General features: G+C 33.5%; 2 protein-coding genes, 1 long non-coding RNA gene and 1 pseudogene across 4 annotated transcripts; 3 read left to right on the forward strand and 1 right to left on the reverse strand.

Moving 5' to 3' along the window:
- Positions 1 to 23,548: 23,548 nt before the first annotated feature.
- On the forward strand, positions 23,549 to 23,920 carry LOC148200444 (uncharacterized). The gene has a single exon (XM_088112953.1). The coding sequence runs from the start codon at positions 23,549 to 23,551 to the stop codon at positions 23,918 to 23,920; it is 372 nt and encodes a 123-aa protein (XP_087969079.1).
- An 8,798-nt stretch (positions 23,921 to 32,718) lies between these two features.
- On the reverse strand, positions 32,719 to 43,324 carry LOC124839128 (Cysteine proteinases superfamily protein). Its single transcript, XM_047314861.2, has 10 exons — positions 43,116 to 43,324; positions 42,362 to 42,596; positions 41,210 to 41,283; positions 36,388 to 36,442; positions 36,228 to 36,302; positions 35,667 to 35,740; positions 35,490 to 35,538; positions 33,970 to 34,054; positions 33,487 to 33,543; positions 32,719 to 33,379 (listed from the first exon to the last, which is right to left on the reverse strand). Exons 2-10 carry the CDS (start codon positions 42,530 to 42,532, stop codon positions 33,333 to 33,335), a joined length of 687 nt encoding a protein of 228 aa, XP_047170817.1. The 5' UTR covers positions 42,533 to 42,596; positions 43,116 to 43,324; the 3' UTR covers positions 32,719 to 33,332.
- A 7,503-nt stretch (positions 43,325 to 50,827) lies between these two features.
- LOC148200445 (phosphoenolpyruvate carboxylase-like) lies at positions 50,828 to 52,531 on the forward strand (annotated as a pseudogene). Its single transcript, XR_015785921.1, has 4 exons — positions 50,828 to 51,291; positions 51,406 to 51,488; positions 51,667 to 51,797; positions 52,401 to 52,531. The product of XR_015785921.1 is annotated as a phosphoenolpyruvate carboxylase-like (transcript).
- A 440-nt stretch (positions 52,532 to 52,971) lies between these two features.
- LOC148200446 (uncharacterized) lies at positions 52,972 to 54,213 on the forward strand. Its single transcript, XR_015786126.1, has 2 exons — positions 52,972 to 53,605; positions 53,857 to 54,213. It is a non-coding gene; the product is annotated as an uncharacterized LOC148200446 (long non-coding RNA).
- Positions 54,214 to 60,948: the final 6,735 nt, after the last annotated feature.

The following is a 60,948-nucleotide window of genomic DNA, read 5'->3' on the forward strand; positions in this document are numbered from 1 at the left end:
ATAAATGATGAAGAGTATATGAGACTGATGAAATGATATGAAATATGAACGAGCGGTCCGGGGAGGAACGACTCATGGATGACTATTGAAATTTGTAAAGTATGACTGTGGTAATGCTAAGCTATCGATTCATCCTGATGTTCCGTAAGTACTCGTCCTCATGTAGAGGAGGGTAGATCATGTGTGGGAAAGACAGGAGATCCTAGTCCTTAGGGGTACTTTGGACAGATAGGATTAACCTCGGGTGACAACTGATGAGAGTATTCCAGTTACTACATCACCCAGGTGCACGAACGTTGTAGCTACACAGATGTCATACAGTCCGGATGGTCAGTCTAGTGATAGGCCTTGTATGATAAGTATGTTGAGATTCTCTTGTGTGTTGGATTGTTTAACATATATGTTGATGCTTGAATGAAATTATATAAGCTTACCCCGTGTTTTCCTTGTGTTGTCTTGTTTTGTACGTTCGTCCTTGTCGTTGCAATGATCATCCGTGTGGATGTGAGCAGGAGGAGATGATCTACTTGAAGAAACGCTGTAAGAGGAAAATTTGATAGAAGTGGAAGTGAAGACCGAGCAGTAGGAACGTTAGGCTAGTAGTTTGGTTATTGGGTAAGGTGGTCGTTCGGTCACCTTATCCTTTCGTTTTGTATGACCGTTTGGTAGTTGGCTTTTGAAAACCGTTTGGTCAAACTTGTGTCTATATTTTGTTTATATGTTGTAACTCTCTGTAAGGCCGTTCGGCCATGCGCGTACGTTTTATTAGCGTAAGACTGATCTGAGATATTATTAAATGTAATTATTCTATTATATGGTTTATTACTGTATTTTTGGGATGTTACAACTTCCTTTTGTTGAGATTTCACCCTTGAAACATTGTATGTTCTTGTGTAATATCATCACTACTGCTGAAAATAGCACACAATTATACAAGATAGGATAATTTAGTATTTTAAAGTTTCGTATACTGGCATATATCAAAGTTATATACATATATTTTTACAATTATATAATTCATAATCTCATGAATACATATAGTGAAAAACAAGTAGACCACAAAAGGAGGTCAAATTATGATTTATAAACTTTTTGTATTTTTGTGCAAATATTATTTGATGATATGTATTCAAACCAACTCACAAAGATTTTCAAACACTATGTTCGAAAACTTCTTCTTATATCAGTGCAAATATAATAACATGATATAATAGGATAAGGAATAAAGAAAATACTAAATTATACTGGTTTGTATGGCATATATTATGTCTAATTCTTAATTAATGGATTAAATTTCATTTTGGAAAGTAACAGAACATGTTAATCATCATACTAACACGACATGTTATACTTGAGTATTCACTAGTAAATAAACAACTTTTTAACTCTACATTATGTTTCGATTCAAAAGACCCGAAACGTTTCAAAATATGGTGACAATTTTGTAGTTTTTATAAAACTTTATGCCTCGGTTCAATTGGAACCGATGTCTAAGGGGTATACTACCTCGGTTCAGTGAGCAACTAAGGTATAAAACCTTGCTGCCTTCCTGCAAATAAGACTTTTCCCCTGACAACTTTTTCGAAATAGTCTTATTGTCTCGATTCTTTGACCAACCGAGACGAAAACTCCCTTTGCAAATAAGACTTTTTACCTGACATCTTTTCTCGAAATAGGCCTATTGTCTCGGTTCTCTGACCAATCGATGCAAAATGTTCAGCCAAAAGTTGATAATCTCTGTATTTAAACGTTCCAAATCCATTTTGTCAACCTCTACTGTCTTAGTTCCATTTGAACCGATGCCATAGGACCTTTATGCCTCGGTTTAACCGTGAACCAATGCCTATAGTTAGAAATATTTTCAAATTTTCCATTTAGAATTTTATTTTGCATTTTTTCTGAAAAGTTTACGCATCGGTTGTCTTTAGAACCGAGATAGTAGGTCTTTTATAGTTAAAATTCAGAAACCTTATCACCACCCTTTCATATCTGATTCGACCCTTTCATTTCTCCCCTTCCAAAACCTTCTCACCACCACCATCCTCAACTCATAAGGCGCAAGATCAATCTCCAAGCTCCTCTAGGAGCTCGCCTTGCTTGAGAGGGGCGACATCCAACTCACGGTGCTCGGGCGCGACGACCTGAGGGTGTTAATGGAGGTTCGAAAGAGCATTCTGGCTGAGAAGAGCCGGTTCTTCACGGAGAAGCTTCGCTACGACAGTGCGGTGTCATACTCGATGGAGATTAACAACTGCGACAATGTGGAAGTGTATGTGGAAGTTATGGTTTTGATGCACTATGAGGATCTCAAGGCTATGTTGCGTTCCATGGGCGATGCAGTTCCTAAAGTTTTGAGCTTGCTCAAGGTTCCTAAAGTTTTTAGCTTGTTTAGATTGATGTTCGTTGTTTTGTACATTCTTTTGGTCTTGTTTCTTGACTGCAATTGATTTCTTATGTTCTTACTTTTACTTGCATTATTTTGTAGGTATCGACAATAATCATGTTTGATCTTGGGGTTGTGTCATGTCCAGAATATTTGGTATCTATTCCATGGAGTGAGGATGAATAAGAGGAAGTGATATCCCAGCTAGAACATCTGCAGATTCATGATTCTGCAGTTGATGTTCTTTAAAGAGTATCATTGGATCCATCTATTACTGGTAGGGCTGATGACATGTTCTTGAACCTAATAAAAATAAAAAAAATAAAAAAGTTGGACGAAAAAAAATACCCTCTACTGCCTCGGTTTAACCTCCAACCGAGGTAGAAGACCTCACATGAAAAAAAATTAAAAACAAATTATGTTAAATACCCTCTACCGTCTCGGTTGCATTTGAACCGAGGCAAAAGCCTACCCATTTTTGTCTCGCCTGTATATACCTTGGTTCATCAACCACTGCGTATAGGCGAAAAAACCAAAACTCGTAGCTCACAATAATGCATTACCTATAGGTTTAAACATACTATTCCCAAATGTCTCAACATACCATTATCGAAAGGTCTAAACATACCCAAAGATAAAAATCAATATATACATATACAAATCAATATATAATCAAACCATTAATCTTTTCAATGTAATTAGATGTATTTGGTTTGTAAACTTTGTCATCGCAACATTCATGCAAATTTGCAAAAGACAAAGGAATCAACTACATCAATATTCTTTCAACTGTTGTTGTAGGCCTCTTTCTGCTCCCATCAATGCCACTACCATAGTCACTGTATTTTCCTCAATCCAGGACATTTATGGGTAACCCAAATAGCCAGTGCATGATTCTAGACAAATTTTACATTTCAAATTACCTAGATAATTGTCTTTGATCCAACAAATGCTTCAATTATCAGTCATGGTCAAATCTGCATCAAGAGCCAAAGAAACAAAATGAGTTGTCTTTTTATAACAAGTTAAAATTTAGTTGAAAATAGAATGACTTGATTTCTCACACCAAGAGAAGTGGGGGGTGAATTGGTGAAATGTAAAAACAAAGTTTTCTTTAAATCTTTTTCGCAAAGTGGATGCCTTCAAAAGCTTTCTTAAAAAGCAAGGAAAAAGATTTGTTTATGCAGCAGAAATGTAATCGATTTCATGTAGTATGCAATCGACTAAATAAAAGTGCAGGGATAGAAAGATCAAACACTTGGTTTTTATATTAGTTCGACCAAGCCTTGGTGTCCTTCCAACCACAAGAAGCCAATGCACTATAATGATCAAGGTTTTTACAACAAGGTTTTTATAGCGACCTCACATCAAAAATATAAAACACCTCTCTAACCCTTTAATTAAAATATAGGCATATACAAAACAGACTAGCAACAAGAATCCCCACTCCTACAGTCCAACCCTTTGAGCCAGCCTCAAAGTCAAGAACGCCACACGCTCTTCTTCCTGTAATCACAACAGGGAAACAACAAACCAATCTTTTCAAGATTGAAGCTTCTGATCTTTCAGTAACACCCAAATGTGCAAATATGATCAGTCTTTGTAAATGCAGTTAACTTGCTCTTTAAGAATCCACAAGTAGATGAACACCACAGTCACTTCTTGTTTCTTGGAGCATTTCCCTTTCTCTGTAAGAATGAACTTTTTGCAAAATATCACAAAACTGTTATAATCACAAAAGTACTTACAAAGATCAAGTTTGCGTCAATTTATAGATTTTCACAATTCAGACACATTTTAATCGACTCAGCTACTAATGCAAAACTTGATTACAGTAAGACAATCTTTCACAAAACAGAAACAATCATACAGTAACATAATCGACTATACATATAAATCAATCGATTAAAATTCGTAAAATTGATTTTCACAACAAACAATCTCAAACAATCAACCAGCAAACAATCAATCATCAAACAATTATTCAAGCAGACAACATGCATGATGCAATGTAAAAATGATTGTTACCACTTGCATATACTCAAGAAGTTTTATATCATCAAATCAGCTCATCCTTTAGTCCTGTACTGCTACAGTAGCTACTGCTCTTTTCCTGCACAACAATTAAAAGGTTTTGATGCTGATACCATTTTGAATTTGGTTCCTGTCTTGTTAGTAGCAGGAAGGTGTTCCTTGGGAACCCATTTGTACTTTCCCTTTGGAATACCAACATTTTTAATATAGCAGTTTCTAACTGTATGACCAAGTCTATTGCAATAAAAGCATGCATTAGTATTAGGCTTACTCAGATCAATAAATTTCTTTGAGTTAATCCTATTTCTTTTGGCTTTGTAACCAATACCTTGTCTGTAGATAGCTCTTCTAGAAGATCTCAGCACAACATCAAGATTTTCTTTTCGTTGAGTGATTTTTGCCAAAGTGCTGGTTAAGTATTGAATTTTCTCGACATGTTGAGAACAACTATCACACTCTTTCTCAATAATTTGTACTTCAGTCTCAACTCTCTTTGCATATTTGAGAGCTTCCTCAAGTTCTTTCTCAAGATTTTCACTGTCCTTCACAAGATCATTAATCCTGTATTCATAATCTCTTCTCTCGGACAATAATCGATTGACCTTGTACTGAAGTCGCATGGCTTCTACATGAACTTCCTGAAATGCGTCCAATAGCATATGATACTTGACTTATATCGGTTCATTTTCAAAGTCATCATGACTGTCATCATCAGATTGTACCGAGCCAGCCATGAAGCACATATTTGACTCTTCTTCTCGATCACAATCTTCATCACTGTCTTCCCATGCAATATAGGCTTTCCTCTATTTCTTATTCTTATCTTGAGGATACTTGGAGGATTCTTTCTGCTTGTTCTTCAAGTCTGGACAGTCAGGCTTGATATGACCATCCTTTCCATATTCATAACACTGAACAACATTGTTTCTTGAATTCTTCTTTCCTCCTCTAGAGAAACCTGCATTGTTAGATGCAGAATTATTACTTTTCATGAATCTGCCAAATTTTCTTACCATCATATTCATCATTTCTTTTTCATATATATCGGCATCTGATTCAGGCTCATGAACTTTTGCAGCTTTCTTGCTTATGGCTTTTAGAGCAATAGATTTCTTTTCTTCAATTTCTTCTTCCTCCTTTAGCCTTCCAAGCTCCAATTTATGTTCTCTCAGTTTGCTAACAGGGTTGCAATGTTCATGCTTGTGAGGTCTCTTGATTCAGATATAGCAGTGACTTTTGGTTGCCAACTTCTGTTGAGGCTTTTCAAGATCTTTATGTTGATATCTTCTTTATCAAACACTTTCCCGAGAGCCATGAGGTGATTGACTATGTGTGTGAATCGTTTCTGTACCTCATAGATAGTCTCACCAGCCTTCATTCTAAATAACTCATATTCTTGAATAAGAGAATTCGTTCTGGCCCATTTTACTTCATCCATTCCTTCATGTGTCACTTCGAGTACCTCCCACATTTCCAGAAAGCATAATTTTGTGGATGCACCTTCACCAAAAGTTTGAAAATTTAAAGCCATTTCTCAGGATCAGTCGATTTCAGGAAAAAGATAATCGACTTGTTTTTCAAATATCTTATGAAAACCAGCTTTGGTGCCAATTGTTGATAATAAAATGGCTTGATTTCTCACACCAAGAGGAGGGGGGGGGTGAATTGGTGAAATGTAAAAACAAAGTTTTCTTTAAATCCTTTTCGCAAAGTGGATACCTTTAAAAGCTTTCTTAAAACGCAAGGAAAAAGATTTGTTTATGCAGCGAAAATGTAATCGATTTAATGCAATATGCAGTCGACTAAATAAAAGTGCAGGGATAGAAAGATCAAACACTTGGTTTTTATACTAGTTCGGCCAAGCCTACATCCAGTGTCCTTCCAAACACAGTAAGCCAATGCACTATAATGATCAAGGTTTTTACAACAAGGTTTTTATAGCGACCTCATGTCAAAAATATAAAACACCTCTCTAACCCTCTAATCAAAATATAGGCATATACAAAACAGACTAGCAACAAGAATCCCCTCTCCTGCAGTCCAACCCTTTGAGCCACCCTCAAAGTCAAGAACGCCACACACTCTTCTTCCTGTAATCACAACAGGAAAACAACAAACCAATCTTTACAAGATTAAAGCTTCTGATCTTTCAGTAACACCCAAATATGCAGATATGATAAGCCTTTGTAAATGCAATTAACTTGCTCTTCAAGAATCCACAAGTAGATGAACACCACGGTCACTTCTTGTTTCTTGGAGATTTTCCCTTTCTCTGTAAGAATGCACGTTCTACAAAATATCACAAAACTGTTAGAATCACAAAAGTACTTACAAAGATCAAGTTTGCGTCAATTTATAGATTTTCACAATTCAGACGCATTTTAATTGATTTAGCTACTAATGATGTCGATTTAAAACTTTTGTTTTGCCACACAAAATAAAGTTCAATATAAGTGCTTGTGGTTTTCATTCTGTAAAACATCAGACATGCATTCATCAATAAAATCAATTATATAGCACAATGAAATGCAATGTAGCAACATAATCATGTTCTCCATGCTTTAAACAAATTTATACATTGATTAGAACATGTAGCATGTAAGCAATAGAACTTGTAACACATAAACATCACATGTGTTATTAATTATGTTGTCATCATCAAAAAATCAGAAGCGCTGAGATTGTAGGTTCAGCTAAACCAGTGCTCTTACTATCAACAATCTCAACAAATTTAAACCACATGGTACTTTTCATGTGTACCTGGTTTGGTCGAAACAATAGTATTTTCAGATCTTGATGACATCAACAAACATATAAAGAGAAGTTTCTAGCCAAATATATGCATAAAAGTTCATGGTTTCAAACATTCTCTATAAAAAATCACTGAAACATGCAATCTATTTCCCCAAGAGGAACTCAAAGCACTCTAATTAATTCAGTTGATCATTACCTAGACATCAACTACTAACATTTAACTTCATATAACCATATACAATCACCCAATCTGCCACGACCCTTAAACAATAACACAAAGGCTTATTAAACATCTAATTTTCATATTAAAACTACAAAATTTTTGAAATTTACATTGTAGCAATACGTTTTCTTAAATCTGGATAGAATATAATATACCAATATTTACCCTTTTACCCCTGTCTCATGCAACTTACCCCAACTATCTTCAATAGTCCTTTTTCATTCAAAAAAAGTTTAATTCCCTTTTAAACACATTCCTATGTTTTATTTAATTACACATAAGTCACCCATAATTCTTAGAAACCATAATTAGTTTATACCGAGACTAAATCAGTAAGGAACTTGTGAGCACTTGGTTTTATAGCAATTACAGTTTCTATCAGCCAAATGCAGGTACATAATGCTCATGGCAATACATTTTGATTCATCTAAATAGTTTTTCAAATAAATAATCACAATCAAGTTTGATTAGATTAGGAGCACGAAATCCAACATCCTATATACCTTTAATTTCTCCATTAACATTATACATTGCAACAAATTAAAAATTGAGACTTGATGTATTTTTGTCCATAATATAATTATTTACGTCATATATAAAATCATAATATGACCAACAGATTCTAACAATTTAGAAGTCATAGCCTACAGACTGATTCATGGTGTTAAAGCAACATAATAATAGATTATCATCATCAAATAACAGTATATTATCCACCATTAGTAGAGTCAATATTCAGAACATTCGTGCCTCATTAACATCTCTATTTAGGCCACAATGATCACAAGCCCGATACATACTGGTCTATAAGGTTTTTAACAGAATCTATATCAATTATTTCATATAAGAGGTTCAACAATCATAGCACAACCATTAGATCATATAAAACATAAAACAATATACACGGGAATACTCACAGTACTACCCCAGATACTCCTCTAGAGGATTATTCTCCTCCTAACTAACTCACAACCTCTCCTCCCCCTCCACAATCTCCCTTCTCTCTCCTATAATAGAATTCTCCCTTCCCTCGATTCTGGACACGTCATTCCCCATCCTAACTAACTTCTCTTTCCTTTTCTAACCCCATTTTCTTTGTTCTGACATAAACCTTCCATATTTTGGGCCTAATAGTTCCTTCTATAAGTGTTCCTTGTTGAGTAACAGGCCCATGTGCACTTCCCACCTTATGATCCTTATTAGGAGTCCTATCATTACTCCCTCCTGTAACAACAGCCTTGTCCTCAAGGCTGAAAGAAGGAAATTGACTCTACAATAACACGTCATCTACCCAAGTTGTCTCCTCCTCTATTCTCCCCTTCCATTTTACCAACCATTGTTTGATGATGTTACCACCCTCAGGAATCTCCCTGGTTGCTAACACTGCCTCAGGCTCTTCCTGATCTTCCTCCCCAAGACTCAACTCTGTTGGTAGAGTTGGTTCTGCTGCATGATTTCAAATAGCCTTTTTCAGTTGGGAAATGTGAAAATTTGGGTGTACTTTTATTGATTCCGGCAACTGCACCTTATAAGACACTTCTCCCATTTTTTCCACTACTAAGAAAGGCCCGTAATACCGAGGTGCTAGCTTTTGATTAATACGCCGAGCTATGGTGAGCTGTCTATGTGGGCGCAGTTTAATAAACACCCACTCTCTGACCTCCAACTGCACGAATCTACGTTTTTTATCTGCAAATTTCTTCATTTGTTGTTGAGCTTGCAACAAGTGATATTTCAATTGTCGAATAGCTTCATCTATATCCACCAAGTCAGCGGCTACAGCTTCCACACGCGTTTCTCCCTGTGTAAAGCACACTAATGCAGGTGGTGTTCTCCCATAAACAATTTCAAAAGGGGTCTTTCCTGTAGATCCATGAAAAGTAGTATTATACCAAAACTCTGCCCAAGGTACCCAATATGACCAGTTCTTGGGTTGTTCCGACACAAAACATCGTAAGTAAACTTCTAAACAGCGGTTTACCACTTCCGTTTGACCATCGGTCTCCGGATGATAAGAAGAACTCATTTTCAAAGTTGTTCCTTGTAACCGAAATAATTCCTGCCAAAAAGGCTCATAAACAGAGGGTCTCGATCACTAACAATCGACAGCGGAATGCCATGAAGTCTTACAATTTCCTTAGCAAACAATTCAGCAACCTTCCTGGCAGTGTAAGGATGTTTCATCAAAATAAAGTGGCCATATTTAGACAACCGATCCACCACTACAAATATAGCTTGAAACCCCTTCAAGTTTGGTAAACCCGTAATGAAGTCTAGGGAAATATCTTCCCAAATCCTATCTGGAATAGGCAAAGGCTGAAGTCATCCTGTTGGAGACGATGCTTCATATTTTTGTCGTTGGCACACATCACACGCTTTAACAAATTCTTGAACCATCTTCTTCATACCACTCCAGTACAAGTTTCCTGTGATGCGTTTGTAGGTTCTTAAAAAACCCGAGTGACCCCCTACTGGCGAAGAATGAAACTCAGTTAAAATGATTGGAATTAAATCTGACTTAGCTGACAATACTAAGCGACCTTTGTAAAATAATACTCCTCGTTGCAAACTGAAATCTGCAACAAATGAGTCTTCCTGTTGTAACTTCTGCACCACTTGCTGCAAAAAGGGATCTACTTCCACTTCCTTTTGGATGTGTTGTTCCTGCAACCATAAGGGAAAAGACTGAATCTCCCTTAATTCACCCACTTCGAACATTCTTGACAATGAGTCAGCAACTTTATTATTTGGGCCAGGTTTGTAAATCACCTCAAACTGATATCCTAACAACTTTGCCAGCCAATTTTGTTGAGCTTCTATGGTGATTCTTTGATGTAAAAGGTGTCTCAAACTCTTCTGGTCTGAATACACCTTAAAACTCCTTCCAATCAGCTATGGTCTCCAATGTTGGACTGCCAACACTAATGCCATTAGTTCTTTCTCATAGGCTGACTTGTTTAAATTAGTCGGTGACAAAGCTCAACTGAAATAAGCTATTGGTTGTCGGTCTTGCATCAATACTGCTCCTATCCCTGCTCCTATCCCTGCTCCTGAAGCGTCAAACTCAATTTCAAACGGCTTAGAAAAGTTAGGTAAAGCCAATAGGGGAGCTTGAGTCATCACCTTTTTTAATTCCTCAAAAGCCAATAATGTTGTGGGGCCCCAATGGAATCCATCCTTCTTTGTCAATTCAGTAAGGGGCCTAGCAATCTTTCCATACCCCGCAATAAACTTCTGGTAATACACAGTTAGTCCTAGAAAACCCCTCACACCCTTGACATTGTAAGGAATGGGCCAATTTACCACACTTTTAATTTTTTCTGGATCCACTGCCATTCCCTGCTCAGAAATTAGATGACCCAAGTATTCTACTTGTCTACTCCCCAAAACACACTTTTTTCTATTAACCATGAAAGATTGTTCACCTAACAACTCAAATACTATAATTAAGTGCTTCAAATGCTCTTCCCATCCTTTACTGTAAACTCGTATGTCATCAAAGAATACTATTACAAACTTCTGCAAGTAAGACTTAAAAATCTGATTCATAGTAGACTGAAAAGTCGCAAGGGCATTTGTCAAACCAAATGTCATCACTAAAAATTCATAGTGATCCTCATGTGTCCTGAAAGCTGTTTTATGAACATCTTCCTCCGCCATGCGTATTTGATGATATCCGGATTTGAAGTCTAGTTTAGAAAAATAAGTAGCACCGTGTAACTCATCCAATAACTCCTCTACCACCGGAATTGGGTACTTATCGGGAATTGTGACTTTATTCAGCTCTCTATAATCCACACACATGCGCCATGAACCGTCTTTCTTCTTAACAAGAATTACCGGGCTGGAAAAAGCGCTAGAGCTGGGTCTAATTATTCCTTATTTCAACATCTCTCCAACCTATTTTTCAATCTCCTCTTTATGATGATATGGGTATCGATATGGTCGTACACTCACTGCTTTCGCTTCTGACTGCAATGTAATGAAGTGCACCACATCTCTGCAAGGTGGCAGCCCCTGTGGCTCTTGGAATACAGCCGAAAATGCTAATAAAATCTGTTGAATATCTACAACTTGTTTCTTAGATAAACCTTGCTTCAAAGTGAACTTTTCTTCCAAACTATTCTCCTTCACCAAACCCTGTAAAGATGTTATTAACAATATCTATTGCCTATGTTTTCTCAGTTTCTGACCTTGTAGTTCTATATATTTTTCCTGCCAAAAAAAACTCAGAGTCATCTCCCCCCAATCAAAAGTAACCTTCCCAAACCTTCGCAACCAAGAAACTCCCAAAATCATGTCCATGTCTCCCAACTCCAACACATATGGCTCTACCATAGTAGAGAATTCTCCTAGTGGAACGCCCAATTTCTCACATTTCCCCACCATAGACACCTTGTGCCCATCTTCTAAACGCACCCCAATTTGCTTTCTTTTGTCCACTTTCAGCTCCAGAGCAGCCACTACATGAGGAGAGATGAAATTTGACTGCCCCACTATCAATCAGCACTCCCAGGGTTACTCCATTGAGACGCCCCTTTATGCGCAAAGTTGAAAGGCTATGTCGACCACCCCACGGTACTTCAACTTCTGCGAACAGCCCCATAGAACCACACTCCAAGGTATGGTCATCTTCCTCTTCTCGCATCTCACTCGCGATAACCTCCCCCGTTTCGTTTACTGTTTCGTCGTCTGCTAACACCACCATTCTCAGTTGTCGCTCCGTGCATCGATGCAAGCGGTGATATTTTTCACCGCATCTAAAACAAAGCCCTTGAGTTTTCCTGTTCATCAGTTCAGAGTAAGGCAAATGTTTCGTGCCACGATTTCGGTCGACGGTCGAAAAATGATCACCGGAAACGCGACTGCCTTGTGTCGCAGAGCGTGACTCGTGAGGGCTTGAACCCACTGCCGATAAAGGTTTAGTTTGTATGCTCTACGTTGGGCCTAACCCAACTCCTAATTTCCCCAAATTTGGGCCTTGACTCGACCCAGATCCAAACTTCTCTCCTTGACCCGTACCCAAATCTCGATTGTTTTTCCAACCTCGTACTCCTCCTCCACGCTGAAATCCCTCTCCTTGCAATTCTGCTTCCACATCTCGAGCCAGGCGCATGGCTTGGAGACGATTCACAGGGTTGAAGGTGCGAACCCTCCGTCGAATCTCCGATCGCAATCCTCCAATAAAATAGCCCATATATTGCTCCTTTGGTAAACGAGATACTTGAGAAGATATATACTCAAACTCCGCCAGATACTCATCTACGCTACTCGTCTGCGACAAATCTTTCAACTCCTCGAAAGGATTATCGCTAGTACGACCACCATAACGACCGATCAAATCCCTTTTTAACTTGGTCCACGACAACCCAACTTCTGCTTCTTGTAGAAGATTGAACCAATGAATGATTGCACCTTCCATACTTAATTTGGCTAATCGGACCTTCACCTCCTCTGTTGATCCTTGCACTTCAAAATATGTCTCTGCCCTCGTAATCCATCCTACTAGGTCAGTACCATCAAATGATGGCAATTCCACCCTCTTTGCTGCCATTCTATACTCTGCCCTTGAATCCCTATCTGAAAATGGAGATTCTCGACGATCTCCCACTTGCTCATTACGCAACTTAGTAAACTCTTCCAACATTAATTGGCGAAATTCCCCCAACGTCTCCTGTACTGACACTTCCATCGCTAACAATCTCTCCTCCAATGCTTCAACTCGGTCAGACATTTCGGGTGGCATGGACAATAATGCTAGCTCTTCTCGGTATCCGACTGGTCGAACCAATGATAGAAACCAAACAATTACTGAATATCAAAGTTGTATTATTTATAGTGTTATGCAGTAAAAAGATGATTGAGCTGAAAGCTCTACAGCCACAAGGAAAAACCCAGAGTCCTAGAATCCTCTAAAGGATTATTCTCCTCCTAACCAACTCACAACCTCTCCTCCCCCTCCACAATCTCCCTTCTCTCTCCTATAACAAAATTCTCCCTTCCCTCGATTCTAGACACGTCATTCCCCATCCTAACTAACTTTTCTTTCCTTTTCTAACCCCATTTTCTTTCTTTTGACATAAACCTTCCATATTTAGGGCCTAATTGTTCCTTCTATAAGTGTTCCTTGTTGAGTAACAGGCCCATGTGCACTTCCCACCTTATGATCCTTATTAGGAGTCCTATTAGGAACAAACCAATCCCATAAGCTCTACAGCCATAGGATTCATATACGATTCACATAATCAAGTCTGAACTACACTCAAATCATACACATAATAAAACAACAATGCATACATGTAGGCACGAATAGGGGAATCAATTTGTAAGTCCCCAATCTAAAACACACACCTTACATCGACTGCGAATTGCTTCATGAAGTCAGCCTCTGTAGACCACGAGCCTTACATAACAGTCAACGCCACTTCACCGCAATGCCCTCCTGACACCAACCTCCACGAATCACTACCCCTGCCGCAACAGCCACAACGAAAAACACGAACCCTAGCCACACAACCCGCAAACCAGCCACCAACGAATCGTTCTTAGCGTCAGCATTAAAATGCTCTTCAAACCGGCTTAGGGTGATCAAAAGCGCACTCACAAAGGAGAATGAGAACAATGAGAGAAGACGGAAGGGAAGATAAGGATTTTTGAAAATGAAATCGGGGAATTTGGGATGGAATACCCAAATTTCAAACATGAAGTATCGCAGGCATTACCAATAGCCAATATCTGTCGGTAAATTATGTCACCAACACATTACCGACGATCATAAATCGTCGATAAAAGAAACAATCATATTTACCGGTAAATTTGTCGATAATCTTTCACTAGAGACAAATTCTAGACCATCGATAAAAATCTGTCGATAATATGCCTTCTTATTATAATAATACCTGATGAATTATAACCCGTATATTCACGAATAGATTATAATTAATTCATGACTATAAGTTAAATTGAAATCACTATCGAACATGTGTTTAATTATCTCAACTTATGAGTTTAAAATTGATAAAATTAAAGTTGTTATACTTAGACCGTAAATTTCTTTCTTGTTTTATTAAAAATGAAATATACCGATATACTGAACTAAACAAACTATTAGTGATATATATATATATATATATATATATATATATATATATTTGTAACAATAATAATATTTGAAATTCAGATTGACGTTTATTGACCCCATTTTCCTGGTTTCAGCTGTGTACGGTTCGTATGGTCTAATCCAACCAACACGCTTCCTTTTCCTCTTTCATCTTTAGACTTTTATTTCGACTTGTTATTTATTATTTCAAATTTATCGATTTATTTAAAGGTCATTGGATGTTATTGAATCTGCCAAATAATTCCTTTACATGTATATCATAAAGTCTTACCTTTACTCATTTTTAGTTTCTAAAATTTGGGATAAATTAATTTTAATATTTAAATTTATGTCTTTGATATTTGAAAAAATATATTTAGTTCTTTAGTATTAAATTTGAGAGGCTCAAATATTTTAAAAAACCTGAAATTTTAAAAGAAATCCCTTTTTAAAATTTAAAACATAAAACACGAATCTAAATTTTAAACATCAAAGTATATTTAAACTGTTTGTGCTTTATCGTTTTGAGGTATATATATATATATATATATATATATATATATATATATATATATATATATATATATATATATATATATATATATATATATAAAAGAAAAGTTCATGCAACTTTTCAGAAAAAGAACTTGTAAGTTGTTACATATTTAAAATTTCCACATAGACAAATTGTGAAACTTAGAACTTAATGACATGGCAAATTTGAGCCATTTTGTTTAGTAATTGAGTAAAAATAAAATAGTGTGATATAACCAAAAGGTTAAGAAAAACAAGATGATCATAAACTCTTTTTAGTCATAATTTTTAAGAGATCCCGGACTTTCCGACATGTTAAAGTAAACTTTTTAGTTAAGAGTTAAACACTTGAACTAATGTAGATCTTTTCTTTTCTTATATCCTACTTTTTTCCTGCAAACATTGATGATTAATATTCATACCTCCAGTTCTCTAAAAGGATAGGAAATATTGATTAGTGTTTCAAAGGAAGTTTATACGTTCCAGGTAATTAAATAAGTTAACCTACCGCACTTATAAAAGTCATAACATTCATTACCCTATGACCAAATTCTTAATATCTTATCCAATGAAATAGAACTCGTACAACATTCATTGGTGAATCGAAGAATTGTACTAACATTAGTAATCGCCAGCATGCAACAAGTCCTTGTTGTGTTGCATGAGTAGAGCCCTAATTGTCCATGTGCATGGTATTTGAAAACCTGACAGATGAATCTAAGGTCTCATAGAAACAAAATTAAGACTGAAAAGCATTGCATGTGGGTGCATGATAGTTGGATACAAAAATGTGACTCAGTTGTTCAGGAATTGCAGCTAGTAGGTGAAACGTACAAAACAGGATCACATGATTTGGTGTGAGATAAGCTATGCTTATTTCTATTCTGCAATGGAATTGAGCAATAATTAGAGGCATTATTAGTTGTTACTGAAATTGAAGGACCAACCACGGCCTCTTTCGTTCATCATCGTGGGGGTGTAGGGCTGCTCTGAATGACCCTCTTTGTGGGGAAACACTAAATCAGGAATCAAATCCAGAATGAAAGAAGTTAGGATGCCTTGTCAACTATTCCAAGATTTGTTTAATGCATATTATGATAATATAAATAATCCTAACACTTTGTTTGATGGGAGTAGAAAGAGAGAGAAAGTAATTAGATAAAAAAGAAAAAAAATACATTTGTAAAATTGTTTGATTTGTTTAAGAAAAATGAAGGAAAAGAAGTCAACACAGAAGAAGGAACAGATCATGCAAGACAATAAAATAATTGTTTGCCATTGTACTTCTCAATATAATTAATATAATAATCATTATTTTTGCATGTAAAACGTACCATGATTAATTATGTTACAATATATAACTGCATCTTACGAGGAGAACCAATCTTCTCATAATCACACTCTCACCTATTTCTTTGGCACTTCTTTGTGTTGTTTTATAATTAGTTTTATGCGACAAGTTATATAAATTAAAAAAGAAAATCTAATCATATGAAATAAATACAGAGTGTTATCTCATTTAACAAGTAAAATATTTGGGTCTTATATGATTTGATACTTTAAAAGAAGCTTTCATATGAAAGATGAAGCATAATCATGCTTTGTACTTTGTTGTTTTAATAAATGAAAATAAATACATGTTGATAAGTTTTGTCTCTAACCGTTTCAAAGTAAGTATTGGGATGACAATGTGACTGTTCAAATTATTAAGAAATAAATAAATCTTTGATGAATGATATATGGAACTTGAATCTTCAAGAAGTATAGGTCACTCATTTTCGGATTGACTTTAACTATGATTCATTTTTGGATTCATTCTATGACTAGGAAAGTTGTATTTCTCCTTTGATTTATTTATATCTTTATCTTCATTTTTTATGTGAATTTAGGATTTACTTCTCTAGTTCGACAAAGAGGTTATAACTCACAAAATTGAAATAATAGGCTACTTTTAGAAAGGGAGAAAGATTTTGAATAATAGGCTACAATGAATAGTCTCTCACATCACAATATCAACCTCTCTAAGTTATATGATTACAGTCTCTCCAGGCACAAGTTTATCCTCTTTAGGTATCCTTCTTAACCTCCCTATGACATTAAGAATTCTTAAACAAGATCAGAAAAACACTCTCCAAGAAAGAGAGAATAATTAAAACTCATAACAAGGATAAACTTCAAAAAGTAAAAAATATTAAATGGTTAAACACACCTCCATTTATATTTCCTAGAACTTTTTCTCTAACTTTGACTCTATAAACTTATTATTTTTAATTCTAATATTCTTTTGATGATTCATTTACTCCTGAATGTATATTGTTGTTTCTTGTTCTTTTCATGATCATATTGACATTCTTTTTATAATTGTTTTTGAAATGATAACCATTGCGGAATTTGAAATTTGTTTGATTTGATCAACATCTCGTGATTGGTCTTTATATGGAATGATTTGTTAATATCTTCAATTTGATCTTTAAGTCTTCGAGTTATTATTCTAGAGGCTTTTAATCTTTTTCTTTCCTTTCTTGAATTTAACAAAAGCTTGATTTGAAATTCTTTGATTTTTTTTATCTTCTTTCATAATTTTAATACAAAAGAAAACCTATGTAGCATATTATGAAATATTTAGTTAGTATTGTAGTTATTATTAATATAAATCAAGATCAAATTAATTGTCAGTCAAATAAAATGTTTCTATATATAACATACCTAAAAATTTACACCCTATCATACTAGGATCATACTAGGATTCAGCAGTCCTTCCATTCCAACCTTTTCTAGATATTATCAATAATCACCCCTGTCTATACTAGTTTGTATAACCTAATTTCTGAACCTCAAAGTATCAAAGGTTATACTGTCTCCAATCAATTACCCTAATTAGTACCACATAAACACCTTAATAGCATATCACTTATCAAGGTATAATTCATCAAGTAAACATTTCACCAAGTAACTCTTAAAATGCATTCTGTTAATTGAATGAATAACATAGCAGTACAACAAAATTCATTAGATTCATCATATCTAATTTCTTTAACAATTACCATATTTAAACCCTCAAACATCAAACTCGAACAAGATTTACCAGTTCATATCACTCACACAACATCAGTAGACAATTCAAGTAAGGTTAGTTATGCACATTCGCCTATAATGAGGAAGACCCTATACCTTCTAAATTATTTTAGTGAAATACACCATACTTCAAATCATCGTAGGACAAAACTCAAAAAGTTCTATTATCCCATATACAACCCCACCACTTGGTAATGTTCAAACAAACATTGTTAAAACTAATGCTAAACCTTGCAAACGACATACAATAAGCTACAAGGTTACACAACCAAACAAAACAACACAACAATAAAAATACAAGGCACATAATACTTCACACTTTAGAGGAACATAGCTAAAGCTAGACAGGCTCACTCCTCAAAAGCCCCAAAAGTTTTTTTTTAGAAACCTGACTCTGATACAAAATGTAACATCCCGATTTTTGAGATGTCATGGGTTATCAAAAGCCAATAAAATTCAAAATTTATCATAGCATGAAAACGTACTAAAAAACCTTATTCAATTACATTATTTCGAGTAATAAAATAACGAAGGAAATACTCCAATTATATTTTGTTAACTTATAAAACAAAATAGCTTAATTGAATCTCAAGGTTTTTCCCCATCCTCTCTCGAGTCAATCACGCCTTTCGAACATATGTAGCATTATTTGCTCATGTATAACGCATTATACGATCATTGACGATAATTTCATTCACAAACACAAACACAAACAAGTATGGGGTAAGTTACCGGTAAGACAATCATAACAACAATATTCATATATACTGATTATATCCACCATAATCAATCTCACAACAAGATACAAACCTTCTTATTACATCAACCATAATCAAACACCACATACACATAAGTAATTACAACAACATTCCTAATCCTCAAAACTTAACAAATCAAACATATATGAATGATCAATACTATATCCTCGATCCTTGATTTTTACTAACATTACACACGTAAACTAATAGTTTATACTCACAGTAGCACCTATACCAACTATACCACTTGATACTATTACTATCAACATAGTATTTCCTTAATGCTCTATCATCACCATACTCATCAACATGTGTACCTTAATCATGATTAACCCCATCATGATCACCACTATGAGCCTCCTTAGATACCATAACACCATAGTGAAACGAGTCAATCACACTCATGTACCCTACCTCACCGACTGTAGTTGCTCTTACAACCCAATTTGTATCTCCTTTATAGATATGTTCGAGTAGTCCTGCAATCCATCTAAGGAACATGCCTTCCTGCCACACAAGAACAAGGAAACCACTATCGCCCTCACACAAGGAGGGTTCAATACCTAAACCACAAAAACCTATTTGTAGATAAAAAACTAGGATTTACTAGATACAACGAGTAGACATATTCTTCCACTCTCATACTCATCAACCACATACTCAAGTACACCTCTCATCTTGTTTAAAACATGTAGTGTGCTTAAGAGACCCTTCATAGATTCCACTAAATCAATAAATTTCAAAACAAACAAATATCATTCAATATCAAATAAAAAATGATAAATAATTTATTATTTTAATTAATCACTAAAACTTCATTATTTTCCTTTTTCAAACCATTAATCATTTGACTTCAATATTTATTTTTATTATGAATAACTAATATTCTTAGTTCGAATCTTCAAATTCATATTCATGTGAATAATATTCTCTTCAGAAGATTACCTTATTGTTTATTAGATGGTATCTCTATATTTGGAAATAAATATAGGTACTAATTATTAATAGTATTAATTGAGAAATTAATTCACAAATTTAATATAAAGCTACAATTTTAATCACATTAATTGTTGTATATTTTATAACCCATAATTGTTTCATTTTTAATATATATTTTAAAATAATGTGCTACTATGATTATATTGCTAACAAACGAAGTTTCGACCTTTTCTTTAATGAATTTAATTAAACTCCTTTTGGGAAAATTGCATGTGTTGAATGCGTAAATAGCCGTGCCAGCCAAAGAAGATGGAACACTGAACACGGTGGTGACAGTAAATGAAGATTCGCATGCAACCAAATAAGCTAACGCAATTCTCCAACTTGCCTAAACTTCAATTACATGAATTCCACATATAAATCAACATAATACACCATGCTTATTAGTCAAAAATGCAATTTATTCATGATTATTAAGTTTACAAAAATTTCAGAATCAACCAACCACAATACAAACACCCAAAACATAGTTTAAAGCATTCAAAATTCAATTAACAATTACGCAAATAAATTGTTGAATAATATTAGCTTCCCATTCTCCTAAGAAAAATAAAAAACACATTTAAATTTATCATATAATAAAACAAAGGTGAGCTTCTCCATACCTTGGCCAATCTTAAGGCTTTATTTATACTTTCAAAACACCACCAATCTTTCTTTGCATTAAGGGTTTTCTGTTACTCTTTCTCTTTTATCCTAAACGTCCATCTCCCGTGCTTTTTTCTTTGAATTTGAGTTTCTAGGGTTTCTAAACACAATTAGCCCCTTTCTCCATATCATAATATTTATAAATCAAGTCAACTATATCTTTAATATTTTATCTCTTATTATAATATATATTTTTAAAACGAACTCTATATAAATCTTTAGTTCCCTTCTATCTTATGTTTTCTAGCCTTTTATTTTATTTAATTCAAACTCTTTTACTTCCTACAGTCCCTTATTTAATTTCTTGCACCTAATTAATAAAGAGTAAAAAGACCTTTGACCCTAGGCAAAAATATAAATAAAATAAAAATTATGTTCTAACAAAAATGTACACTCAAGAACACTAATTTCTAAACAAAAAACCAAAGTCTCAAAACTACTTTATTTTTAGGACCCATATTTTTCTGGATCTTACACTTTCAATCTTTCATAGTTTTTATAGTTTTTCACAGTTTTTATAATTTTTTAGATTTTACACTTTTTTTTCAATAAGCCAAGACCTTGAATTCCTTCATATATTCATCAACTCTCCCCTTCTTGCTTTTCCCACCAATTTTTCATATGTTGTACTATGTTGCTTACCTTTTTACCTTTGATTCAAGGCCACTACTAAAACTTCTAAATATAGATTCTTGAATATTTTTTACGCCAAAAGTTGAACCAATGATTAACATTTTCTTTCATGCAAATAAATGTTAGTTGCAACTAATTCTCTTTAGAATTCACCTTTTGGATCTCAGAAAAAATCTTTATTCATGATATCCACTAGTGAGGATCACTTCACTCTACGATAAGAAGTTTCACTCTTCAAGTCCATTATTTCTTATATCATGATAGTCATATCTTCATGAGTCCATGAGTCCTCGTGAGAATGGATCATAAGAGAGTTATTAGTGTTAGAAAAGCCTAGTGAAATAATTGAAGTTTGGACAACAACCAAGAGGGGGATGGATTGGTTTTTCGATAAAATAAGCTTTTTTTTAAAAAAAATGAACTTCCCTTTTTAAAAAATAACTTCACAACACAGAAAAATCAAGACAAGTAAGTAATAAAATAGTATAGAGAGAAACACTTGCACATGTAATTTTTATACTGGTTCAGATAAAAAAGATTATATGTTTAGTTGTTAATCTCTCTAAAAGAGGGATTAACTTATAACTAAAAGTAAACCAACAACTTACAAAGTGAAGTAGAGTGGAGGTTTAGAAATACACCTCTCTTGATTGACAAAAGATTTACAACACGACATACACAAGTATGGACAAGCTAAAACCTTGCTTAGTAGATGTGCTACCACACTCAAACACACTAAGACTAGCATTTCCTTGTACTTATAGCACCAAGTTTCTCAAGCTTACTTAAAACACAGAGAGTTTAGACAAAACACTTAATTCTCAAGAAGGTTTTAGGATTTTGTAACTTTAGAAGAGCTTAAAAATGAGCTATTTATAGACTCAGTTCGAAAATAGGTCATAAGTTCAAAAGTCTTCTTCCGACTATTAGAGATAATCGATTATCCCAAGTGACAACCAATTATTTGCGAACCTTGTAAAATTATTTCTCCTACGATAATTTATTATTCCAACTGATAATAAATTATTACGAGCCATTAAAGAAGTTGTTCTTTTGGAATAATCGATTATCCCAAGTGAAAATTGTTGATAGGGGGAGTTTTACTCCTTATATATCTTTGTTTTTTATGATGAATAAAAGAATGGTTTTATGGTTTCTTGTACAACAAATGGCATAACAATTGTTTTATCATTATCTTATTTCTGCTTGATATATGAATTCATTATTGTTAAATGAATCATGCTTAAAACAAACTAATAAATCATATTTCTGGTTGAAATAATCGATTAAACATAGTATATAATTTGTTAGATTTCACCAGATCACTTAATATACTTAACAGGGGCAAATTGTTCTATTGTAATCGATTATACAGGCTATCTAATCAATTAAAATAGAAAGCATGCCACAATCTGTTTCATATGTGAGATAATCTATTTAGAATGGAAGTTGGATAGACAATTTGGCTAGGTGTTTGAATAATCAATTACGTAAGTTTTCTAATCGATTAAATTTGTTTACATAGTCTAATCCATTTCATGTAAAACCTGATCTGCTATAATTATCCATTGAATTAATAACTGGCTTATATGATTAAATAATTAATTACATACTCAGGATAATCTATTAAAACAGAAGTAAAAGCTTAACAGATTATATAAAAATCTTAATCGACTATATATATGTGTCTTGAGACCTGTTTCAAAACAAGAATTCGCTATCACTTTCAAATACTAACATTTTCATTGAGTTTTGATTACAGGAGTGTTCAAGAAGTGATCTTGGAGAATCAAGGCTTCATTGGTAGATTACTCATCAAGATTCTTTCAAGAAAGTGAGCTTAAGTTGTTCTGATTTGATCTACACTAGAAGAATATGACTTGGAGATAAGATTTATCATAAACAATTTGTGATTGTGTTCCTGTGCAGGTTTGCCAAGGGTTGAAAACTGTGATTGTTCTTGGTTGTTGTAAGAGAGTGAGGTTATTCATCTCTTGTATTGCAATATTGATTTGGAGTGTGGAGAGGAGTGCATTGAGAGGAGTATCTCTGTATTTCTATAAACTCAATCAATTATAATGGATTCCCTTCAATTGAGGTTGTTGAAGGAGGACTAGATGTAGGCTTGTGATTAGTCGAACCAGTATCGATTGTTTGTGTTGATCTTCCTCTATCCTTTGTCTCTTATTGTTGATTCATCAGTTTTTGTTTATTAATTTCAAGAAAGCCAAAGAACTCATAAAGATTTTGGAAAGATCATTTTAAAAGGGCTAATCCAATTCACTCTCTCTCTTGGCTTGAGATATAAGGCCTGTCTATTCTTACAATTGGCACCTGAGCTGGAAATTTGAGAATCACTCAAATTTTAATCGATTACTTTCATAGCTTAATCGATTAATTTGATTATAATGACCAATATATCTTTGAGCTTTGGAGAAGGTGCATCCACCAATAGACTACCACTATTTGCGGGTGAAAATTACCCTTTTTGGAAGATAAGGATGAAAATTTTCTTGGAATCAATTGAAAAAGGTGTTTGGGATGCTGTTATAAATGGCCCATTTGAACCAACAAAGATTGATAATGGTAAGACAAATATTAAATACTTCTCTAAGTGGAATGCAAACGAAAACAGAAGAGCTCACTATGATGTCAGAGCCAACAATATCATTTCTTCTGCACTTGCCATTGAGGAATTTTATAGAATTTCTATGTGTACAATTGCAAAGGAAATGTGGGATGTTTTGGAAGTCACCCATGAAGGCACTAACGAAGTCTAGAGAGCAAGGAAGAACTCTCTTATTCAAGAAAATGAGATGTTCATAATGAAGAGTGGTGAAACAATCTACGAAGTACAAAAGATGTTTACTTATATTGCTAACCATCTTCTTGCCCTTGGAAAAAAATTTGATAAAGAGAAAATAAACATCAAGATCTTGAAGAGCTTGAACAGAAGTTGGAAGCCAAAAGTCACTATCATATCAGAATTAAGAGACTTGAGAACAATGAACATGACTACTCTTTTTGGAAAATTAAGAGAACATGAGTTGGAACTTGGTAGATTGAAGGAGGAAGAAGAAGGAGAACAGAAACACACCATTTCCCTCAAGATTACAAGCAAGACTACCTCAAGAAGACATGTTGAAGAGGCCGATTCTAAAACAGAGAATCCAAATCTTGAAGCAATGAATCTGATGGTAAAATGATTTTCCAAATTCATGAAATCTAGAAATAAATCAAGTTCTGATTTTGCAGGAAACTCAAGATCAAATAGGAGAAAAGACAAAGTTTTTGTTGCCCCGGCCTGTTATAAATGTGGCAAAGTTGGGCATATTAAACTTGATTGTCTAGTTTTGAAAATGAAGCAGAACACAGAAAAAAAAAGGCTTATATAGCGTGGAAAGACAATTATTCAAGCTCTCCATCAACTAACTTTGATGAAACGCTTAAAGAGGAGACAAACTTGTATTTGATGGCTGGCTCAATCTATTCATAAAGTAGTGCAAGCAGCTTTGGAGATGAGTCAATTGAGGACAAGTATTGCCAATTACTTGATGCATTTCAAGAATTACATGGTGAGACAATGAATATGCAGTATCAAGTAAATAGGCTAAAAAGTGAGAAAAGAGAGTAAGATAAGAGCTAACCAATGAAAATGAAGGCATAAAACTGAATTAGAAAGTGTGAGAATATCATCTAGGAAAGCTAAAAAGGAAGATAAGATAAAGGTTCAAGAGTGTATGAATTGTCTTACTCAACTAGAGATAATTGAATACTTGATGAACACTTTGTCCAAATTCACTCTATGTAGCTCCAATCTTGAAGCTTTATTAGGTTTTGAAAGAAGTGTGCTTAACAAACATGGAATAAGATATATAGGAAAAAAGCAGTAAAACAAATGCAAGAAAATTTACTTATATGGCAAACCATCATCTATATCATGTTTCTACTACAATAACATTGGTCACTTGTTTAAAACATGCTACTACAAGAAGATTGGTGTTCCTAAAGGGAAATTCACGTGGATTCCAAAACTGAGATGATTTAGAGATACACTGGCTCAAGGAATGCACAAAACTGAAACATATACCTCTCACAACTCCTTGAGATCATCAAATTTGGTAACTGGCTGTAATATTGACAAACCATACATCATTTATGTTCTGTATAATCATTTGGATGTGTGTCAATCCCCATGGCATCCTCATCCAAACGCTACAAGAGAGCCTCTCAAAAGGTCAGGTCAGCACGCCCTACAGGTTGGATTAGTGATGAAGACACATAAACAAACTTTGAGTGCTTCTGGCGCATTAGGAAGATTGTCTCACACAAGTATATGGGTATAAACTTCTTCAGGAAAGAAGGGTTCGTTTTCCAGGATTGGCTAAAATATCAAGGTCTTGTAAGGTTCGTAGAAATGTCAGGAGATTGGTACTCTGACCTGATAAAGGTCTTCTATGCGAATCTAAGAGTTGAAAATGGAATTATCTACTCGAGAGTCAAAGATGTGACTATCAAACTTGATGAAGGAATCTGGTCAACCATTGGTAGCTTCAACCCTAATAGACACAAGTTTCACTTGGGAGTGCCTGGTTTGAACAAGCTTGCAATATATAAAGCTTGCCTGAGAAATCCAGATGAACCCAGGGACTACATACTGTTTAAAATAAGGGGACTGAAAAAAAATGACTAGTTTTGCGCATTTGTTATTGCCTAGATTATATTGTCCAGAGGAGGTAATCATGCTCAACTCACTACTAAGGATGTATATCTAATTCATGCTCTCAAGGGAAGGTTAAAAACTGATTGGACAATCGTTGTTTGTGATCACATGGTTAAGATCTCCAAGCATAATATGGTTAGCCTTCCATATGCCTTGTTTTTCAGTCGTGTCATGCGTCATTATTATGTCGACCTTATTGATGAAGTAACAATAAGCTGTAATAAGACCAATTTGATCTCAAATCTTGCCCTTCATCACATGGGTTTAAGGAAAAGTGAGATAGGATGGACTTTCAAGGATGAGCAAATACCCATGGTTGAAGAAGACATAGTACCTTTGAAGGTGGACAGGTCAAATGCTGAATATACTTTTCAACCAAAGACTGATTTTGAAAAATTCATGGTCAAGCAAAAAAAGATCCAACCTGCCAGACTCAAGAAGATTGAAAAGTCTCTTACTAAAATCCATAGTAAATTGGATGATGGATTTGACAATGCAGAGGTCTTTGAAAGTGACACAGAGGTTGAGGATGACATGGAGGATGAAAATTATATAGATATTTCTAATTAGAATAGGAATTTAATTTAGTTTAAATTTTTAAAATTGTAATTCCAGCCATAAGGCTTTTGGTTGAACACCTTGTTTCTGTTATCCTTATCTATTAGGAAGAGTTTTATTTCAATTATTCTGCTTCTGATGAATGTCTTATGTTTGACTTTTAAATATACATTGAATGATTGAGTTAATTCCTATATCTGAATGATGAATTGATTGACTCAAATATGTGATTGGATGAATATATTGGTTGACTCTGTTCTGAGTTTTGAATCTGATATATCACTTGGTCATGTGTTCAATTGTTCAATATCACTCATTGATCATACATTGTGACATAAATTCGATGTACATGTCATATTTTTTGTGTACTAACAATGTACTAAAGTGATCATAACAGGTTCCATGATCAAATACATTGTTTATAACCATCTCTGCGATTTTTAACAAACTAAACAAGTTGCATAATCTATTAAATAATTAGTACTATAGTTTATAATCTGTTACATTAATAATGTAATTGACTACGTGGCTAAATCTGGATTTATATATGCTTATAACTGCATGTTTGAGCTGTTGGACAAGTTTTAAATGTCATTATATACATGTTTAGCATGAAACACTTATCATATGTAGCATATAGTTCAAATTCACTTGGAAATCCATCATATAGTGTGAAATATGCATCACCATAAGTTTCATTACTCTATTGTAGATTTGTTAACGCATGTATCACATATTCTTCGCTTCATCTACATTGTATACATTAAATGAGTATTGGACAACGCACTTGATATCAAATGCTATTTTAATGTGAAATCAGTATATTTGCTTTGATAACGGCCAAATAACTCTACTATACTGTTTTAAATTGTTACATTGAGCTCTGATACACTCTAATATCAATCATATATTGCTCACGTACTGTTATAGTACTATATCTCTTTGTGATAAGGGATCATCATATTCTTAAATGGTCTGTATGTTATTTTGATGTTCTTTAACATGTATATATCCCATGTTACTTGTTCTTCCATTTTTTGCTAAGGCCCAAAACGGGAGAGTAACTGGAAAACAATGTTTCTTATTGGTCATCATAAAATAGGGGGGAGATTGTTGATAGGGGGAGCTTTAAGCCTTATATATCTTTATTTTTTATGATGGAAAAAAGAATGGTTTTATGGTTTCTTGCACAACAAATGGCATAACAATTGTTTTATCTTTATCTTGTTGGTGCTTGATATATGAATTCATTATTGTTAAATGAATCATGCTTAAAACATATTAATAATCATATTTCTAGTTGAAATAATCGATTAAACATAGTATATAATCTGTTAGGTTTCACCAGATCACTTAGTATGTTTACCAAGGGCAAATGGTTCTGTAGTAATCGATTATACAGGCTATCTAATCGATTAAAACAGAAAGCATGCCACAATTTGTTTCATAAGTGAGATAATCAGTTTAGAATGGAAAATGGGTAGACAATTTGGTTAAGTGTTTGAATAATCGATTACATAAGTTTTCTATCAATTAAATATGTTTACATAGTCTAATCCATTTCATTAAAAGTCTGATCTATTATAACTGACAATTGAATTAATAACTAGCTTATGTGATAAAATAATTGATTACATACTCAGGATAATATGTTAAAACATAAGCAAAATCTTAACAAATTACATAAAAATCTTAATCGATTATAATGCATAAGGAAAATCCTACATATATGAGTATTGAGACCTATTTCAAAACAAGAATTCATTATCACTTTTAGATACTAACATTTTCATTGAGCTTTGATTACAAAAGCGTTCAAGAAGTGATCTTGGAAAATCAAGGGTTCATTAGTAGATTACCCATCAAGATTCTTTCAAGAAAGTGTGTTTAAGATGTTCTAGTTTGATCTACACTAGAGGAGTGTGACTTGGAGATTAGATTCATCACAAACAATCTATGATTATGTTCATGTGCGAGTTTGCCAGGGGCTGAGTGTTGTGATTTTTCTCGGTTGTTGTAAGAGAGTGAGGTTATTCATATCTTGTATTGCTATATTGATTGAGTATGGAGAGCAATGCATTGAGAAGGGTATCTCTGTATTTTTGTAAACTTAATCAATTATAGTGGATTCCCTTCATGTAAGACTGTTGAAGAAGGATTGGATTTAGGCTTGTGATTAGCCGAACCAGTATAGATTGTTTGTGTTGATCTTTTTCTACCATTTCTCTCTTATTGTTTATTCATCACTTTTTGTTTGTTGATTTCAAGAAAGCCAAAAAACTCAAAGATTTTGAAAAGATCATTTTAAAAGGGCTAATCCAATTCACCCTCTCTCCTGGCTTGAGATATAAGGGTTGTCTATTCATACAATAATCGATTATTCTAGAGAGCTTTGCCATTTTTGATCTTCTTTAGGATAATTGATTATTCGAGTGTATTTTCTAAAAAACAAAAAGAAGGCTTTAATCTAAGTTCTCTTTGCTTTGTTGTTTTCTTAACAAAGAACCACCAACTTCAACGTGAATCACCACTAGGAACCTCGTTGGCGTTACTATGGTGATCATTTCCCACATGCTAAGAGCACTAGGTCTTGCCATGCATCCTTGTCATCAACGTTTTCTTTGTTCGTAACCAAGGATGCCGCTAGAGCCGCTACTCTGCTTTATCCTTCTCCAAGTTTTCGGTGCAACAATGCCTATCAATCACAACCAACACATCTCTTCTTTCTTACAATTTTTGAAATCTGGATCTGTCCACGATACCGATTGTGGTTCTTGCTTCCAAAAATGGTGTAGTAGTGATGGTCTTAGTCTGTGTAAGTGGGTGTTTGAAAAATGGAGGATGGTAACGAGTGTTTATTGGTGATGGTCAAGGGTTTGATGAAGGATGAAGATATGATTGAGCATATGTTGGTTGAGGCGTGAATGATTCCTGATGGTTGCCCAAGATGAATTGTGAGCTACATAATGGGTATTTGGGCGGTTGAAAATATCGTCATCTGTGATATAATTTTGATACTAAACGCACCATTTTTAACTTAGAAACTTGCTTGAACTCATGTTTTTGCTTTACTTTTGCAAATAAGTGAGTAAAGGTTGTACTTTATGATTTTATCACTAAATTCCCTTTATTTTATAGCTAATAATGTACTTGGAAGAATCTCCAACAAATATAGAGCTATATAGAGCTGAATCAGCCATAAAAATAGCCAAAACAGCAAAAAAGGTGAGTTTTGAAATGCTACCGCAAGGGCTGAGCGTCAGTTTCAGTCCTGCACCACGCCTGGGCGCCCTTCTAGAGGCACTGAGCGTCATGTGTCTCGTAGTTTCGCCCAGGTGCCCTAAATGAGGGTGCTGAGCACCAACGTGTTGGGCCTGAACCTGTTTTCTATTATTTTTTTGATCTATTTAAGGACTTGGACGTCCTAGGGATTGTATCTTTTGATGACTTGAGCACAGTAACACACTTTTTACCCCTTTGGGGGCAAATTTGGGGATGTGATAACTCTCCTCTTCTCTTTCTTAGGGGGCAGATTTGTGGATGTGACAACTCTCCTTTTCTCTTTCTAAGGTTTTTCTATCTCTTCCATTCTTTCATTCCATTATTCATCTAGTTTGTCTATGACAAGGGGAACTAAATTCAATTTGTTGTTAGGAAAGATATAACCTCTTAAACTCTCATGTAATGCTGAATTAATTGCTAGGGAGACAAGACATTGTAAACTAGTAATTAAGGATAGAGTTTCTTCGCCAAGACATCGGGTTTTATGTAATTTAGAAAGTGATATTAACATTAATGAAGAAGATGAATTCATACATGCATGAGAGGAGAAGTGGTGAACACTAAACCCCAACAACATATTCATCTCATATTTTCCATATCATCCATTCATCTTTGTGTTTAGTCTCAATTGATCAAATTGCATTCATGTTTATTTTGTTGCATTTGCATTCAAAAACCCCAAAATTTGTTCTTCAGAGTCTTAATTAGTTAAGTAATTACATGATAGTCTAGTGTCGTGAGTCCTTTGGGAAACAATACTTGGTCTTATCATTTTATTATTACTCTATACGATTCGGTACACTTACCGATATCTTAACAAATGTGTCATTCTTTTTATCGATGGATTAATTCATCGATAATAATTATTTTAAATTATCAACGAATTTTACCGATAAATTTTATCAATAGTGTTGATAGGGGGAACACAATGTTAGCTAAACTCAATTCCTGTGATGTTGGTTTTTGATTATGACAACACATTGTTAATAAAAACACATGTGTGAGTACTATGTGATATATAAGTTGAATGTGTACATGCTTATTGTGTAATATGCACGTATTGTGTTTATCACATTTGTTGAACATATTATATTGATTGATGCATACTATTGTGTTTATCACATTTGTTGAACATATTATATTGATTGATGCATACTATTGTGTTTATGAAGGGATTATATCTGTGTATGCACAATACATGTTTTGGGGATATGAAAACCACAAGCACAAAAGCATATTTGCATGACTAAATTGATTACAGTGGAATGATAATCAGTTAAGGTCATTAGACAACTAGAGTTTTAAATTGTGGCAAAACAACTAGTTTTGAATCGATTACATTAGTTGGTGAATCGATTAAAACTTGTGTGTTTGCATATATCTTTTGCAAAATGTGTTGTGATGTGTTTTGAAAAGAAAAGTTTTCAAAAATTTTCTAAGTGTTAAAGCTTAATCCATTACATGAATTGTGTATTCAATTAAGTCTCTTAAGATTTGAAAAGTGATTTCACATGGTCATAACTGCTATAATGGTCATATTTTTAAATATGTTTGACCAACATTTAATGGAAATCGATTGTATTAATTGTGTATTCAATTAAGGAGCCAAATTGGTTATAATTTTGTTACACCTGTTTAATGTAACCGATTACGTAAGTTGACTAATCGATCTCGTAGCGTCAATTACATCCATAACTTTAGCACTATCTTACCTTTGAATCATTACCATAACTTTTTTTCTAGTTTTGACCCAACCTAATTAGAAAATTACTACCAATTCTCGAACTTCAATGTTCTCTTTTTCGTGATCTCTTTAGTAAATGGAACTAAGTCCCTACATTCTCTTCGCCTTACAAAAGAGAGTTAGATGCACATGAATTGGAAACTATCTCCTCAAATAACCATGATTATCTACAAATACACAAAATAAAAGTATGAAAATCATTAGATAGAGTTGTACCATAAATTAAAAAAGCATGTTGTTGAAAACAAAATCTGAACATATGTTTTGCATTAGACAATCCAGAAGATGTTCCAGAATGTCCAATCTGAAAGATGTTTCGATGTTCTGTTTCTCAGAACTTATTTTCAGATTTGTTATTTCAAAAAAGTGTTCTAGATTAACCAATCCAAAATACTGAAATGCACTACATCTCACCATTCTAGAAAGAGATATTCTAGAGGCTTTCGGGATAACCAATTTGGAAAGTTTTTGGAATAACTAATCTAGAACATAAAAAACGATAACTTACTTGTTCTTTCACAACAGCGACAATAGGGTATTCGTATAACGGTGACAAAGGCAATGGTGGAGTACATTATAGGGCTGCAAGAAGTAAACATCTCTAAATTTTTAGTCAATTTAATGACAGTTAAATTTAGCCAAAAATTACTTATAAATGTCAAGAATCAGAAGGCATTTGGGTGTTTTAAGCCGGCCAACAAAAACAGTTCATCCTATGAAAAAAACCATAAACAAAACAGTTCTATCAACGATTTGACAATTCATTAACATGAAAAACCACTAGCAGATGTCATCCATTTAGAAAGCTTTAACGAAAATAATTTATGATTACTTTATCAATAGAGTATCTCAGCTAAAAAATTAAAATTTGTTGTTACTTTCAGATAATTTTAACAAATACAGTCTTAGTTTAACAAGTGAGTTTGAATAGACGTGGTAATAAATACTTACATGAAAATGCAATTAAACAAATTACTAAGAACATGAATTACAGTTTTCATAAACTAAAATTAATTTATACTTCAGTTTTCTTAAAAACTCTGATCTAAATTCTAGAAAAATTACAGTGCAAAATTATTTTAATTTGAGAGAAATAGGATTCATTTCACCTAAATCTGTTTTACCTTTTTATCTAAATATTTATTGAAAAATTTACCTAGACTAGCTCAGAAAGTGGCCGTTATAAGTTCTTGTTGAATAAGCACCAAAATTATTTATCCAAATACGCATTTATAAAGGCTAGTGCACATGATTAGGGGGGAAACAAAAGATTTGGATGGTTCAAACAATTTTTAAAATTTAGTAAATCAATACATCAATACATGATTTACATTTTACAAAGCAATGAAATAAAATACAAATAAAATAATAAATTAATAAAAAAATCATAACAAGAATACTGTAAATAATAATATACAGCAAAAAAATACAAGTGATTTCTTTCCCCTCAAGTTCCTCTTTTTATGTGTAGGAAAAAAATGTCCACAACCGACTGCATCTTTAATACTCTGGCAAATAGAATTTTCAATATTCAGTTTTGTAGATTGCTCTCCGAAAAATGTATAATAGGACTTTGTGTTCATAATGTGTTACTATTTTAGATATTTTGCACATCCAAGGGACTGATCAACAAAGGCTCCAACTGGTAAACAAATGCTTGTGATGGTGTGGTAAAGATAAATTGATACAAAAAGTAGATAGTTGTAATATTAAGATGTCTTCCATATAAGAAAAGGAGTATATTCTCAATTGGAAGTTTAAGAGGTCTACTTGCCAAAGTCTCAGTCGAAAGGCAGTGTAGTGGACATTTTCTCCTTGACCTATAAATGATACAGAATGTATACACAGCACTACATCTTAGGACTGATGCTTTTATCTACCTCTCCTAGAACAGCCAGTGTTTCCTCTTTGGTTTAGGCTGGATAGGTGCATCTAGGACAAAAGGAGAGGTAATAATCAATGACTAATAAAAGTTTATTCAACACACTTAAAGTAATTGAGTTTCAATCTAAAGAAGGATCAAGTTATGGTGGACAAACCTCGGATTTCATATAATGAATTGTAATGAACCTCAGACCAGAAGCTCAACCAAAGTTCTGCATCATTAAGGAAATAATTGGAAACAAAAAAGTAAGAAAGTACTACTGTATACTACTCACATTTTCAAAATTAAAGATATGAGAATATTTCAATTATTATTATAGGCTTGATTTTATAAGTGTGTCAATTTATGAACATAAATCGATTAGAAGAGGCTCGTACTTTTATCTTTGCTTAGGAAAAACCACTTTGGTTGGAATTATATATTTCTCAACTTAAAATGTTTTCTTTCGGGGGAAAGCTAAGGGGTACTGCCATTCAGAAACTGCAATGCATACTCGTTGTTCAAACAACATCTATAAGGTAAAAGAATATAAATTATGGGGCATGTTATCTCTATTAAGTCCTTCGTTGCTCGTAATAAAACTTTCAAGGTTAAACGAAGTTATGGCAGGGTATAAGAATGATAATGATGGCCTTACCACGCTGCGGTGCTTGGTACAATGGTATAATTTCGATAAAACAGGTGTCTCTGAATGATGTTAGAAGGCATATCTTTGCAGCAAACTACATCAGAAACAATAAACGTTATTGGACATTTTGGAAGTATCACACAACAAAGATCATCATATTAACAATAAAACAAAGGATCAAGTTTGTCAATAGAATATATGTTGTAAAAGTCAGTAATTAGATAATGCAAATTTCAATTTCTGTGAGAATATAATTATTGCATGAACATCAATCACATAAATACTTCATTACTATAACATTGTGCATTTTTCTCTTCTATTAAAAATCACAACATAAGCAAACTCAACTATTTTTTGTTTTGAGTATGTTGTAGGTGATTAATTGTCCCGTGAAGGAAGCCAAGTGAACCAAATAATAATAGAATCGTGGCACTTAGATAACTATGCTCTTAAGTAAAAAGAGTTGCAATGTGATTATAAGTTATAACTTAACAACTAGTATCAAAGCTAAGGTCACAAGTTCAATTCCTAGCAAGCAATTGTCAAGGGAGAGATTATTTAAGGTTTTCAATAACCAGAACTAATGCGGGGACAAGCGCAAACGATGGGAATACCAAACTTATTTTAAAACAAAAATACTGATTACGGTTTCCCTCGCACATTCTTCCATGTAGCAATATATCCAAATTTCCCCAATGCAATCAAATGGACTAGGCAAGAAAACCACACAATGAAATTTGACCAAAAACATAAACAAATTAATTCATCAGGTTTATGGGCCTCTTCCACATTTATAGTCCTTTCTTCCATTCTTTTCAAATGTGAATTTTTCTTCATTCACATCTCACTCACACTAGTATTCTCCCAATAGTTTTGTCCTCACTGTCTTATCAAGGGAATCTTGAAAAAAGCTTTTCAAGTTAGCTGGCATATCAAATTTCTGAGTACCCACATCCAGTTCACCTACATTTCTATATAGTATGATCTTCCCTCAACCTTCCTTTCATAAACATAAATAATATATATTCATTGAAATCCAAATCAAGGCTTGGATCACAATATAATAATCTTTCAACTAGTAATACAAGACAAAAATCTCCACGAAAACCCCTCCACGAAAAGGGAACAGATTAACAGTCAACAATAAGGCCTACTATAGGGGCCAACTATAAACAAAAGTATAATAAACACGTATATACGAACAAATTAAAATAAATAAATATGTACATGCAATACATTTTATCTAATACTAATGCATATTACTATGTTAATAATAGCTTTTGCTAGGTGACATGACATTTTTCTGTTCTATCATTCTATAATCCAGTTGGACAAATGTCCACAGTTGAGTTGAGAAGGTACTAAATTATCTTTTTCTATAAGAATGCTATTTTAGTTAATCAAATTGAACCTTTTCATCTTAGTTTGAAAAGAAAGTTCAAAATATTTAAGAAAAAAATGAATAAAAATAATAATCAATTGGTAGCATCCAACAAAAGTAACAAACTGTTTGAAATAGCAGAACTAACATTATCAGCAGCTGCTTGCAATGTAACATGGTCCCCCCATTCTCCAGATCTGCCAAGCATTAGAATAAGGTAAATATAGTCTCTATTTGATGAAAATGACACTTAAAGAAGCCATAAATCAGATGCCCCATTGTAAATACAATGGTTTAAGTGATGACTTATTTGAAAGATACATACTTAGCCATCTTCTTGTGGTATTTTTTGTACTTCATCGGAACATAGCATTCATACAAAGAACGGTGATCTTTGAGCTGGTAAAGAGAAACATTAAGCAAATAAGTATCTCAAATTTTCCATTTGCTATATTTAATATAATTAATAAATTTCATATTGTTCCGCCACTTACAACAAAGGATTTGCACCACTTCCTTCACATGATTTAATAACAATTTTTATCACTAAATAAGCCAATAATTTAACCTAAATCTTTAATTTCTTCTCTTGAGGACACTTCCTACTGTATAGAGTTAGGTATTTAAACTAATACATTTTTCTTTAATCAACAATTGTCCACTAATCTCAAACACTATAAAAGAACAAAATGTTGCTTAATATCTCCCCTCCGCTCTCCTTTCTTTTAATATGCTTTCATTGATTCAAAACTGTTCATCTACAAATCGGCATTTTGTTAATGTTAACCTAGTAAAACAACCACAAACCATGAAAACCAAATTTCCAAATAGGTTGCCATATTTTGTGGGAATTATTCTTTCAATGACAGACAATAGTACAACATACCTGTTTTACTATCTCCTTGCGAACATGCTTGTGGTGTTCAGGTGACCTATAAAGCTGATCAGAGAGTGCACGGAACTGCAATGTAGGGGAATAATTATCACAAATTCCAAAGGGTATTGTCATAATGCTTATGCCTCAAGTAGTTGCTGTAATAACCCACCTGACAATTCCCGTCGCCAGATACTTTGACTTCACATAAACCATAGACATTCAACCTAAAGAAGTGAAGAGACAATAGGTTGAGTATCTATAACAAAGACAAAATCATTGCAAGAATACAGGCTAAACTTATGAATATTATTTTATCCATGTAGATTCCTAACACATCAATATGTTGGTCAACAACTGCAAATGGACAAAGATTCAAAAGACTTAATCTTATGTTATTAATGGTTCAAAATATGTATATAGTCTTTCTATCATTAACAAACAGTACATGTCAAACAGAATAGAACCTAGTCATTATTTGCATGTTCAATTTTGATAGATGGGACATTATTTGATTTTTAAATATGAATATTATAGTCTAGTGTTCGTCAGTGTATTTCTAGAAAGTATTTCTTCTTCGAACCTTCGAATCTTAGAAATCAATATCTTTTCGCAACAATATTTTTTTCTTCATTGGAATGGACTGAATTATTTCAATTTCTTATTTGACTTACGTATTCTTTTTTTCTAAATTAAAAAGGAAAAGACTAACTCCAGAAGTTTATGTTAAAAAATGAGAAAAAAGAATCTAGATTTGTCTATCTATAACTTGAAATTGAGCTTATACTAGATAAAAAGGTTATTATCATACTGAGTGATAGGATATAATGTGTATGATAGGAAGAAACATATTAAGAAGTAGTTGTGAGTTAGGTTGTGAGTTAGGTTGTTAGGGTGAGTGAGGTCGAGGGTGATAGATTTTTTTAAGCAAGAAATCAAACACACACGAAAAGAGACTCACATGCACCCATATTACTTGAAAAGAATCTGTTTATTACTCTTGGAACCAAAGAATACAGAGTACAAGTTCAAAAACTAACATCGGAACACTCTCCCTTCACCCAGGATACAATGGTCTTGTCTATACAATCAAAGAACCAAAAACATTTTTGTCACCAGACACCTCTGCCCTCTTATAACGCCATCCCAACCTGCTAACCAACCCGTAACTACCCAACAAGCCTCCTAACCGCCTAACAACCTACAACCTCCTTATTAATTTCTTTTCCTCCTTTCATATACTTTTAAAACCCTATCATTACCTACCGCCTCTTGAACAACCTTATCCTCAAGGTTGAATTCCGAAAACTACTCCTTCATTGTCATCTCATCTTCCTAAGTTTTCCTTCTAATCCCCCCTCTTGCCACTCAATAAGCACTTGTAGCTGATGAGTCCTCCTATTCAGCACCATGAGAGGCCAACAGACTAACCCTCCCCCTTATAGGTCCTCCGGTAGCTCTTTCCCAACCTACTGTGCTCCCACAGATAATTTCAGCAGTGATACATGAAAGACAGGGTGTATCCTAGCTGTTTCTGGCAGCTGAATTCTGAAAGCTATTGGTCCTGCTTGTTTAGTCACCTGGAAAGGTCCATAGTATCTAGTTGAGAGTTTTAGGTGTAGTCTGGTAGGCATAGATGCTTGCCTATAGGGTCTGATCTTTAGGTAAACCCAGTCCCCCTCCTTAATTGTTGTTGGTCTCCTTTTCTTGTTGGCAAACTTAGGCATCTGATCCTGCACCCTCTCCAAATGATACCTCAATTGTTTGAGCGCCTCATCCCGGGTTTGTAGCTCTTGTGCCACTGCTTCCATCGCCGTTTCCCCTAGCACAAACCGTGTTAGAGTTGGTGGAGGCCTCCCATATACCACCTCAAAGGGGGCACACTTGGCAACTCCTTAGTAACTGGTGTTGTACCAGTACTTTGCCCAAGGTAAGATCAAACTCCATCTTTTTGGCTATTCTAAGCTAAAAACCTCAACTATGTTTCTAGAATTCGGTTGAGAACCTCTGTCTGCCCATCCATTCTGGTTGATAAGCAGTGCTCATGAGTAGTTGGGTGCCCTGTACCCGGAACAATTCTTTCCAAAATAGACTTAGGAAAGTAAGATCCCAGTCACTGACGATTGATGTTAGTATCCCATGCAATTTGACAATATCCCTCACAAATACCTCTGCTATAGACTTGGCTGTATAAGGGTGTTTTATGGGTATGAAGTGTCCACATTTGCTCAGCCGATCTACCACCACCAACACTACATAATACCCATTAGATTTGGATAACCGAACAATAAATTCCATGCTGATTTCCTCCCACTACTTGAGGAATGCGCAAAGGCTGTATCAGGCCTTGAGGTGATGAGGCTAGGTATTTATGTTGCTGACAAACCAGATATGCCGCCACAAAATCAATCATTGTTTTCTTCATCCCAATCCAATACAATGAATGGGCTACCTTTCGATATATCCTGTAGACCCTTGAATGCCCTTTTGTTAGTGTGGCATGGAACTCAGCTAATGACCTTGGAATTCGTGCGGACTGGGCTGAAAAAACCAATTTGCCATTATAGTGGAGGCGATCATGTTCGAGGGTGCACACTGGATGTGAGTTGGGGTTTGCCCTTGCTTCTTCTTTGATTTTTTGCAGGACCCAGTCACCCTCTACCTCTTCCAACACTACTTGAAACTCCTGCCAGAAGGGTTTGGCAATCACCCTCAACTCCATATCTTTTTCCTCATTTTCCTCCCCCTTCCTGGACAAAGCATCCAGCACCCTATTGGAAGCCCCCGTTCTAGACACGATCTCAAACTCATAGCCCAGCAACTTAGCTCTTGGTTCTGAGTTGTGATTCTCTGTTCCAGTAAGTACCTTATGCTCCTTTGGTCCCTAATGAAAAACTTCTGGCCAAGAAGGTAGGGTCACCAATGTTGTATGGCAAGCACAACGGTCATCAGCTCCTTTTCATAAATCGACTTGGAGAGAGATGATTCCGATAAAGCCTTGCTGAAATACACAATGGGCCTTTTATTTTGTGACAAAACAACACCCACTCCTTTACTAGAGGTGTCACATTCAATGTGGAATGTCTATGTGAAGTCAAGCAGAGCCAAAATGGGGGCAGTGATTATAGCCTCCTTTAAGGCCTGCATAGCATTTGTGCTCTGTGGGGACCAACTGAACTGCCCCTTTTTCAGTAAATCGGTTAAGGGTCGGGCTATCTTCCCATAATTTCTGATAAATCTCCTAACCCCTCGATTCTTGTTTTCCCTGTTGCATTGCTTCCTACTTTGCACCCCACCGTGTTATTAGTCCCTTCCTACCTTACGGTACTCATACTGCTTGTAGTACCTTATCCATTCTTGCCCCCCTTTAACGTCTTTGTCCTGGAAACAGCTCCAGAACCCCCTGGTATCTCCCCTATGTCTAATTATTCCTGCTGGCCATTCCTTCACTCATTCTTGGGTCTTTACTGGCCTCCTCCACATCCTTTGCTATCTCCATCGCTCTCAGGAGATCTCTCAAGTTGTGGAGTCTAATTTGGCTTCTTATTTCTCCTTGCAACCCAACAAAGAAATACCCTAGCAGCTGCTCTTCTGTTAATTCTATAGTTTGGGCTACCAGCATTTCAAATTCCTGAACATAATCCTCCATTGTTTCCCCTTGTCTCACTGCTGCTAACTTCTCAAAAACAGAACATCTATCTCTTCCTCTGAACCTCCTGATTAGTGCCTTTGTCAACTCTTCCCAAGAAGGGTTCTTGGTTTTCTTTTTCCAGAACCTGAACCAATAGCTTGCACCTCCCTCCATGCAAATGTATGCCAACCTCATCCTCTCCTTACCCATGACATTTTGTATGTCAAAGATTTTTTCCGCCTTGGCGATCCATCCCATTGGGTCCAATCCTTCAAAAGGGTAGTTCCACCCACTTCATCTAGTTTTTTTGTACTTCACCCCTTTCCTCCTCCAGTTCTTCCTCTGGGTCCTCTTTCTTCCCCAACCGATCTCCATTCACCGACTCCTGACTCCCCTTTGAACTTTTATCTTGGTTCCTGGGTCTTCTTCCAAGAATTCTGGTTAGTTCTTTGAGTTCTTGGTGAACCTCCCTGGTTTTTGCCTTCACTTCCTCCACAGTGTTCCCCAACGCATTCATTTTTCCCTCCAAGGAACTTGACTCTTCCTTCCATCACGTGCTCCTCTCAAAGGGATCCGATAGGTCAGACCAATTTGATAGATTTCTTTAACCAAGAAATCAACCACACCCGAAAAGACACACTCACACGCACCCAGATTACTTGAAAAGAATCTGTTTATTACTCTTGAAACCAAAGAATACAGAGTACACGTCCAAACGCTAACACGGGAACACTCTCCCTTCATCCACGATACAATGGTCCGGTCTATACAATCAAACAACCAAAAATTTTAGATACAATTTCAGAATATGCACATATAATCTCTCTATAATTAAAAAACAGTACCTGACAAACAAAAATAAAACCAGCAAGTACTTGCATGCTGAAATCCTTGCTAATTGATTTCACCACATGATATTTGTTTTACATTTCACTGATGATAAGGTATTGAAAATCCCTAACATCGTTTATTCCAAGAGTTAGAAAGAATGCTAGTATATTGCTCTCAGCAACAGCTTTTTCTAGCAGCTTTTTTATTTTTCCAACCATTACTACATGACCTCCTAAATGTGCTGCTATAACTAAAGCTTGCCTCCAACTCTGTACTTGGCTACAGAGAACTTTTCAGTCTCAATTCATTTTCATTTAAGTAATCGCATTGTTTCTGTTTCTAGTTATTCATATAAAAACATATTTACTTGACCAGTTATGTTTTAAATTACAAATGGTAAATAATAAAAGTTCTTCTTTTCTGCCCATGGCAATTGTTTTAACATTCATCTTTTACAAAAGGGGTCCGTAGAAAATTAGTTTTAGAATATTCACCTAAGAAATAGTGCATTTAAGATAGGAGGAACACACACCTCTGAAGCAGACGCTGGTGATCCATACTGGCATCATTTACAGTGGGGATAAAGGAATTTATCCGGGGAACATGCTGTAATTTCAAGAAATTTTCATTAGAAGAAATTTAACAAAAAAATTAATCAAAACTAAGATATAATTCCCTCCTAGCTTCTCGAAGAAGGGGGAGAACAATTACACAATTTTTGTCTGCTTTTCAGTGTGATGACAAAGCCAATGAAGCATAGGTTATTATACCACAGAATACAAACAAAGCACAGCTTAGCCAAATCTAGAAAGTACACCAGCGGAGAAAGGAAGAAGTAAATAACAACACTCGAACCGTTCTGTCCTTTCAAAGCATTATATACGTCCTGAACCAATTCTCACAAAAAAGCTTAAACTGTAGGATGAAACCATGTGACCCATTTTATAACTAACTCACAACTCACCCAAGAACCTCTACGCTTGAACATAAGGGATATTAAATGATGTTGCTACATTTTGAATTTAATTATAATGGACATGTGGGGAAAAAACAGCAATCCATTTATGATCTGTTGAAATGCATTAATAAATTCCAACCCATCCAGTATCCCCCATTTAACAAAAAACCATCCAATCTGTTTCAAGTATATCATTTTATTTTTCAAAAAACTAACATAAAACGAAGTTCCATATTTATATACCTTCTCACACTAAACATGGAAAGATCCAACGCTTTTCCCTTAAAGATTTAGGCCCAACCAATGAACTCTAGACTACTTGATCCAATAGATTACAAAACATGTTAAATGGTCCATAATCCATTCAATCATAAATGGTGTTTCAGTCCTACCAATTCACTAACCTTTACTATTATATTGGATGGATTGATTGGATTTATATCTAGCTGGATTGGATGGTAATTGGATAAACAAATTGAATTTTCACCCTAATAAATTGGACAATGAACCTATCTATCCTACCTTTTGTTAAACTTGAACTTTTATTCAGAAAGAATGGGAGAAAAGGATCAAAATCCGGACCACATAGTCATAGAGTAACATTATTAAAAGCTTAAGCTATTACTATCTAGTTTTATAATGCATTTTCATACAACCATAACATGTCAAACACTCAAAATCTAAAGTTTTAGTCTGAAAAGTAGGAATTCTAGGGGGAATTCTTACAGGAACAGGTTCCAAGTTGGTAAGCCGCCGGGCAACTGCTCCATCTAATTTGGCATACTCTTCCGACAGCACAAGAGCAATCATCTGGTCGTCCTCCACATCCTTCTGACTGCTAAGAGATGTTGAACCAGAACTTTCACCAGAATACTCGGTCTGATTTCCATTCCTCATATCAGCCGGAACTTTAAGTTTCAAACTAAAGACAAAATTTCACAACAATAAACAGCAACTGAACCTGAAAACAAAAAAATTCCAAGGTCATGGAACATTTCGCAATCTCGATTTTTAAACCATTGATGATCTCACTGCATCTCTCCCAAACGTCTAGTTAGAACACCGAACAAAGCATCGCAAACATATACAATGCAACAATTGAGAGGCGAAATCGGTGACTGTAAAAGCAAATAATGGGTATGATAAAGAAAATTATAATGCGTAATTTTCAAATACGATTACCAAGTCCAATTCATCATCCGAATCAACGAATAAAACAACAATTTGCAAATCCTTCTAAGCATACGCCAAATTAGCAATATAAACAGACCCATACATATTGATCATAAACGAATGACATTCAATTAGAGCTAGATAGTTAATAACACGCAATCGGATCAAGATTCTGATCACAACCCACAAAAACAATCACAAAAGGGTTCGTGAATAATCAACGAAATCTAATCCCGTGAAACAAAGACGGCAATTTTGTATTTGAAATTATATTTAAGAAGAGAAGAAGAAGAAGAAGAAGAAAAACCTGTGATTGTGATGCGAGTGAAGGATGATTTGTTGACGCAAATCGAGGATGAAATGAATAGGTACGGTTAAGAAGAAGGTAGAAGTGAGGTGTGAGAGTTAAATACAGAAGGTTTCAATTCCGCGTTTTTTCGGTTGGTGAGAGACGATAACTTGAATGTCAATGCAGACGACACGTTACTTTTGTTACTTTTTCTATGCACACTAACGCTAAAGTAAGGGTCTAAAAACTGATATAAATAATGTGCTGAATTCTACCGTGAACCACTGCGAAAAGTTATTCATGGTGCCCAATTAATCATAACCATAAGATATACTACAAAATAAATTGAACGCACCGGATTAAAAGATTATAGCATTAAACAACACAAACTTCATTAGTTAAATATAATTAAGTAAACAAAGTTAATCTAATAATCAAACTAATCACCGTTTGATATGTGGATTTTGTTTCTATTTCAGTAGAGACGGTTAAGCAATTTTGTTATTTCCACCATTAATGGAATATATCCTATTTGTTAAATATTTTGTTATAACTCTGGCTGTCGGCAATTATTGGTTCACGCTTAACCACATGCTTTGTTCTCCGAACTAGAAATCACCAAATTAGATGATAGATATGTCCTTTTCACTATATACGTATTGAAGCATTTTTTTCACGTAATAAAATAAAACATTCTTAATACAATAAATCATATTTTTTAGCTCTTGTGATATTTTTTTTTGTCTAAACCATCTCAAACAAAACATAACTAATTCCTTTATTAATATAGTATAAGGATTAATTTATGTGAATATAAGGACAAATGAATGCAAAAGAACTAGTTTTTTTTGGGGCTTTAATAAAAACAAAAAGTAGTAAACAACAAATGTATATGTAATAACCACAAGAAAGCTAGCGTGTCATAACAATGTATAGCAGAAAACTAACATATTCAGAGCTGGAAATATAGAAATGTGCAGAAAACAAGTCAAATACGATGACTTAAGGGACATCGAAATTAATTAACCATACACTATGCAACCGAGAACTAAAATAATACAAAGTTGAGAATGTAAAAGTTGCATTACAAGCTAAATGAAATGCATGCTTGACTAAGAACTAAAACAGATGCTTGAGAAAACAATGAACCAGTTTTAGTTAGACATGATGGGACAGTACATGGAATGAAAGGTTATTTTTGGAAGTGTAGTGAGTGAGTGTTGAAAGGTTGGATTGATACCTTTATTGTTGTTGTGATTAAAGTGTAAGAATTGATAGCTATGTAGGCTACAAATTGAAAGGGATTAGGCAGAGGTTAAAGAATGTTGCAGAAGTGGCAGAGCGCGACCTTAGGGCCAAAAGCTTTGATCCCTACCATTACTGATGAAGTGCCTAATAATAATGATGGAAGTGGAATGCCATTGATAAACAAAGAGTGCTTCCTGCACCTCCTAAGTTCTTCTGTACCTCTAAATTACTAATATACTCTTTCACTAATGGAAAAATGACATTTTATAACAAGCCTATTATAACGGACAAAAATTATCCATCATAATAGGAAGATATTATAACGTATTTTTTTAAATCAGTTATAATATGAAACGCGGTGGCAAACTTGTAAATAAGTTTAAGACATATTATAACGTAGTTTTGAAAATCAGTTATAATATGAAATGCGATGGCAAACTTGTAAATAAGTTTAAGACATATTATAACGTAGTTTTGAAAATCAGTTATAATATAAAATGCGCAGAGTTATTGTATCGCCCAGAACTATGTCCCCAGTAACTACGTTATAAAAGATCATTTTTGTACGTTATAAAAAGTCATTTTTCCACTAGTGTTTTAATTAAAAAAAAATTGCATAAGTGATTGCATTGAATGTTAACTAGATTTCATAATGTGCACCAACCTGAAATAAATGTGTGTTCTATATTAATGCATCCTTTCGTTCATTCTCCTTCTTTGCTTCGTTGCATTTTTGTGGTCTTGTGTGTGTTTGTGGTGTTGGTAGTGACTTAGCTGACTATGGTTTGTGGTGGTAGTTCTTCATTTGTAAAAGTTAGAGTTGTCGTTAGAGGTAACTGAAAGTCTTTGGAAAAGTTGAGGACCCTTTACCTACTTTCCATTTTCGCAATCATCCTCAACAATTCTTCCATTCTTTACGTTAATTATGTACTTAGTTATGATTTTCTTTCGTTTTGGATGGGTGGTTTGTGACGTTTCTTTCGTTTCAGCAACAAACTCACCTTCAAGGTTAGTTTCATTTTAGGTTTTTTATATTTTTGTTTGGTTGGTAAAACTGAGAGTATGGTGAAACGAGCTTCAAATAATCTCAAAATTTGTTGAAATGACTAGAAAATCATGAAAACACCTCACCAAAAATTTTAGCTCAAAATTCAAAGTCTAACTATTTTAAATATTTTTGCAAAGTTTGAAAAAAAATAAATAAATTTCTAAAAAATAGAAAACAATGTTTTCCCCCAAATCCATATATAATAATAGAAAAATGGTTAATGGGAGTGAAAGTTAGGGTCAATTTAAGATCTACAATCCAAATAATTTTTAAACTTTAGATTTCACCCAAATTAAGGGCTCCTGTGATTTTTCTCCTGAAATAGGAGTTTAAAAGAGTGGTAAAAAAATTTCGTTCAAAGATAATAACCCTATTCGTTCAAAGATAATAATCATAGCTATGAAAACCAAAAATCAAATTAAATAGTTATATGCAAGACTGTATTTTTGGGTTGTAGATACTTGTTCTTATGTGCAGTTTGTTTCTGTGTTTTTGGGTTTATGTGATTTAGTTTATGTGATTTGATTTGTGATATGGAATGTTTACAGGAACGACCATTGTTTTTTTAAATATACTTTAGACATTAGTTTTGGTAAAAACCAAGGTAAAAAGGGGTTTATTGCCTCAGTTTTGGATCCAGCCGAGGTCATAGACCTTTTAATTAATTAATTTTAAGGGTCTATGGCCTCGGTTGGAACAAGAATTGAGGCGATAAACCCAATTTTTTATATTATTTATTTATTTTTTTGTTTACTACTTCGGGTTTCTTGAACCGAGACACAATTGTAACTTTTTTGCTTCGATTTTTGAACTGAGGCCAAAAGTCCCGACTTTTTTACCTTATATGAATATATCTTGGTTCTACAACTGTTGTTATAAACACAAAACAATTGTTATCGTATCCCTTCGTTGCATTAGTGACTTATTTTGGAATACGTTTTTCCCTCTAATTTTATATTTTTTTTAAAATTAAATTTATTTAATTATTATTTTTTATTAATTATATAATTTTTAATATGTGTTGTTGTTTTTTATTTTTTAATATGTTTATGTTTTTTATTTATTATTTAATTTTGAATATGTTTTGTTACTTTTTATTCAATTTTTAATTTTTAATGTGATGTTGCTTTTTTTATGTATTATTTAATTTTTAATATGTGTTGTTGTTTTATATTTAATATTTAATTTTGAATTTGTATCGTTGTTATTATTAGATAAAGGAATATTGAGTGATAAATATGTTTATTGTATAGGTTGTGATTAATATTATAAGATGAATAATTATCCTGGATTCTCAAATAAATTTGAGCTTCATTTCCAAAATTTCTTCTTTCATAAATGAAGTGGTTGAGATTGATTATACAAATAATTTACCACTGATCAAATATTTGCTCACGCAATGATTTAATTGAATGAGTTGAATAATTGCATTCGATTTTGGATTTGTTGTGGTTATTATAAGATCTCACACCATAATTGGTGAAGCCGGATAGAAAGACGTTTGTATTGTTAGGTTGTGAAAGGAGCGAAAAGTACAATAAATATAAACCTGATGTTCAGCCCAATGTATCTCGTACCAGCAAATGTGAGTATCCGTTTAAGTTGAGGGACAATGTCTTCTTCTTGTCTCATCTTGTGATGAACTCTCACCACTTATGCACCTCTTGTTCTAACCATTTTTCTTAACCAAAATATATAAAATTACAAAATTAAAATATCCATCAATATATAATAATAATAATTAAAATAAAATATTAAAAAAACAAGACAGAAAATTCAAATGACAACAAAAAAAGAATTATAAAACAAATCAAAACAATTACAAAATTTAAAAAAAAACAAAAATATAAAAACATTAACATAACTACAATTTCAAATAAAAAACATAAATAAAAAGCAAAAAAAAGTAATTACAAAATAAAATAAAACCAACAAAATTAGAATTTTCTTTTTTAAATTTCAAATAATAAAAAATAAAAAATTAAATAAAAAACCGACAAAATAGAAAACTCAACAATTTCAATAATCTAAATTTCCTAAAATTTCAAATAATTAAAAAACATAGATTAAATTACATAAAAAAATTGCAAAACTAAAAATACCCAAAATAAAATATAAAATAAATAATTAAAAACAAAAAACAAAAAACAAAAATCATACAATTTCAAATAAGAAAAAATTAATATATTAACGGAGTATTAAAAACAAACATATTATAAAATAAACAATTCAAATATATTAACGGATTATTAAAAATCATTAAAATTCAAAATTTATCATAAAGCGAAAACGTACCTAAAGAAAACCTTATCCAATTACATTATTTCAAATAATAAAATAACGAAGGAAATACTTCAATTATATTGTCTTAACTTGTAAAACAAAATAGCTTTAAATGAACCCTAAGGTTATTCCCCATTCTCTCTCGAGTTAATCACACCTCTAGAACATCTGTAATATTATTTGCTCACGTATAACACATTACACGATCATCGTAGATAATTTCATTCACAAACACACAAACGCAAACATGTATGGGGTAAACTATTGATAAAAAAATCATAACAACAAGATACATACATATTGATTATATCAATCATAATCAAACACATAACAAGATACATTGTCTTTTGATTATACCAACCATAATCAAACACACAACAAGATACATACATTTTGATTATATAAACCATAATCAAACACCCCATAAATAGTAGTAATAACCATAGGATTCCTAATCCTCTAACATAAACAATTTAATCATATTGAATTACTCGATCCTTGATCTCCAATCCTTGAATTTCGATCATCGATCCTTGATCTTTAACCCTTGATGTCATCACTAACATCTCACACATAGACCCTTAGTTTATCCACTCATTAACACTCATACTAACTACTTACTATAACCATTATAGTAACACCACTATCAATAAAACATAATCTGAATCATCTCAAGTACTATGATCATCATCATAGATACACCACCATCATGATTATCCCAATCATGAACAACACCATAAGAATCATCATACCATAATACCATAGTGGAAAGAGTCTATCTCACTCTTGTAGCTTACCTCACCGATCGTAGCCGCTCCTACAACCAACTTGTAGCCTCCCCTACAAGATATTTGTAGCTTCCCGACATATCATCTCCTTCCAATGCACACAAGGCAAAATGAAACACATATCCGCAAATAGACCAAGATTTACGAGGTACAACAAGTGGACTTATCATTCACTCTCAACTACAAGTCAAAGTGACCCTAAACATAACCAGTAACCTCAAACTCTTATTATCATCATGTTCCACATTAGTCTTGTTTCGCGTTCATTCTTCATTAAATTTGTCATTTCTTTTACCAAAATGCATTGTGATTATCGATTATCACTTAAGATAATCTATTATCTCAGTGAAATTTACCCAAAAACATAACGCAAGAAGGGATAATCGATTATTTCCGAAAACACACTCAAAACCAATGTGCAAATAATCGATTATAACTAATGATAATCGATTATTGCCGAATAGAAACACATCCTAGACATGATTCAAGCATTCAAACATACATACATCAATCCTAGATCACGTGGAAACATAGTTAACACATCATACATGCATTCAAGCATCACATACTCATGTAAACATACTCAAACACATATAATACATCACTTGAATCATCCAGATCCAATCATTGACATGTTATACCCCCAATAATAGGATGCAAAAGAGTCTTTGATAAAAACACCAAATATGGTTTTCAATCAGCCAAACTAACTAAGCATAATGCTTACAAATGAGAACCAAGAATATGAAAATTCTCCAAAATAGAGTTATTGATGTGAGGCTGTTTTCTCCTAAACTGGACCTCTGATTGAAAATCTGAACAGTCAGAATGAAGAACTATACTTCTGGAACCATCTATCCAAAAATCAGTCAGATCCAATGGTGAACAACTTCACAACGATGAAAACACCAGTGCAAATTTTATGAAATTCTCCAAAACAGAGCTGCTGATGCGAGGCTGTTTTCTCCCAAACTATACCTCCAATTAACGATCTGAACAGTCAGAATGAAGAACCATACATCTGGAACCCACTGTCCAAAGTCAGCTCGATCCAACTATGAACGACTTCATAACGAAGAAAACACCAATGAAGGTTTTATGTTATGCGGGAATGACTTCTTCTCTTCCTTTCTCTCTCACTTGGCTTTTCCCTCTCTTCAAATGACTCTAATGTGTCCTACTAAGTTGACCCATCTCCACTAAAACAAGGTGAGACAAAATGGTCCACATTATTTGGCCTATTCTCCACATAAGAAGGGAGCCCAATAACCCAACACTTGCCACATATATTTGCATGGAAACCTCCAAGCATCATAACTTTTTTCTCCCTTAACATCAAACCCTTTGTTGGGATAACCCAACAAAACATACATAATACATTCATAGGGAAAACTCATCACAAATATTACATTAACCCTATGCCCATTCATACACAAACTCTTACCCAACAATAACCACGAATAATCACACTACAAGAAATATGGCTATTACATACGGATTATTATATACGGATTATAATCCGTATATAATATATATATTACATACGGATATTATATACGGATTTTAAAAAGAAAATTATATACGGATATTATATACGGATTTTTACATACGACAAATCCATATATAAAAGTCGTATATAATGTTGACGCGTGATGGTGAAAAAGTTATCTAAGGATAGATCCGTATATAGTTCCAATTATTTGTACGTAACTCTATCCACGTTTTAGCTACCAATGTTACATACGGAAAAATGATTTACTTAAAAAAATTCTGATTAAAATGAAGCCAACCGAACCTCAAAGCCTATTCTTCTCAAAACCCTCTAGCTTTTCTCTCTTCCTCGAACCCTATTCTTCTCAAAACCCCTGATCTTCTCTCTATCCCTCGAACCCTATTTGATCTCTCTCTCAAACCCTCACGATTTCACATCTCTCTCTGGAGCCCTCTTTGCTCTCATTGTCCCTCTCTCAAGCCCTATTCGCCTCGCTGTCCCTCTCCCGAGCCCTCTTCACTGTCGCTGTCCCTCTCTCGAACCCTTGCTTCTTCCCCCTTTCTCTCTCGAACTGTCGTCGCATAATAACACAGCAATGTCGTTGTCCTTCGTTGATGAAGCAATCACCTTCATCGTTCGTTTCGGAGTCGTAGTTCGACGCTGAGAGAGTACCTTCATCCACCCTAGGTTCGTGATAATACTCCAGGAGCGGGAAGGGTTCGGAGAGGAGTGAAAAATAGAAAGATTGTTGGGTGAGAAATGCGAATTAGGTCACGTGTTCGGTGGAAAAGGAAGATTCAACGGCTGAATCGGTGAAATGGTGCAAAAATGAGGATGTAATCGGTGGATTCGATGGAGAAGGCTATAGTGATTTATCAGAAAATATTCCGGAATTTATGTTCTTTCTCTTCTCTTCGACATTTATGTAAATGTTTTTGTGCAGGTTCAAGAAGTGTACGAAATTTCAGCTGAGTATGAAGAAAAACGTGACCCTAAGAAACTGGAAGAATTTGGAAATATGATAACTAGTTTGGATGCAGGGGACTCTATTGTTGTTGCCATGTCCTTTTCCCACATGCTTAACTTGGCCAACTTGGCTGATGAGGTCCAGATTTCTCGTCGTCGAAGGAAAAAGGTGAAGAAAGGACATTTTGCAGATGAGAACAATGCAACTACAGAATCAAACATTGAAGAAACTCTCAAGAAACTTGTATTTGGCTTGAAGAAGTCTCCTCGGGAAGTTTTTGATGCACTGAAAAACCAGACTGTTGATCTGGTTCTTACTACTCATCCTACTCAATGAATTCGTAGATCTTTACATCAAAAGCACGCAAGGTTTGTTACAAAAGTATAGTGTTTTTCAGCTTCATTATTCAATTTTATACTTTCTTTGTTTAAGTTGGTTCAGGACACCAAAATTGAGCTTTCTGGTTTTGATCTGCATTGTAGGATAAGGAATTCTGTCTAAATTTTATGCCAAAGACATAACTCCTGATGATAAGCAGGAGCTTGATGATGCCTTGCTAAGGGAAGTAAGTATCAAAACACTAGGATTATCTTTGTTGGTTTAGCAAACTGCATTAACCACGCCTTTGTTTGGAGTTTATTCTGCAGAAGAAGAAATGTTCAAGGTGAAAAGAAACAAAGGCTTCGTTGAGTCAATGACATTGTTGACAATTTTCTTTTGTTACTTTTGTCTATGTTGTGCAGATTCAAGCTGCCTTCCGTACAGATGAAATCAAGAGGACCCCCCTAAGACCACAAGATGAGATGAGACCAGGGATGAGCTACTTCCATGAAACAATTTGGAATGGTGTTTCCAGATTTCATCAAGCAATCTGGTATGATTTTAAGCATGACTTTTTAATATGATTTTAAGCATGATTTATCAGAAAATAACCAAGGTTGGAATTTCATCAAGCAAAGTTTCATTGTTAAGCAAAGTTTGTTGATGTTATCTCACAATTTGGCAGTCACATGTGCACGTTTCATTGTTAAGCAAAGTTCTCAGATAGTTTGAAAATTCTGATACCTCGGGATCAAGAACCCAAACAATTTCTAACTAAGCTGTGACAAGCTTTGGGATTAAGATAGTTTTTGGCCTAACTTAGAATTTGTGGATATTTTATTTAGAAAAAGATGATTTTAATGTTGATTCAAAACCACTTTGCAATTTTATGTAATCTAGTAGAAGTAGCAACAAAGGTATACTCTCACATTTTAAACTTAGAATTGAAATTTGTACTTATCATGCTTTTTCTGTAAATTCAGAGTACTTATTTTTCCACTGAAAATTGGCTCTAGCACTGTTAGTTTTTTCTCATTTGTAGTCCCAAAATGGACTTGGCATGCTTTTTCTGTAAGCTTTGATTGTGTAATTACTACTCTATAAATAACGAATTCTGCCAAAGTTCAATGGTTCATTTATTTGAATTCCATTGCAGGATTTATTTGAGAAGAAAGAGATGTGGCCTTGTGAAGCTTGTGGGTTGAACATTCCTTATAAGATGTTAAAGAAGAAAAAGGATTTAAGGGTCGGGGGCCAATTCCTATGTAGAACATAAAAGAGTTTGTATATCATTTTCTTCTCATAGATTGTATTTAGTTCTGGAACTAAAACATCATAATTCAAGTTCTGGACTTGTTTAGACTTTTTTTTCCAGTCTCTAAAATCACTTTGTTTTTCAGTTAACAAAATCAAAGCATTATTGTGGCATATGCAAGAAAGTTTGGGATCTTCAGATAGTGGAAGTTGGGTAAGTAGCTAAATCTTGTTAACTAATTAAGGTTACTCTGTTATGCTCAAAAGACTATATTGGTTAATATTAACCTTTTCCTTTTACCTTTGCGGATGTCCCCTCCAAATTAGGTGCACTGTGATGGATGGAGAGGAGTGTGAGTGCATGCACAGGGAATACCCATTACTTGGTATTTTGTCTCTTTGGAGGAAGAGGGTAGAGGACCATGAAGAACATTGGAAGAAGTTGTTAAAAGGGATGTCACAGGGAATAATTCTCTAAGGATTTGTTTTTTGACTGTACCCAATGGTGTAATCCATATAGTTGACATAATTTAATGAATTAAGAATTTTGTTGTTGTTTTCAGCTTAATAGTATGGCATTTTAGCATTATGATAACCTGGAAAAAAAGAATTTTATAATTCTTTCATGATGAATCAACCATTGATAAAATATAATTCATTATCTTTGAAGACTAGTTGCTTCCATTTTTATAATCTAGAGCTGGAACAAGATCCAGATTTCATAATGTTGTCTCGCCAATTCAAAGCTACTGTTATGGAGCTTCTTTATGTTTTGGAGATGGTAAAGCTTTTACCTTCAGCACTTAACATTTACTGATAATATAGAATTTTGATTTGAGTATTTAGCTCTAGAAAACCTAGGATAATATAAATATTAGTTGAATATTACCATTTTAGTCTATGCTTGCCTAAAATATTTTGGGTTATTCATGTTAACTTCTGTTTTATAGTTATATGTATAAACTATTAATTTTAATATTTTGGGATTGTCATCTTTTTGTGTTGCATTTGTATTTAATTACTAAAAATTCCTTGCTTGTTTGTAGAAACAAAGAACTGGTTGAAGGGTTGCAATTAAGGGTCACCTTATGAGTGGCAAGTTTACAGGTGAGTAATCTTCCTTTTGTGTTTGAACATGATTATTAAGAAAAGTAATTAGAACAGGTGAGTAATCTTCCTTCATGTTACTTTCTAGTTATATATTTATGATTTAATTGTCTTTCTTCTCTTAATAATTAGAAAAGTACTTAATATGGTGTATTTTTTGGTAACGGGTAACAACTATTTGAAATTCTCTAATGCTTCTGTGCCATTTCGAATTGATACATAACATGTTTGACCATACTTATTTTCTGCAGGTTAATTCTATATGGATGGTACAATTTTAAGATTTGGGGAGTTGAAGGGACCAGGGGCAATGATTGAACAAGTTAAAGGGTTTTCGTATTCAGTTTTTTCTCTTCATGGTGCAAGCCCTTTCCTTCCAACATCATATGGTGATGTGCAAGAGAAGCATAATGAATCAATAACAACTACTTAGAAGAGCAAGAAGTCATGGTGGGGAGTTTTGAAATATTAGTGTTAGTAGTTATGAACATTCTTTTAGATATTTTTCTCTTTTTCATATTTTTCTTAATATTTTATATTTTATTGTAAAAATTAAATTTGAGTGTTATGAGATATTAATATTAAGGAGTTGTATTTATTTCTTTGAACTCTCTTTATAGAGTATTGAAATAAAATTTTCATGTTTTAATTATTTGATTTTCAACACAATTATATATTATAAATTCTTAACATTTATAATCTGGTAGTAATTATTTATAATTTTATGAGAAGTTTTAATGTGTAAAAATTTTAATATTAATTATATAACTATTAGAAAAAATCAATCTAATTAAATATGTTATAAACAATAGATACATATGTACATACTATATGTAATTACATACAGAATTATTCGTATATAATATCCGTATGTAAATTATATATGGATTTATCCGTACATAATATCCGTATGTAATTTACATATGGATTTATCCGTATATAATATCTGTATGTAATTTACATACGGATTTATCCGTATGTAATATCCGTATGTAATTTATATACGGATTTTTCCGTATGTAATTTAGCTACGCCTTTTTTATATACGGATTTTTGTCCGTATATAATTCGTATGTAAAATCATTTTATATACGGATTTTTGATGTTATATACGGATTTTGGCGGTATGTAATAGTGATTTTTCTTGTAGTGTCATAATTATATACACATGTATCAAAACAATGATTACAAATCAAGATAATCAAGAACACATATAACATACAATCATAAACAAACAAATGTAAGCTTCCCTATACATTGGTCAATTATAAGGCTTTATCTACAATTCTAAAACACCAACAATCTTCCTTTACACTAAGAGTTTCCCGTAGCTCTCTCTCTTCTTCTCCCAAAACGTCCATCTCATCTCTTCCTTTGATTTCTCTCTTTGGTTTACAGTTTCTAAGGTTTCTAAACACCAAACCACCCTTTAATTAATTTCTACATCATTTAATAAAGATAAAAGATCATTTTGCCCCTAAACAAAAATATTAAAATAAAGAAATAACATAACAATTATGTTCTAAATAAAATATACACTCATAAACACTAATTTCCAAACAAAAACCCAAAGTCTCAAAACTACTTTATTTTTAAAATCCTTATTTTCCCGGATCTTACATTAACAAAAATCATACATTGAAAATAAAAAAATAAAAAAAAAATTATATAACAAAAAAATTGTAAATTTAAAGAAACAACCGAAATATAAAATAAAGATTTCAAAATAATTAACAAATTTCGTTGAATTTCAAATAACAAGAAAAAAAAATAATCAAATAACAAATAATAAAATATGTAAATTAACGATAGAACAAACAAAACAAAAATAAAACAATTAACAAAATTTACCAAAATAACGTAAAATTTCAAATAAAGAATAACAAAAATTAAATAACCAATAAATACAGATGCAATATTTTAAAACATTAAAGTAAAATAAAATAAAAAATTATAAGCAAATAAAAAAACTTATATAATTTCAAACAAAAAATATATATTTTAATAACAAATAAACAATATTGAAAAATTACAAAAACAAACCAAACATGAAATTAACAATTAGAATTAAATAATAAAAACTATACAATTTAAAATAACAATAAAAAACAAAAATTATATAACAAATATAAACAATTGAAAAATCATAAAAAAAAAACCTTACAAATTTCCAATTAGCAATTAAAAAAATAAAATAAGTTCTTCCACATTAAAATAAATCAAAATTAAAAATTAAAAAAAAATTAAACATATTTCAAATATCGACAGAATGTTGACCGACATTCGAAAGTCGTTGAGGCCTTAATTGGATTTTGAAAGTTGTTTAAGACTTTGTCGGCTTTCGAATGACGGTTAACATTTCGTCCGCATTCGAAATATGTTTAATTTTTTCACACAACATCCATCCCTCCTCTTGATCTCTCTATGCATCACTCAATACCCTCATTCCATTACTCAACACATTTTAATCATTATATTGTTGATACGCTGTTGTTGAAGTTATCAAATCAATACTACTTTTTAAGGCAAATTCAATATTGCCTAGTATTCAAGAAAGTAGATAGGGTTAAAGTAATCATGAGTCGTCTCCCAATGAATACATATTTGACTCTTATGAATGTTATGCAATGCTAAAAAATAAAAGTGAGAAACTATGCTAATGAAGTTAATGTTTGGAGAATCTTTGAAGAACAAATAGGAAATTTAGAAACAATTATGAAGAAATAGGCTAATTCCACTTTTTTTCTAAGATAGATTCATCATCGGTTATCCACAGATCTTTGTTCAATTGATTACTGTTCAAGTTTCAAATTAATTAAAGTACATTCTTAATTAATTTGAGGGTGATCATGTAGTTAACCAAAGTAGATTCTCAATCAAATGCAAGACCTTTCTAGATTATTCACAATTGAATTCAACCAAAGTACATTCTCAATCAAATTCGATTGTGTTTAATCATGTCTATTCTTAAATCTCCTAACCAAATTAAAAGCTAATTAATCAAAGTAAATTCTCAATTAGTTATAGTTGAAATTATTACTACAAATCAAAGTACATTCTCAATTGATAACAAAAAGTCGTTTAATCGTATGAAAGTTCCTAAATTCAATCAAAGTAGATTCTCAATCAAACTTAGAAACCCTTGAACTCATATGATTAATATGCATGTAGATTCAAACACTTTATGATGCAAAAATTATTGCTTTTAATATGATTCAGAGATGAAAGACATAGAAGAAGAATAACTCAAATCAATAATCAAAATAAACAAATTCATTAATTCAACTTAAGCTCAGAATTCATATTGAAATTATAGTGAAATAGCCCTAGAAGCTTAGCCCTCCATGTATGGAGTAGAAAACATGGCAAAATAAAAGTCAGAGAAGTGGTGGATGAATGCTTCCCAGTGGAGGAGTATGAGAAAATGAATGTGTTTTCTGCCTCCCTTAGGTCTCTTTATATAGGACTTAATTGGGTTTGGACTTTGAGTATTCTGTTGATAAGATATTTCTTGTTGATATATTTTCATATTAAATCAATTATCTTAAAAATATCAACTGAGTTATCTATATCATTAATGTCCTTCTTAAGTTTTCAAAATTACATAAAAGCCCCTAATTGTTTCAATATTTACACTTCAACCCCTAATTGCTTTTCAAAATTGCATAATAGCCTCATGTTTGACCAACTTTGACCAGAGAAGACCTGTTGACCAGCTTTGACTGAAGAATGACGCGACCAATGAGGGTCTGCCACGTGGCAACCCTCATTCTCACCCAAAAATTTGGATTTCCAAATTGTTGATGGTTTGCGTCGTGAATTGGAGGTTCTGCCTCTCTTGCCTCTGTCTACGCCGTGAAAGGAGAGGATTCGCATTTTCTCTGGTTTTGTGTGAAGAAGACAATGTCTCGCTATTTGGCTCTCAACGTTATTGATTTCTATGCTCCGCAATAGTGTGCCAAATGAGGTTGCACGAGACGCCATCGAGTTCTTTGTTTCTGGGTTCGTTTGCTACATTTGCAACATGCGAAGGGTAAAGACTGCTTGGTTAGCCCATTTGTATATTATTTTCGAAACAAAATCTGATTTTAGGCCTTAATTTGCAATTTGTGCCACTTAACTCCAAGCTTTGAATCAATTAAACTCTAATTTCGCTGCATCAACAAACATTATGACATCCAAGAATAATTTATGTGGTAAAAATCACTTTTTATGTCTCTATAATTCTCGAACCCAACAATTCCAATCGTCCCAGATTTACTTTAAATAAACCATTTGAGCCAGGAATCTCACTAAAAAATTGAATTTTAAAGCATAAATGTTGGCATAAATATGCATTCATCAATGATATAATACATTTCAATCGGAAAACATCAAGAGGAAAGAAGAAAGGACGATTATCTCTGCAAGACGATGAAAACGAATTTGTTGGATGAGGAAGATGAACTATAGTGTTGCTGCAACACCAACACGATGTCGCAAAAAATAATAACCATCAGCATAGAACCACTACTACGACGTTCCAAGCGCAAACGACAACTGAGGTAGAGGAAATCTTAGGCGCGGAGGATAACTGCACAAGTGGAGAGTCACACGAAGAGAATGAAAAGTGGAGGTTGTTGCACTATGATTTTCTTTTTTCTAAAAATGATAAATTGAGAGAGAAGAATCTGAATCCAGAAGAATAATAAAACAATCAAAGATTCCTCTCTGTCTTTGTCAAAAGGGTACATGTGGCGTTATTGGAAAAGTTAGAGATGTAGGGAGAAAAGACTGAGGTGTAGGGAGAAAAACTTATAAACAAAAGGGTAGTGAATGTTATGAATTCTCAATCTGACAAGAAGACAACTACAAAAGCCATCCTTAACTGCTTCCATCACCTGATGTTTCAAAGGGATACTTGGCAGTTTATGTTGGACCTAAGCTTAAGAGGTTCATCATTCGCACTTGGTTCCTCAGCCATTCTCTCTTTAAAGTTTTGCTGGAAAAGGCTGAAAAAGTTCTATTAAAAAAAACTGTAGAAAAAAGTTAAGCCAATAATCTCGTCCAAGAGGGGGTGAATTGGTTATCCCTTTAAAAAAATTGTTCTTTTAAAAGCTTTTAAAAATATTTGAAGTTTTCTTGGAATGCAATCAAACAAGAATATGAACAATAGTAAAAGAGAAGGGATAGAAAGATCAACACAAATATTTCTACTGGTTCGGTCAAGCCTACATCGAGTCTTCCTTCAATCAATCTTACTTGAATGGAACTAATATAATGATAGAATTATACAAGCAAGAATACAAAGAACTCCTCTCTCACTTTCCTTTCTCAACTCAATATTCCTTATAGCACAATATGTGAATCTCCTCACAATCTCAACCCGTAAAGCAATCCCAACTTTTTGTAACCTTAGAGAAATCCCAACTCTATGAACTAGAACACACATGTTATCTTCCTAGCTCATAGGAACGGGGAAACACAATCCTCTTGATTGTAGATGAACATTGATCCTGATAAAGTACACCTCAATGTGCAAAATGATCACCAATGTGAAAGAACAACTTCTTTGTGAGAATCTTGATGAATTTCCTTCCAATTAAGCAATCTTGATTCTCCAAGAAGGTAAGAATGCTCCTACAATTAATTCTCAACAAACAAATCAGTTATGGAAGTGTAAGAGCATAAAATCATGTTGAGGTGGAGAGCAATGTGTCTATTTATAGAATTTTCAAACTCTGACGCAATTTAATAGATTAAGCATATAATGTAATCTGTTATGTTTTTCCTTGTGCTTTAACAGTTTTATATTTGTATCAGATTTAACAGATTAAAAGTGCATGCAATCAATTATGTAAAACATACAAGCCAACAATATTCAAAATATGATCGTTATTGATAGTTATAGCTTTCCAAGAAAATGATTTTCACAAGTAACGCATTTTAACCCATTAGGAAAATATTGTAATCGGTTAAGTTTCATACTTAAGCAAATTTGAAAACATTTTCCATTCTAAACACTTCATTGCATTCAACAAACATGTACTCGCATAACAACGTGTTTTAGTCTATCATACAATTAATGTAATCGGTTAAAACATAATTGTTTTGTCCTTGTTATGCATAAACTGAAATATGATGAAATTTAACAAATTATGTAAACAATGTAATTGATTAGGTCTCTCAGATATACAAAGTGCAATGTGTTTCAACCTATGATTCATTTCATACAATGAATGCATATACCAATCAGTTCAAGCACAAACCCAGATACGATCAATCAATTATTTTGTCATTTGTTGTGCAAAAAACTATAAAACATTTCTTGTGTTCATCATAAAAAACATGTATGTGAGATGGGTTTAGCTATACACAACCCCCTATCAACAATCTCCCCCTTTTTTGATGATGCACAACAAGAAATTTGTTTTCCAGTTAGTCTCCCCCTTTAGGCATTAGCAAAAAAATGACAATACAAGTAACATAGAAATGAAGTGTTAAGAGATACATCAAAATAAAATTCTTACAAACCATTGAAGAATGTGATGTTCCCCCTATCATTAAGCAATGTAGCACTATACCAGTTGAGTAATACAAGATTTACCACAGTATAAATCAAAGCTTAATAGATCAAATGAAAACAGTATAAAAGAATATGAATGTATACAGATCAGAGTACATATACTGATTTCAAATGAATGTTTCACGAGATATCATGAGCAATTTGCAAATTCTCAATATGATTTATGCAAATAAAATGAAGCACAAAGTATGATTGCTATTATAATGCATGATACCAGCTAATACAACACTAGAATAGATATAATAGTGTAAGAAATTCTACAAGAGTGATGCAATTTTCAAAATGAAGCATATGTATTGATTTTCAAAACATTTTTTTTATCAATATGCAACATATGACATATCCAATATGCTTAACATGTATATGATAACAGTTAAAACATGTTTAGCAAAAAATATCAACAATTATAATCATATACCAATTGAAGAACCTTTTAATCAATTACATTAATAATGTAACTGATAACACTCTAGATTTACATATTTTTCTCTGTTAAAAATCATTTCTTGAATTTCTTTAGTTTTTAATTTCTTAGAATTAGGCTAGTTTCATGTTTTTCTCTTAATTCTTTAGAATTGTAAAATTTTAGTTAAAATTAGGTTTTTAGATATAATTTTTAGTTTTTGTTAATAATTAGAAAATTAATATTTTTTTTAGAAAATCTTTTGATAAAAAATTATTTTCTTTCGTTTGTTAATTTTTCTTTTCTTTCTTTAATTTTTGATTAATTTTTTTTTGTTGCTTGGTGAATCTGATTTCAGGAATTGGGTTGCTGTTG

The sequence above is a fragment of the Vigna umbellata genome, chromosome 4 (genome assembly GCF_029865625.1).
Source record: "Vigna umbellata cultivar VRB3 chromosome 4, Vumbellata_1.0, whole genome shotgun sequence".
Taxonomy (NCBI): Eukaryota; Viridiplantae; Streptophyta; class Magnoliopsida; order Fabales; family Fabaceae; genus Vigna; species Vigna umbellata.

Coding starts and splice junctions, on each gene's coding strand:
- LOC148200444 (XM_088112953.1), top strand. CDS start 23,549: ATGACCAATATATCTTTGAGCTTTGGAGAAGGTGCATCCACCAATAGA.
- LOC124839128 (XM_047314861.2), bottom strand. CDS start 42,532: ATGAGGAATGGAAATCAGACCGAGTATTCTGGTGAAAGTTCTGGTTCA. Junction 41,284..42,361: donor CCAACTTGGAACCTGTTCCT/GTAAGAATTCCC, acceptor TTGAAATTACAG/CATGTTCCCCGGATAAATTC. Junction 36,443..41,209: donor CACCAGCGTCTGCTTCAGAG/GTGTGTGTTCCT, acceptor TCACTTCTTTAG/GTTGAATGTCTATGGTTTAT.